The sequence below is a fragment of the Phalangium opilio genome, unplaced genomic scaffold (assembly GCF_054372755.1).
Source record: "Phalangium opilio isolate 3A_F unplaced genomic scaffold, DU_Popi_V2 ptg000390l_1, whole genome shotgun sequence".
NCBI lineage: Eukaryota > Metazoa > Arthropoda > Arachnida > Opiliones > Phalangiidae > Phalangium > Phalangium opilio.
This window is the reverse complement of record NW_028324234.1, coordinates 5,390,176-5,458,628: the sequence shown is the minus strand read 5'-3', so window position 1 is coordinate 5,458,628 and position 68,453 is coordinate 5,390,176. Positions and strand designations below refer to the sequence as shown.

The window sequence follows — 68,453 nt, the reverse complement described above, 5'->3', positions numbered from 1 at the left end:
TTTCCACAATACCTGACGACCATTTAATTTCTGAGCTTCCGTGGCTCAATGGTTAGCGCGTTCAGCTGTTAATCGAAAGGTTGGTGGTTGTGGGATCTCAAATGTAACGTAGAAAGCCAAAGTTTTTCCACAATACCTGACAACCATTTAATTTCTGAGCTTCCGTGGCTCAATGGTTAGCGCGTTCGGCTGTTAGCCAATAGGTTGGTGCTTCAAGCATACCCGGGAGCGGTGTTGTGGGATCTCGAATGTAACGTAGAAAGCCAAAGTTTTTCCACAATACCTGACGACCATTTAATTTCTGAGCTTCCGTGGCTCAATGGTTAGCGCGTTCAGCTGTTAATCGAAAGGTTGGTGGTTGTGGGGTCTCAAATGTAACGTAGAAAGCCAAAGTTTTTCCACAATACCTGACAACCATTTAATTTCTGAGCTTCCGTGGCTCAATGGTTAGCGCGTTCAGCTGTTAATCGAAAGGTTGGTGGTTGTGGGGTCTCAAATGTAACGTAGAAAGCCAAAGTTTTTCCACAATACCTGACAACCATTTAATTTCTGAGCTTCCGTGGCTCAATGGTTAGCGCGTTCGGCTGTTAGCCAATAGGTTGGTGCTTCAAGCATACCCGGGAGCGGTGTTGTGACGTCTCAGATGTTACGTAAAAAGTCAAGGTTTTTCCACAATACCTGACGACCATTTAATTTTTGGGCTTCCGTGGCTCAATGGTTAGCGCGTTCGGCTGTTAACCAATAGGTTGGTGGTTCGAGGCCACCCGGGAGCGGTGTTGTGGGATCTCACATGTAACGTAGAAGGCCAAAGTTTTTCCACAATACCTGACGACCATTTAATTTTTGGGCTTCCGTGGCGCAATAATTAGCGCATTCAGCTGTTAATCGAAAGGTTGGTGGTTCGAGCCCACCCGAGAGAGGTGTTGTGGGGTCTCAGATGTAGCGTAAAAAGTCAAAACTTTTCCACAATACGTGACAACCATTTAATTTCTGAGCTTTCGTGGCTCAAAGGTTAGCGCGTTCGGCTGTTAGCCAATATGTTGGTGGTTCGAGCCCACCCGGGAGCGGTGTTGTGGGATCTCAAATGTAACGTAGAAAGCCAAAGTTTTTCCACAATACCTGACGACCATTTAATTTCTGAGCTTCCGTGGCTCAATGGTTAGCGCGTTCAGCTGTTAATCGAAAGGTTGGTGGTTGTGGGGTCTCAAATGTAACGTAGAATTTTGGCCTAGAATAACAGCTGAACGCGCTAACCATTGCGCCCCGGAAGCCCAAAAATTAAATGGTCGTCAGGTATTGTGGAAAAACTTTGGCTTTCTACGTTACATTTGAGATCCCACAACACCGCTCCCGGGTGAGCTCGAACCACCAACCTATTGGCTAACAGCCGAACGCGCTAACCATTGAGCCACGAAAGCTCAGAAATTAAATGGTTGTCACGTATTGTGGAAAAGTTTTGACTTTTTACGCTACATCTGAGACCCCACAACACCTCTCTCGGGTGGGCTCGAACCACCAACCTTTCGATTAACAGCTGAACGCGCTAATTATTGCGCCACGGAAGCCCAAATATTAAATGGTCGTCAGGTATTCTGGAAAAACTTTGGCTTTCAACGTTACATTCGTGATCCCACAACACCGCTCCCGGGTGGGCTTGAACCACCAACCTTTCGGTTAACAGCCGAACGCGCTAACCAATTGCGCCACGGAAGCCCAAAAATTAAATGGTCGTCAGGTATTGTGGAAAAACTTTGGCTTTCTACGTTACATGTGAGATCCCACAACACCGCTCCCGGGTGGCATCGAACCACCAACCAATTGGTTAACAGCCGAACGCGCTAACCATTGAGCCACGGAAGCCCAAAAATTAAATGGTCGTCAGGTATTGTGGAAAAACCTTGACTTTTTACGTAACATCTGAGACGTCACAACACCGCTCCCGGATGGGCTTGAACCACCAACCTTTCGGTTAACAGCCGAACGCGCTAACCATTGCGCCACGGAAGCCCAAAAATTAAATGGTCGTCAGGTATTGTGGAAAAACTTTGGCTTTCTACGTTACATTCGAGATCCCACAACACCGCTCCCGGGTATGCTTGAAGCACCAACCTATTGGCTAACAGCCGAACGCGCTAACCATTGAGCCACGGAAGCTCAGAAATTAAATGGTTGTCAGGTATTGTGGAAAAACTTTGGCTTTCTACGTTACATTTGAGACCCCACAACCACCAACCTTTCGATTAACAGCTGAACGCGCTAACCATTGAGCCACGGAAGCTCAGAAATTAAATGGTCGTCAGGTATTGTGGAAAAACTTTGGCTTTCTACGTTACATTTGAGATCCCACAACACCGCTCCCGGGTGGGCTCGAACCACCAACCTATGGGTCAACAGCAGAACGCGCTAACCATTGCGCCACGGAAGCCCAAAAATTAAATGCTCGTCAGGTTTTGCGTGAAAACCTTGACTTTTTACGTCACATCTGAGACCTCACAAAACCGCTCCCGGATGAGCTCGAACCACCAACCTATTGGTTAACAGCCGAACGCGCTAACCATTGAGCCACGGAAGCTCAGAAATTAAATGATTGTCACGTATTGTGGATAAGTTTTGACTTTTTACGCTACATATGAGACCCCACAACACCTCTCCCGGGTGGGCTCGAACCTTCAACCTTTCGATTAACAGCTGAACGCGCTAATCATTGCGCCACGGAAGCCCAAAAATTAAATGTTCGTCAGGTATTGTGAAAAACTCTGACATTTTACGTTACATCTGAGACCTCACAACACCGCATCCCGGATGGGCTCGAACCACAAACCTATTGGTTAACAGCCGAACGCGATAACCATTGAGCCACGGAAGCTCGGAAATTAAATGGTTGTCAGGTATTGTGGATAAGTTATGACTTATTACGTTACATCTGATACCCTACAACACCTCTCCCGGTTGGGATCGAACCACCAACCTTTCGGTTAACAGCCGAACGCGCTAACCATTGCCCCAAGGAAGCCCAAAAATTAAATGTTCGTCAGGTATTGTGGAAAAACCTTGAATTTTTACGTTACATTTGAGATCCCACAACACCGTTCCCGGGTGGGCTCGAACCACCAACCTATTGGTTAACAGCCGAACGCGCTAATCATTGAGCCACGGAAGCCCAGAAATTAAATGGTTGTCACGTATTGTGGAAAAGTTTTGACTTTTTACGCTACATCTGAGACCCCACAACACCTCTCCTGGGTGGGCTCGTACCACCAACCTTTCGATTAACAGCTGAACGCGCTAACCATTGCGCCACGGAAGCCCAAAAATTCAATGTTCGACAGGTATTGTGGAAAAACTCTGACATTTTATGTTACATTTGAGACGTCACAACACCGCTCCCGGGAGAGCTCAAACCACCAGTCTTTTGAATAGCAGCTGAACGCGCTAACCATTGCGCCACGGAAGCCCAAAAATTAAATGGTCGTCAGGTATTTTGGAAAAACCTTGACTTTTAACGTCACATCTGAGACGTCACAATACCGCTCCCGGATGGGCTCGAACCACCAACCTATTGGTTAACAGCCGAACGCGCTAACCATTGAGCCACGGAAGCCCAAATTTAAATGCTCGTCAGGTATTGTGTAAAAACCTTGACTTTTTACGTCACATCTGAGACCTCACAACACCGCTCCCGAATGGGCTCGAACCACCAACCTATTGGTTAACAGCCGAACGCGCTAACCATTGAGCCACGGAAGCCCAAAGTTAAATGCTCGTCAGGTATTGTGTAAAAACCTTGACTTTTTACGTCACATCTGAGACCTCACAACACTGCTCCCGGATGGGCTCGAACCACCAACCTATTGGTTAACAGCCAAACAAGCTAACCATTGAGCCACGGAAGCTCAGAAATTAAATGGTTGTCACGTATTGTGGAAATGTTTTGACTTTTTACGCTACATCTGAGACCCCACAACACCTCTCCCGGGTGGGCTCGAACCTTCAACCTTTCGATTAACAGCTAAACGCGCTAATCATTGCGCCACGGAAGCCCAAAAATTAAATGTTCGTCAGGTATTGTGGAAAAACTCTGACATTTTACGTTACATCTGAGACGTCACAACACCGCTCCCGGATGGGCTCGAACCACACACCTATTGGTTAACAGCCGAACGCGCTAACCATTGCGCCACGGAAGCCCAAAAATTAAATGGTCGTCAGGTATTGTGGAAAAACTTTGGCTTTCTACGTTACATGTGAGATCCCACAACACCGCTCCCGGGTGGCATCGAACCACCAACCAATTGGTTAACAGCCGAACGCGCTAACCATTGAGCCACGGAAGCCCAAAAATTAAATGGTCGTCAGGTATTGTGGAAAAACCTTGACTTTTTACGTAACATCTGAGACGTCACAACACCGCTCCCGGATGGGCTTGAACCACCAACCTTTCGGTTAACAGCCGAACGCGCTAACCATTGCGCCACGGAAGCCCAAAAATTAAATGGTCGTCAGGTATTGTAGAAAAACTTTGGCTTTCTACGTTACATTCGAGATCCCACAACACCGCTCCCGGGTATGCTTGAAGCACCAACCTATTGGCTAACAGCTGAACGCGCTAACCATTGAGCCACGGAAGCTCAGAAATTAAATGGTCGTCAGGTATTGTGGAAAAACTTTGGCTTTCTACGTTACATTTGAGATCCCACAACACCGCTCCCGGGTGGGCTCGAACCACCAACCTATGGGTCAACAGCAGAACGCGCTAACCATTGCGCCACGGAAGCCCAAAAATTCAATGTTCGACAGGTATTGTGGAAAAACTCTGACATTTTATGTTACATTTGAGACGTCACAACACCGCTCCCGGGAGAGCTCAAACCACCAGTCTTTTGAATAGCAGCTGAACGCGCTAACCATTGCGCCACGGAAGCCCAAAAATTAAATGGTCGTCAGGTATTTTGGAAAAACCTTGACTTTTAACGTCACATCTGAGACGTCACAATACCGCTCCCGGATGGGCTCGAACCACCAACCTATTGGTTAACAGCCGAACGCGCTAACCATTGAGCCACGGAAGCCCAAATTTAAATGCTCGTCAGGTATTGTGTAAAAACCTTGACTTTTTACGTCACATCTGAGACCTCACAACACCGCTCCCGAATGGGCTCGAACCACCAACCTATTGGTTAACAGCCGAACGCGCTAACCATTGAGCCACGGAAGCCCAAAGTTAAATGCTCGTCAGGTATTGTGCAAAAACCTTGACTTTTTACGTCACATCTGAGACCTCACAACACTGCTCCCGGATGGGCTCGAACCACCAACCTATTGGTTAACAGCCAAACGCGCTAACCATTGAGCCACGGAAGCTCAGAAATTAAATGGTTGTCACGTATTGTGGAAATGTTTTGACTTTTTACGCTACATCTGAGACCCCACAACACCTCTCCCGGGTGGGCTCGAACCTTCAACCTTTCGATTAACAGCTGAACGCGCTAATCATTGCGCCACGGAAGCCCAAAAATTAAATGTTCGTCAGGTATTGTGGAAAAACTCTGACATTTTACGTTACATCTGAGACGTCACAACACCGCTCCCGGATGGGCTCGAACCACACACCTATTGGTTAACAGCCGAACGCGCTAACCTTTGAGCCACGGAAGCTCAGAAATTAAATGGTTGTCACGTATTGTGGATAAGTTTTGACTTTTTACGCTACATCTGAGACCCCACAACACCTCTTCCGGGTGCGCTTGAACCACCAGCCTTTCGATTAACAGTTGAACGCGCTAATAATTGCGCCAAGGAAGCCCAAAAATTAAATGTTCGTCAGGTATTGTGGAAAAACTCTGACATTTTACGTTACATCTGAGACCTCACAACACCGCATCCCGGATGGGCTCGAACCACAAACCTATTGGTTAACAGCCGAACGCGATAACCATTGAGCCACGGAAGCTCGGAAATTAAATGGTTGTCAGGTATTGTGGATAAGTTATGACTTATTACGTTACATCTGATACCCTACAACACCTCTCCCGGTTGGGATCGAACCACCAACCTTTCGGTTAACAGCCGAACGCGCTAACCATTGCCCCAAGGAAGCCCAAAAATTAAATGTTCGTCAGGTATTGTGGAAAAACCTTGAATTTTTACGTTACATTTGAGATCCCACAACACCGCTCCCGGGTGGGCTCGAACCACCAACCTATTGGTTAACAGCCGAACGCGCTAATCATTGAGCCACGGAAGCCCAGAAATTAAATGGTTGTCACGTATTGTGGAAAAGTTTTGACTTTTTACGCTACATCTGAGACCCCACAACACTTCTCCTGGGTGGGCTCGTACCACCAACCTTTCGATTAACAGCTGAACGCGCTAACCATTGCGCCACGGAAGCCCAAAAATTCAATGTTCGACAGGTATTGTGGAAAAACTCTGACATTTTATGTTACATTTGAGACGTCACAACACCGCTCCCGGGAGAGCTCAAACCACCAGTCTTTTGAATAGCAGCTGAACGCGCTAACCATTGCGCCACGGAAGCCCAAAAATTAAATGGTCGTCAGGTATTTTGGAAAAACCTTGACTTTTAACGTCACATCTGAGACGTCACAATACCGCTCCCGGATGGGCTCGAACCACCAACCTATTGGTTAACAGTCGAACGCGCTAACCATTGAGCCACGGAAGCCCAAATTTAAATGCTCGTCAGGTATTGTGTAAAAACCTTGACTTTTTACGTCACATCTGAGACCTCACAACACCGCTCCCGAATGGGCTCGAACCACCAACCTATTGGTTAACAGCCGAACGCGCTAACCTTTGAGCCACGGAAGCTCAGAAATTAAATGGTTGTCACGTATTGTGGATAAGTTTTGACTTTTTACGCTACATCTGAGACCCCACAACACCCTTCCGGGTGCGCTTGAACCACCAGCCTTTCGATTAACAGTTGAACGCGCTAATAATTGCGCCAAGGAAGCCCAAAAATTAAATGTTCGTCAGGTATTGTGGAAAAACTCTGACATTTTACGTTACATCTGAGACCTCACAACACCGCATCCCGGATGGGCTCGAACCACAAACCTATTGGTTAACAGCCGAACGCGATAACCATTGAGCCACGGAAGCTCGGAAATTAAATGGTTGTCAGGTATTGTGGATAAGTTATGACTTATTACGTTACATCTGATACCCTACAACACCTCTCCCGGTTGGGATCGAACCACCAACCTTTCGGTTAACAGCCGAACGCGCTAACCATTGCCCCAAGGAAGCCCAAAAATTAAATGTTCGTCAGGTATTGTGGAAAAACCTTGAATTTTTACGTTACATTTGAGATCCCACATCACCGCTCCCGGGTGGGCTCGAACCACCAACCTATTGGTTAACAGCCGAACGCGCTAATCATTGAGCCACGGAAGCCCAGAAATTAAATGGTTGTCACGTATTGTGGAAAAGTTTTGACTTTTTACGCTACATCTGAGACCCCACAACACCTCTCCCGGGTGGGCTCGAACCTTCAACCTTTCGATTAACAGCTGAACGCGCTAATCATTGCGCCACGGAAGCCCAAAAATTAAATGTTCGTCAGGTATTGCGGAAAAACTCTGACATTTTACGTTACATCTGAGACCTCACAACACCGCTCCCGGATGGGCTCGAACCACCAACCTATTGGTTAACAGCCGAACGCGCTAACCATTGCGCCACGGAATCCCAAAATTTAAATGGTCGTCAGGTGTTGTGGAAAAAACCTTGACTTTTTACATCACATCTGAGACGTCACAACACCGCTCCCGGATGGGCTCGAACCACACACCTATTAGTTAACAGCCGAACGCGCTAACCTTTGAGCCACGGAAGCTCACAAATTAAATGGTTGTCAGGTATTGTAGATAAGTTATGACTTTTTACGTTACATCTGAGACCCTACAACACCTCTTCCGGTTGGGCACGAACCACCAACCTTTCGGTTAACAGCCGAACGCACTAACAATTGCGCCAAGGAAGCCCAAAAATTTAATGGTCGTCAGGTATTGTGGCAAAACTTTGGCTTTCTACGTTACATTTGAGATCCCACACCACCGCTCCCGGGTGGGCTCGAACCACCAACCTATTGGTTAACAGCCGAACGCGCTAACCATTGAGCCACGGAATCTCAGAAATTAAATGGTTGTCACGTATTGTGGATAAGTTTTGACTTTTTACGCTACATCTGAGACCCCACAACACCTCTTCCGGGTGGGCTTGAACCACCAGCCTTTCGATTAACAGTTGAACGCGCTAATAATTGCGCCAAGGAAGCCCAAAAATTAAATGTTCGTCAGGTATTGTGGAAAAACTCTGACATTTTACGTTACATCTGAGACGCCACAACACCGCTCCCGGATGGGCACGAACCACCAACCTTTAGGTTAAGAGCCGAACGCGCTAACCATTGAGCCACGGAAGCCCAAAAGTTAAATGCTCGTCAGGTATTGTGTAAAAACCTTGACTTTTTGCGTCACATCTGAGACCTCACAACACCGCTCCCGGATGGGCTCGAACAACCAACCTATTGGTTAACAGCCGAACGCGCTAACCATTGCGCCACGGAAGCCCAAAAGTTAAATGCTCGTCAGGTGTTGTGTAAAAACCTTGACTTTTTACGTCACATCTGAGACCTCACAACACCGCTCCCGGAAGGGCTCGAACCACCAACCTATTGGTTAACAGCCGAACGCGCTAACCATTGAGCCACGGAAGCTCAGAGATTAAATTGTTGTCAGGTATTGTGGATAAGTTATGACTTATTACGTTACATCTGAGACCCTACAACACCTCTCACGGTTGGGCTCGAACCACCAACCTTTCGGTTAACAGCCGAACGCGCTAACCATTGCGCCAAGGTAGCCCAAAAAATAAATGGTCGTCAGGTATTGTGGAAAAACTTTGTCTTTCTACGTTACATTTGAGATCCCACAACACCGCTCCCGGGTGGGCTCGAACCACCACCCTATTGGTTAAAAGCTGAACGCGCTAACCATTCAGCCACGGAAGCTCAGAAATTAAATGGTTGTCACGTATTGTGGAAAAGTTTTGACTTTTTACGCTACATCTGAGACCCCACAACACCTCTCCCGGTTGGGCTCGAACCACCAACCTTTCGGTTAACAGCCGAACGCGCTAACCATTGCGCCATGGAAGCCCAAAATTTAAATGTTCGTCAGGTATTGTGGAAAAACCTTGACTTTTTACGTCACTTCTGAGACCTCACAACACCGCTCCCGGATGGGCTCGAACCACCAACCTATTGGTTAACAGCCGAACGCGCTAACCATTGAGCGACGGAAGCTCAGAAATTAAATGGTCGTCACGTATTGTGGAAAAACTTTGGCTTTCTACGTTACATTTGAGATCCCACAACACCGCTCCCGGGTGGGCTCGAACCACCAACCTATTGGTTAACAGCCGAACGCGTTAACCATTGCGCCACGGAAGCCCAAAAATTAAATGGTCGTCAGGTATTGTGGAAAAACTTTGGCTTTCTACGTTACGTTTGAGATCCCACAACGCCCCTCCCGGGTGGGCTCGAACCACTAACCTATTTGTTAACTGCTGAACGCGCTAACCATTGCGCCACGGAAGCTAAAAATTAAATGCTCGTCAGGTATTGTGTAAAAACCTTGACTTTTTACGTCACATCTGAGACCTCACAACACCGCTCCCGGATGGGCTCGAACCACCAACCTATTGGTTAACAGCCGAACGCGCTAACCATTGCGCCACGGAAGCCCAAAAATTAAATGTTCGTCAGGTATTGTGGAAAAACTCTGACATTTTACGTTACATCTGAGACCTCACAACACCGCTCCCGGATGGGCTCGAACCATCAACCTATTGGTTAACAGCCGAACGCGCTAACCATTGAGCCACGGAAGCTCAGAGATTAAATGGTTGTCAGGTGTTGTGGATAAGTTATGACTTATTACGTTACATCTGAGACCCTACAACACCTCTCTCGGTTGGGCTCGAACCACCAACCTTTCGGTTAACAGCCGAACGCGCTAACCATTGCGCCAAGGAAGCCCAAAAAATAAATGGTCGTCAGGTATTGTGGAAAAACTTTGTCTTTCTACGTTACATTTGAGATCCCACTACACCGCTCCCGGGTGGGCTCGAACCACCACCCTAATGGTTAAAAGCTGAACGCGCTAACCATTCAGCCACGGAAGCTCAGAAATTAAATGGTTGTCACGTATTGTGGAAAAACTTTGGCTTTCTACGTTACATTTGAGATCCCATAACACCGCTCCCGGGTGGGCTCGAACCACCAACCTATTTGTTAACAGCCGAACGCGTTAACCATTGCGCCACGGAAGCCCAAAAATTAAATGGTCGTCAGGTATTGTGGAAAAACTTTGGCTTTCTACGTTACGTTTGAGATCCCACAACGCCGCTCCCGGGTGGGCTCGAACCACTAACCTATTTGTTAACTGCTGAACGCGCTAACCATTGCGCCACGGAAGCCCAAAAATTAAATGCTCGTCAGGTATTGTGTAAAAACCTTGACTTTTTACGTCACTTCTGAGTCCTCACAACACCGCTCCCGGATGGGCTCGAACCACCAACCTATTGGTTAACAGCCGAACGCGCTAACCATTGCGCCACGGAAGCCCAAAAGTTCAATATTCGTCAGGTATTGTGGAAAAACTCTGACATTTTATGTTACATCTGAGACGTCACAACACCGCTCCCGGAAGGGCTCAAACCACCAGTCTTTTGAATAGCAGCTGAACGCGCTAACCATTGCGCCACGGAAGCCCAAAAATTAAATGGTCGTCCGGTATTGTGGAAAAACCTGGACTTTTTACGTAACATCTGAGACCTCATAGCACCGCTCCCGGGTGTGCTCGAACCACCAACCTTTCTGTTAACAGCCGAACGCGCTAACGATTGCGCCACGGAAGCCCCAAAATTAAATGGTCGTCCGGTATTGTGGAAAAACCTGGACTTTTTACGTCACATCTGAGACGTCACAACACCGCTCCCGGATGGGCTCGAACCACCAACCTATTGGTTAACAGCCGAACGCGCTAACCATTGAGCCACGGAAGCTCAGAAATTAAATGGTTGTCACGTATTGTGGAAACGTTTTGACTTTTAACGCTACATCTGAGACCCCACAACACCTCTCCCGGGTGGGCTCGAACCACCAACCTTTCGGTTAACAGCCGAACGCGCTAACCATTGCGCCATGGAAGCCCAAAAATTAAATGTTCGTCAGGTATTGTGGAAAAACCTTGACTTTTTACGTCACATCTGAGACCTCACAACACCGCTCCCGGATGGGCTCGAACCACCAACCTATTGGTTAACAGCCGAACGCGCTAACCATTGAGCCACGGAAGCTCAGAAATTAAATGGTCGTCACGTATTGTGGAAAAACTTTGGCTTTCTACGTTACATTTGAGATCCCACAACACCGCTCCCGGGTGGGCTCGAACCACCAACCTATTGGTTAACAGCCGAACGCGTTAACCATTGCGCCACGGAAGCCCAAAAATTAAATGGTCGTCAGGTATTTTGGAAAAACTTTGGCTTTCTACGTTACGTTTGAGATCCCACAACGCCGCTCCCGGGTGGGCTCGAACCACTAACCAATTTGTTAACAGCCGAACGCGCTAACCATTGAGCCACGGAAGCCCAAAAATTAAATGGTCGTCAGGTATTTTGGAAAAACTTTGGCTTTCTACGTCACATCTGAGACCTCACAACACCGCTCCCGGATGAGCTCGAACCACCAACCTATTGGTTAACAGCCGAACGCGCTAACCATTGAGCCACGGAAGCTCAGAAATTAAATGATTGTCACGTATTGTGGATAAGTTTTGACTTTTTACGCTACATATGAGACCCCACAACACCTCTCCCGGGTGGGCTCGAACCTTCAACCTTTCGATTAACAGCTGAACGCGCTAATCATTGCGCCACGGAAGCCCAAAAATTAAATGTTCGTCAGGTATTGTAAAAAACTCTGACATTTTACGTTACATCTGAGACCTCACAACACCGCATCCCGGATGGGCTCGAACCTCAAACCTATTGGTTAACAGCCGAACGCGCTAATCATTGAGCCACGGAAGCCCAGAAATTAAATGGTTGTCACGTATTGTGGAAAAGTTTTGACTTTTTACGCTACATCTGAGACCCCACAACACCTCTCCCGGGTGGGCTCGTACCACCAACCTCTCGATTAACAGCTGAACGAGCTAACCATTGCGCCACGGAAGCCCAAAAATTCAATGTTCGACAGGTATTGTGGAAAAACTCAGACATTTTATGTTACATTTGAGACGTCACAACACCGCTCCCGGGAGAGCTCAAACCACCAGTCTTTTGAATAGCAGCTGAACGCGCTAACCATTGCGCCACGGAAGCCCAAAAGTTAAATGCTCGTCAGGTATTATGTAAAAACCTTGACTTTTTACGTCACATCTGAGACCTCACAACACTGCTCCCGGATGGGGTCGAACCACCAACCTATTGGTTAACAGCCGCACGCGCTAACCATTGCGCCACGGAAGCCCAAAAATTAAATGGTCGTCATTTATTGTGCAAAAACTTTGGCTTTCTACGTTACATTTCAGATCCCACAACACGGCTCCCGGGTGGGCTCGAACCACCAACCTATTGGTTAACAGCCGAACGCGCTAACCATTGCGCCACGGAAGCCCAAAAATTAAATGATCGTCAGTTATTGTGGGAAAACCTTGGCTTGCTACGTTACATTTGAGATCCCACAACGCCGCTCCCGGGTGGGCTCGAACCACTAACCTATTGGTTAACAGCCGAACGCGCTAACCATTGAGCCACGGAGGCTCAGAAATTAAATGGTTGTCACGTATTGTGGAAACGTTTTGACTTTTAACGCTACATCTGAGACCCCACAACACCTCTCCCGGGTGGGCTCGAACCACCAACCTTTCGGTTAACAGCCGAACGCGCTAACCATTGCGCCATGGAAGCCCAAAAATTAAATGTTCGTCAGGTATTGTGGAAAAACCTTGACTTTTTACGTCACATCTGAGACCTCACAACACCGCTCCCGGATGGGCTCGAACCAACAACCTATTGGTTAACAGCCGAACGCGCTAACCATTGAGCCACGGAAGCTCAGAAATTAAATGGTCGTCACGTATTGTGGAAAAACTTTGGCTTTCTACGTTACATTTGAGATCCCACAACACCGCTCCCGGGCGGGCTCGAACCACCAACCTATTGGTTAACAGCCGAACGCGTTAACCATTGCGCCACGGAAGCCCAAAAATTAAATGGTCGTCAGGTATTTTGGAAAAACTTTGGCTTTCTACGTTACGTTTGAGATCCCACAACGCCGCTCCCGGGTGGGCTCGAACCACTAACCAATTTGTTAACAGCCGAACGCGCTAACCATTGAGCCACGGAAGCTCAGAAATTAAATGATTGTCACGTATTGTGGATAAGTTTTGACTTTTTACGCTACATATGAGACCCCACAACACCCCTCCCGGGTGGGCTCGAACCTTCAACCTTTCGATTAACAGCTGAACGCGCTAATCATTGCGCCACGGAAGCCCAAAAATTAAATGTTCGTCAGGTATTGTAAAAAACTCTGACATTTTACGTTACATCTGAGACCTCACAACACCGCATCCCGGATGGGCTCGAACCACAAACCTATTGGTTAACAGCCGAACGCGCTAATCATTGAGCCACGGAAGCCCAGAAATTAAATGGTTGTCACGTATTGTGGAAAAGTTTTGACTTTTTACGCTACATATGAGACCCCACAACACCTCTCCCGGGTGGGCTCGTACAACCAACCTCTCGATTAACAGCTGAACGAGCTAACCATTGCGCCACGGAAGCCCAAAAATTCAATGTTCGACAGGTATTGTGGAAAAACTCTGACATTTTATGTTACATTTGAGACGTCACAACACCGCTCCCGGGAGAGCTCAAACCACCAGTCTTTTGAATAGCAGCTGAACGCGCTAACCATTGCGCCACGGAAGCCCAAAAGTTAAATGCTCGTCAGGTATTATGTAAAAACCTTGACTTTTTACGTCACATCTGAGACCTCACAACACCGCTCCCGGATGGGGTCGAACCACCAACCTATTGGTTAACAGCCGAACGCGCTAACCATTGCGCCACGGAAGCCCAAAAATTAAATGGTCGTCATTTATTGTGCAAAAACTTTGGCTTTCTACGTTACATTTCAGATCCCACAACACCGCTCCCGGGTGGGCTCGAACCACCAACCTATTGGTTAACAGCCGAACGCGCTAACCATTGAGCCACGGAAGCTCAGAAATTAAATGGTTGTCAGGTATTGTGGAAAACCTTGACTTTTTACGTCACATCTGAGACCTCACAACACCGCTCCCGGATGGGCTCGAACCACCAACCTATTGGTTAACAGCCGAACGTGCTAACCATTGCGCCACGGAAGCCCAAAAATTAAATGGTCGTCAGGTATTGTGGAAAAATTTTGGCTTTCTACGTTACATTTGAGATCACACAACACCGCTCCCGGGTGGGCTCGAACCACCAACCTATTGGTTAACAGCCGAACGCGCTAACCATTGCGCCAAGGAAGCCCAAAATTTAAATGCTCGTCAGGTATTGTGTAAAAACCTTGACTTTTTACGTCACATCTGAGACCTCACAACACCGCTCCCGGATGGGCTCGAACCACCAACCTATTGCATAACAGCCGAACTCGCTAACCATTGCGCCACGGAAGCCCAAAACCTAAATGCTCGTCAGGTATTGTGCAAAAAACTTGACTTTTTACGTCACATCTGAGACCTCACAACACCGCTCCCGGATGGGCTCGAACCACCAACCTATTGGTTAACAGCCGAACGCGCTAACCATTGAGCCACGGAAGCTCAGAAATTAAATGGTTGTCAGGTATTGTGGAAAACCTTGACTTTTTACGTCACATCTGAGACCTCACAACACCGCTCCCGGATGGGCTCGAACCACCAACCTATTGGTTAACAGCCGAACGTGCTAACCATTGCGCCACGGAAGCCCAAAAATTCAATGGTCGTCAGGTATTGTGGAAAAACCTTGACTTTTTACGTCACATCTGAGACCTCACAACACCGCTCCCGGATGGGCTCGAACCACCAACCTATTGGTTAACAGCCGAACGCGCTAACCATTGAGCCACGGAAGCTCAGAAATTAAATGGTCGTCACGTATTGTGGAAAAACTTTGGCTTTCTACGTTACATTTGAGATCCCACAACACCGCTCCCGGGTGGGCTCGAACCACCAACCTATTGGTTAACAGCCGAACGCGTTAACCATTGCGCCACGGAAGCCCAAAAATTAAATGGTCGTCAGGTATTTTGGAAAAACTTTGGCTTTCTACGTTACGTTTGAGATCCCACAACGCCGCTCCCGGGTGGGCTCGAACCACTAACCAATTTGTTAACAGCCGAACGCGCTAACCATTGAGCCACGGAAGCCCAAAAATTAAATGGTCGTCAGGTATTTTGGTAAAACTTTGGCTTTCTACGTCACATCTGAGACCTCACAACACCGCTCCCGGATGAGCTCGAACCACCAACCTATTGGTTAACAGCCGAACGCGCTAACCATTGAGCCACGGAAGCTCAGAAATTAAATGATTGTCACGTATTGTGGATAAGTTTTGACTTTTTACGCTACATATGAGACCCCACAACACCTCTCCCGGGTGGGCTCGAACCTTCAACCTTTCGATTAACAGCTGAACGCGCTAATCATTGCGCCACGGAAGCCCAAAAATTAAATGTTCGTCAGGTATTGTAAAAAACTCTGACATTTTACGTTACATCTGAGACCTCACAACACCGCATCCCGGATGGGCTCGAACCACAAACCTATTGGTTAACAGCCGAACGCGCTAATCATTGAGCCACGGAAGCCCAGAAATTAAATGGTTGTCACGTATTGTGGAAAAGTTTTGACTTTTTACGCTACATCTGAGACCCCACAACACCTCTCCCGGGTGGGCTCGTACCACCAACCTCTCGATTAACAGCTGAACGAGCTAACGGTGTTGTGAGGTCTCAGATGTGACGTAAAAAGTCAAGTTTTTTACACAATACCTGACGAGCATTTAATTTTTGGGATTCCGTGGCGCAATGTTTAGCGCGTTCGGCTGTTAACCAATAGGTTGGTGGTTCGAGCCCATCCGGGAGCGGTGTTGTGAGGTCTCAGATGTGACCATTGAGCCACGGAAGCCCAAAAATTAAATGGTCGTCAGGTATTTTGGTAAAACTTTGGCTTTCTACGTCACATCTGAGACCTCACAACACCGCTCCCGGATGAGCTCGAACCACCAACCTATTGGTTAACAGCCGAACGCGCTAACCATTGAGCCACGGAAGCTCAGAAATTAAATGATTGTCACGTATTGTGGATAAGTTTTGACTTTTTACGCTACATATGAGACCCCACAACACCTCTCCCGGGTGGGCTCGAACCTTCAACCTTTCGATTAACAGCTGAACGCGCTAATCATTGCGCCACGGAAGCCCAAAAATTAAATGTTCGTCAGGTATTGTAAAAAACTCTGACATTTTACGTTACATCTGAGACCTCACAACACCGCATCCCGGATGGGCTCGAACCACAAACCTATTGGTTAACAGCCGAACGCGCTAATCATTGAGCCACGGAAGCCCAGAAATTAAATGGTTGTCACGTATTGTGGAAAAGTTTTGACTTTTTACGCTACATCTGAGACCCCACAACACCTCTCCCGGGTGGGCTCGTACCACCAACCTCTCGATTAACAGCTGAACGAGCTAACCATTGCGCCACGGAAGCCCAAAAATTCAATGTTCGACAGGTATTGTGGAAAAACTCTGACATTTTATGTTACATTTGAGACGTCACAACACCGCTCCCGGGAGAGCTCAAACCACCAGTCTTTTGAATAGCAGCTGAACGCGCTAACCATTGCGCCACGGAAGCCCAAAAGTTAAATGCTCGTCAGGGATTATGTAAAAACCTTGACTTTTTACGTCACATCTGAGACCTCACAACACCGCTCCCGGATGGGGTCGAACCACCAACCTATTGGTTAACAGCCGAACGCGCTAACCATTGCGCCACGGAAGCCCAAAAATTAAATGGTCGTCATTTATTGTGCAAAAACTTTGGCTTTCTACGTTACATTTCAGATCCCACAACACCGCTCCCGGGTGGGCTCGAACCACCAACCTATTGGTTAACAGCCGAACGCGCTAACCATTGAGCCACGGAAGCTCAGAAATTAAATGGTTGTCAGGTATTGTGGAAAACCTTGACTTTTTACGTCACATCTGAGACCTCACAACACCGCTCCCGGATGGGCTCGAACCACCAACCTATTGGTTAACAGCCGAACGTGCTAACCATTGCGCCACGGAAGCCCAAAAATTAAATGGTCGTCAGGTATTGTGGAAAAATTTTGGCTTTCTACGTTACATTTGAGATCACACAACACCGCTCCCGGGTGGGCTCGAACCACCAACCTATTGGTTAACAGCCGAACGCGCTAACCATTGCGCCAAGGAAGCCCAAAATTTAAATGCTCGTCAGGTATTGTGTAAAAACCTTGACTTTTTACGTCACACCTGAGACCTCACAACACCGCTCCCGGATGGGCTCGAACCACCAACCTATTGCATAACAGCCGAACGCGCTAACCATTGCGCCACGGAAGCCCAAAACCTAAATGCTCGTCAGGTATTGTGCAAAAAACTTGACTTTTTACGTCACATCTGAGACCTCACAACACCGCTCCCGGATGGGCTCGAACCACCAACCTATTGGTTAACAGCCGAACGCGCTAACCATTGCGCCACGGAAGCCCAAAAGTTAAATGCTCGACAGGTATTGTGTAAAAACCTTGACTTTTTACGTCACATCTGAGACCTCACAACACCGCTCCCGGATGGGCTCGAACCACCAACCTATTGGTTAACAGCCGAACGCGCTAACCATTGAGCCACGGAAGCTCAGAAATTAAATGGTTGTCAGGTATTGTGGAAAAACTTGACTTTTTACGTCACATCTGAGACCTCACAACACCGCTCCCGGATGGGCTCGAACCACCAACCTATTGGTTAACAGCCGAACGTGCTAACCATTGCGCCACGGAAGCCCAAAAATTAAATGGTCGTCAGGTATTGTGGAAAAATTTTGGCTTTCTACGTTACATTTGAGATCACACAACACCGCTCCCGGTTGGGCTCGAACCACCAACCTATTGGTTAACAGCCGAACGCGCTAACCATTGCGCCAAGGAAGCCCAAAATTTAAATGCTCGTCAGGTATTGTGTAAAAACCTTGACTTTTTACGTCACATCTGAGACCTCACAACACCGCTCCCGGATGGGCTCGAACCACCAACTTATTGCTTAACAGCCGAACGCGCTAACCATTGCGCCACGGAAGCCCAAAACCTAAATGCTCGTCAGGTATTGTGCAAAAAACTTGACTTTTTACGTCACATCTGAGACCTCACAACACCGCTCCCGGATGGGCTCGAACCACCAACCTATTGGTTAACAGCCGAACGCGCTAACCATTGCGCCACGGAAGCCCAAAAGTTAAATGCTCGTCAGGTATTGTGTAAAAACCTTGACTTTTTACGTCACATCTGAGACCTCACAACACCGCTCCCGGATGGGCTCGAACCACCAACCTATTGGTTAACAGCCGAACGCGCTAACCATTGAGCCACGGAAGCTCAGAAATTAAATGGTTGTCAGGTGTTGTGGAAAAACTTTGGCTTTCTACGTTACATTTGAGACCCCACAACACCTCTCCCGGGTGGGCTCGAACCACCAACCTTTCGATTAACAGCTGAACGCGCTAACCATTGCGCCACGGAATCCCAAAAATTAAATGCTCGTCAGGTATTGTGTAAAAACCTTGACTTTTTACGTCACATCTGAGACCTCACAACACCGCTCCCGGATGGGCTCGAACCACCAACCTATTGGTTAACAGCCGAACGCGCTAACCATTGCGCCACGGAAGCCCAAAAGTTAAATACTCGTCAGGTATTGTGTAAAAACCTTGACTTCTTACGTCACATCTGAGACCTCACAACACCGCTCCCGGATGGGCTCGAACCACCAACCTATTGGTTAACAGCCGAACGCGCTAACCATTGCGCCACGGAAGCCCAAAAGTTTAATGCTCGTCAGGTATTGTGTAAAAACCTTGACTTTTTACGTCACATCTGAGACCTCACAACACCGCTCCCGGATGGGCTCGAACCACCAACCTATTGGTTAACAGCCGAACGCGCTAAACATTGCGCCACGGAAGCCCAAAAGTTAAATGCTCGTCAGGTATTGTGTAAAAACCTTGACTTTTTACGTCACATCTGAGACCTCACAACACCGCTCCCGGATGGGCTCGAACCACCAACCTATTGGTTAACAGCCGAACGCGCTAAACATTGCGCCACGGAATCCCAAAAATTAAATGCTCGTCAGGTATTGTGTAAAAACCTTGACTTTTTACGTCACATCTGAGACCTCACAACACCGCTCCCGGATGGGCTCGAACCACCAACCTATTGGTTAACAGCCGAACGCGCTAACCATTGCGCCACGGAAGCCCAAAAGTTAAATGTTCGACAGGTATTGTGTAAAAACCTTGACTTTTTACGTCACATCTGAGACCTCACAACACCGCTCCCGGATGGGCTCGAACCACCAACCTATTGCTTAACAGCCGAACGCGCTAACCATTGAGCCACGGAAGCTCAGAAATTAAATGGTTGTCAGGTATTGTGGAAAACCTTGACTTTTTACGTCACATCTGAGACCTCACAACACCGCTCCCGGATGGGCTCGAACCACCAACCTATTGGTTAACAGCCGAACGTGCTAACCATTGCGCCACGGAAGCCCAAAAATTAAATGGTCGTCAGGTATTGTGGAAAAATTTTGGCTTTCTACGTTACATTTGAGATCACACAACACCGCTCCCGGGTGGGCTCGAACCACCAACCTATTGGTTAACAGCCGAACGCGCTAACCATTGCGCCAAGGAAGCCCAAAATTTAAATGCTCGTCAGGTATTGTGTAAAAACCTTGACTTTTTACGTCACATCTGAGACCTCACAACACCGCTCCCGGATGGGCTCGAACCACCAACCTATTGCTTAACAGCCGAACGCGCTAACCATTGCGCCACGGAAGCCCAAAACCTAAATGCTCGTCAGGTATTGTGCAAAAAACTTGACTTTTTACGTCACATCTGAGACCTCACAACACCGCTCCCGGATGGGCTCGAACCACCAACCTATTTGTTAACAGCCGAACGCGCTAACCATTGCGCCACGGAAGCCCAAAAGTTAAATGCTCGTCAGGTATTGTGTAAAAACCTTGACTTTTTACGTCACATCTGAGACCTCACAACACCGCTCCCGGATGGGCTCGAAACACCAACCTATTGGTTAACAGCCGAACGCGCTAACCATTGAGCCACGGAAGCTCAGAAATTAAATGGTTGTCAGGTGTTGTGGAAAAACTTTGGCTTTCTACGTTACATTTGAGACCCCACAACACCTCTCCCGGGTGGGCTCGAACCACCAACCTTTCGATTAACAGCTGAACGCGCTAACCATTGCGCCACGGAATCCCAAAAATTAAATGCTCGTCAGGTATTGTGTAAAAATCTTGACTTTTTACGTCACATCTGAGACCTCACAACACCGCTCCCGGATGGGCTCGAACCACCAACCTATTGGTTAACAGCCGAACGCGCTAACCATTGCGCCACGGAAGCCCAAAAGTTAAATGTTCGTCTGGTGTTGTGGAAAAACTCTGACATTTTACGTTACATCTGAGACGTCACAACACCGCTCCCGGGAGGGCTCGAACCACCAACCTTTCGGTTAACAGCTGAACGCGCTGACCATTGCGCCACTGAAGCCCAAAAATTAAATTTTCGTCAGGTATTGAGGTAAAACTTTGACTTTTTACTTCACATCCTAGACCTCACAACACCGCTCCCGGATGGGCTCCAACCACCAACCTTTCGATTGACAGCCGAACGCGCTAACCATTGAGCCACGGAAGCTCAGAAATAAAATGGTTGTCACGTATTGTGGAAAAGTTTTGACTTTTTACGCTACATCTGAGACCCCACAACACCTCTTCCGGGTGGGCTCGAACCACCAACCTTTCGATTAACAGCTGAACGCGCTAACCATTGCGCCACGGAAGCCCAAAAATTAAATTTTCATCAGGTATTGTGGAAAAACTCTGACATTTTACGTTACATCGGAGACATCACAACACCGCTCCCGGATGGGCTAGAACCTCCAACCTATTGGTTAACAGCCGAACGCGCTAACCATTGAGCCACGGAAGCTCAGAAATTAAATGGTTGTCAGGTATTGTTGAAAAGTTACGACTTTTCAAGCTACATCTGAAACCCCACAAAACCTCTCTCGTTTGGGCTCGAACCACCAACCTTTCGGTTAACAGCTGAACGCGCTGACCATTGCGCCACTGAAGCCCAAAAATTAAATGTTCGTCAGGTATTGTGGAAAAACTCCGACATTTTACGTTACATCTGAGACGTCACAACACTTCTCCCGGATGGGCTCGAACCACCAACCTATTGGTTAATAGCCGAACGCGCTAACCATTGCGCCACTGAAGCCCAAAAATTAAATTTTCGTCAGGTATTGAGGTAAAACTTTGACTTTTTACTTCACATCTGAGGCCTCACAACACCGCTCCCGGATGGGCTCGAACCAACAACCTTTCGGTTAACAGCCGAACGCGCTAACCATTCGCCACGGACGCCCAAAAATTAAATGGTCGTCAGGTATTGTGGAAAAACTTTGGCTATTTACGTTACATTTGAGATCCAAAAACACCGCTCCCGGGTGGGCTCGAACCACCAAGCTATTGGTTAACAGCCGAACGCGCTAACCATTGAGCCACGAAAGATCAGAAAATAAATGGTTATCACGTATTATGGAAAAAGTTTGACTTTTCACGCTTCATCTGAGACCTCACAACACCTCTCCCGGGTGGGCTCGAATACCAACCTTTCGATTAACAGCTGAACGCGCTAACCATTGCGCCACGGAAGCCCAAAAATTAAATGCTCGTCAGGTATTGTGGAAAAACTCTGACATTTTACGTTACATCTGAGACGTCACAACACCGCTCCCGGGAGGGCTCGAACCACCAACCTTTCGGTTAACAGCTGAACGCGCTAACCATTCGCCACGGACGCCCAAAAATTAAATGGTCGTCAGGTATTGTGGAAATACTTTGGCTATTTACGTTACATTTGAGATCCAAAAACACCGCTCCCGGGTGGGCTCGAACCACCAACCTATTGGTTAACAGTCGAACGCGCTAACCATTGAGCCACGGAAGATCACAAATTAAATGGTTGTCACGTATTGTGGAAAAGTTTTGACTTTTAACGCTACATCTGAGACCCCACAACACCTCTTCCGGTGTGCTCGAACCACCAACCTTTCGATTAAGTGCTCGACGCGCTAATTATTGCGCCACGGAAGGCCAAAAATTAAATGCTCGTCAGGTATTGTGGAAAAACTCTGACATTTTACGTAACATCTGAGACGTCACAACACCGCTCCCGGATGGGCTCGAACCACCAACCTTTCGGTTAACAGCCGAACGCGCTAGCCATTGCGCCACGGACGCCCAAAAATTAAATGGTCGTCAGGTATTGTGGAAATACTTTGGCTATTTACGTTACATTTGAGATCCAAAAACACCGCTCCCGGGTGGGCTCGAACCACCAACCTATTGGTTAACAGTCGAACGCGCTAACCATTGAGCCACGGAAGATCACAAATTAAATGGTTGTCACGTATTGTGGAAAAGTTTTGACTTTTAACGCTACATCTGAGACCCCACAACACCTCTTCCGGTGTGCTCGAACCACCAACCTTTCGATTAAGTGCTCGACGCGCTAATTATTGCGCCACGGAAGGCCAAAAATTAAATGCTCGTCAGGTATTGTGGAAAAACTCTGACATTTTACGTAACATCTGAGACGTCACAACACCGCTCCCGGATGGGCTCGAACCACCAACCTTTCGGTTAACAGCCGAACGCGCTAGCCATTGCGCCACGGACGCCCAAAAATTAAATGGTTGTCAGGTTTTGTTGAAAAGTTACGACTTTTCACGCTACATCTGAGACCCCACAAAACCTCTCTTTTGGGCTCGAACCACCAACCTTTCGGTTAACAGCTGAACGCGCTAACCATTGCGCCACGGAAGCCCAAAAATTAAATGGTCGTCAGGTATTGTGGAAAAACTTTGGCTATTTACGTTACATTTGAGATCCAAAAACACCGTTCCCGGGTGGGCTCGAACCACCAAGCTAATGGTTAACAGCCGAACGCGCTAACCATTGAGCCACGAAAGATCAGAAAATAAATGGTTATGACGTATTATGGAAAAAGTTTGACTTTTCACGCTACATCTGAGACCTCACAACACCTCTCCCGGGTGGGCTCGAACCACCAACCTTTCGATTAACAGCTGAACGCGCTAACCATTGCGCCACGGAAGCCCAAAAAATAAATGCTCGTCAGGTATTGAGGTAAAACTTTGACTTTTTACTTCACATCCGAGACCTCACAACACCGCTCCCGGATGGGCTCGAACCTCCAACCTTTCGATTAACAGCCGAACGCGCTAACCATTGAGCCACGGAAGCTCAGAAATTAAATGGTTGTCACGTATTGTGGAAAAGTTTTGACTTTTTACGCTACATCTGAGACCCCACATCACCTCTTCCGGGTGGGCTCGAACCACCAACCTTTCGATTAACAGCTGAACGCGCTAACCATTGCGCCACGGAAGCCCAAAAATTAAATGTTCGTCAGGTATTGTGGAAAAACTCTGACATTTTACGTTACATCTGAGACATCAGAACACCGCTCCCGGATGGGCTAGAACCACCAACCTATTGGTTAACAACCGAACGCGCTAACCATTGAGCCACGGAATCTCAGAAATTAAATGGTTGTCAGGTATTGTTGAAAAGCTACGACTTTTCACGCTACATCTGAGACCCCACAAAACCTCTCTCGTTTGGGCTCGAACCACCAACCTTTCGGTTAACAGCTGAACGCGCTGACCATTGCGCCACTGAAGCCCAAAAATTAAATGTTCGTCAGGTATTGTGGAAAAATTCTGACATTTTACGTTACATCTGAGACGTCACAACACTTCTCCCGGATGGGCTCGAACCACCAACCTATTGGTTAATAGCCGAACGCGCTAACCATTGCGTCACTGAAGCCCAAAAATTAAATTTTCGTCAGGTATTGAGGTAAAACTTTGACTTTTTACTTCACATCTGAGGCCTCACAACACCGCTCCCGGATGGGCTCGAACCACCAACCTTTCGGTTAACAGCCGAATGCGCTAACCATTCGCCACGGACGCCCAAAAATTAAATGGTCGTCAGGTATTGTGGAAAAACTTTGGCTATTTACGTTACATTTGAGATCCAAAAACACCGCTCCCGGGTGGGCTCGAACCACCAACCTATTGGTTAACAGCCGAACGCGCTAACCATTGAGCCACGAAAGCTCAGAAAATAAATGGTTGTCACGTATTGTGGAAAGGTTTTGACTTTTTACGCTACATATGAGACCCAACAACACCTCTCCCGGGTGGGCTCGAACCACCAACCTTTCGATTAACAGCTGAACGCGCTAACCATTGCGCCACGCAAGCCCAAAAATTAAATGTTCGTCAGGTATTGTGGAAAAACTCTGACATTTTACGTTACATCTGAGACGTCACAACACTTCTCCCGGATAGGCTCGAACCACCAACCAATTGGTTAACAGCCGAACGCGCTAACCATTGAGCCACAGAAGCTCAGAAATTAAATGGTTGTTAGGTTTTGTGGATAAGTTATGACTTTTTACGTTACATCTGAGACCCTACAACACCTCTCCCAGGTGGGCTCGAACCACCATCCTTTCGGTTAACAGCCGAACGCGCTAACCATTGCGCCAAGGAAGCCCAAAAATTAAATGGTTGTCACGTATTGTGGAAAAATTTTGACTTTTAACGCTACATCTGAGACCCCACAACACCTCTTCCGGGTGGGCTCGAACCACCAACCTTTCGATTAACAGCTGAACGCGCTAACCATTGCGCCACGGAAGCCCAAAAATTAAATGTTCGTCAGGTATTGTGGAAAAACTCTCACATTTTACGTTACATCTGAGACGTCACAACACCGCTCCCGGGAGGGCTCGAACAACCAACCTTTCGGTTAACAGCTGAACGCGCTGACCATTGCGCCACTGAAGCCCAAAAATTAAATTTTCGTCAGGTATTGAGGTAAAACTTTGACTTTTTACTTCACATCCGAGACCTCACAACACCGCTCCCGGATGGGATCGAACCACCAACCTTTCGATTGACAGCCGAACGCGCTAACCATTGAGCCACGGAAGCTCAGAAATTAAATGGTTGTCACGTATTGTGGAAAAGTTTTGACTTTTTACGCTACATCTGAGACCCCACAACACCTCTTCCGGGTGGGCTCGAACCACCAACCTTTCGATTAACAGCTGAACGCGCTAACCATTGCGCCACGGAAGCCCAAAAATTAAATGTTCGTCAGGTATTGTGGAAAAACTCTGACATTTTACGTTACATCTGAGACATCACAACACCGCTCCCGGATGGGCTAGAACCTCCAACCTATAGGTTAACAGCCGAACGCGCTAACCATTGAGCCACGGAAGCTCAGAAATTAAATGGTTGTCAGGTATTGTTGAAAAGTTACGACTTTTCAAGCTACATCTGAGACCCCACACAACCTCTCTCGTTTGGGCTCGAACCACCAACCTTTCGGTTAACAGCTGAACGCGCTGACCATTGCGCCACAGAAGCCCAAAAATTAAATGGTCGTCAGGTATTGTAGAAAAACTTTGGCTATTTACGTTACATTTGAGATCCAAAAACACCGCTCCCGGATGGGCTCGAACCACCAAGCTATTGGTTAACAGCCTAACGCGCTAACCATTGAGCCACGAAAGATCAGAAAATAAATGGTTATCACGTATTATGGAATAATTTTAACTTTTCACGCTACATCTGAGACCTCACAACACCTCTTCCGGGTGGGCTCGAACCACCAACCTTTCGATTAACAGCTGAACGCGCTAACCATTGCGCCACGGAAGCCCAAAAATTAAATGCTCGTCAGGTATTGTGGAAAAACTCTGACATTTTACGTTACATCTGAGACGTCACAACACCGCTCCCGGGAGGGCTCGAACCACCAACCTTTCGGTTAACAGCTGAACGCGCTGACCATTACGCCACTGAAGCCCAAAAATTAAATTTTCGTCAGGTATTGAGGTAAAACTTTGACTTTTTACTTCACATCCGAGACCTCACAACACCGCTCCCGGATGGGCTCGAACCACCAATCTTTCGATTGACAGCCGAACGCGCTAACCATTGAGCCACGGAAGCTCAGAAATGAAACGGTTGTCACGTATTGTGGAAAAGTTTTGACTTTTTACGCTACATCTGAGACCCCACAACACCTCTTCCGGGCGGGCTCGAACCACCAACCCTTCGATTAACAGCTGAACGCGCTAACCATTGCGCCACGGAAGCCCAAAAGTTAAATGTTCGTCAGGTGTTGTGGAAAAACTCTGACATTTTACGTTACATCTGAGACGTCACAACACCGCTCCCGGGAGGGCTCGAACCACCAACCTTTCGGTTAACAGCTGAACGCGCTGACCATTGCGCCACTGAAGCCCAAAAATTAAATTTTCGTCAGGTATTGAGGTAAAACCTTGACATTTTACTTCTCATCTGAGACCTCACAACACCGCTCCCGGATGGGCTCGAACCACCAACCTTTCGGTTAACAGCCGAACGCGCTAACCATTCGCCACGGACGCCCAAAAATTAAATGGTCGTCAGGTATTGTGGAAAAACTTTGGCTATTTACGTTACATTTGAGATCCAAAAACACCGCTCCCGGGTGGGCTCGAACCACCAACCTATTGGTTAACAGCCGAACGCGCTAACCATTGAGCCACGGAAGATCAGAAATTAAATGGTTGTCACGTATTGTGGAAAAGTTTTGACTTTTAACGCTACATCTGAGATCCCACAACACCTCTTCCGGGTGGGCTCAAACCACCAACCTTTCGATTAAGAGCTGGACGCGCTAATTACTGCGCCACGGAAGCCCAAAAATTAAATGTTCGTCAGGTATTGTGGAAAAACTCTGACATTTTACGTAACATCTGAGACGTCACAACACCGCTCCCGGATGGGCTCGAACCACCAACCTTTCGGTTAACAGCCGAACGCGCTAGCCATTGCGCCACGGACGCCCAAAAATTAAACGGTTGTCAGGTATTGTTGAAAAGTTACGACTTTTCACGCTACATCTGAGACCCCACAAATCCTCTCTCGTTTGGGCTCGAACCACCAACCTTTTGTTTAACAGCTGAACGCACTAACCATTGCGCCACGGAAGCCCAAAAATTAAATGGTCGTCAGGTATTGTAGAAAAACTTTGGCTATTTACGTTACATTTGAGATCCAAAAACACCGCTCCTGGGTGGGCTCGAACCACCAAGCTATTGGTTAACAGCCGAACGCGCTAACCATTGAGCCACGAAAGATCAGAAAATAAATGGTTATCACGTATTATGGAAAAAGTTTGACTTTTCACGCTACATCTGAGACCTCACAGCACCTCTCCCGGGTGGGCTCGAACCACCAACCTTTCGATTAACAGCTGAACGCTCTAACCATTGCGCCACGGAAGCCCAAAAATTAAATGCTCGTCAGGTATTGTGGAAAAACTCTCACATTTTACGTTACATCTGAGACGTCACAACACCGCTCATGGGAGGGCTCGAACCACCAACCTTTCGGTTAACAGCTGAACGCGCTGACCATTGCGCCACTGAAGCCCAAAAATTAAATTTTCGTCAGGTATTGAGGTAAAACTTTGACTTTTTACTTCACATCCGAGACCTCACAACACCGCTCCCGGATGCGATCGAACCACCAACCTTTCGATTGACAGCCGAACGCGCTAACCATTGAGCCACGGAAGCTCAGAAATTAAATGGTTGTCACGTATTGTGGAAAAGTTTTGACTTTTTACGCTACATCTGAGACCCCACAACACCTCTTCCGGGTGGGCTCGAACCACCAACCTTTCGATTAACAGCTGAACGCGCTAACCATTGCGCCACGGAAGCCCAAAAATTAAATGTTCGTCCGGTATTGTGGAAAAACTCTGACATTTTACGTTACATCTGAGACATCACAACACCGCTCCCGGATGGGCTAGAACCTCCAACCTATAGGTTAACAGCCGAACGCGCTAACCATTGAGCCACGGAAGCTCAGAAATTAAATGGTTGTCAGGTATTGTTGAAAAGTTACGACTTTTCAAGCTACATCTGAGACCCCACAAAACCTCTCTCGTTTGGGCTCGAACCACCAACCTTTCGGTTAACAAATGAACGCGCTGACCATTGCGCCACTGAAGCCCAAAAATTAAATGTTCGTCAGGTATTGTGGAAAAACTCCGACATTTTACGTTACATCTGAGACGTCACAACACTTCTCCCGGATGGGCTCGAACCACCAACCTATTGGTTAATAGCCGAACGCGCTAACCATTGCGCCACGGAAGCCCAAAATTTAAATGGTCGTCAGGTGCTGTGGAAAAACTATGACATTTTACGTTACATCTGAGACCTCACAACACCGCTCCCGGATGGGCTCGAACCACCAACCTATTGGTTATCAGCCGAACGCGCTAACCATTGAGCCACGGAAGCTCAGTAATTAATTGGTTGTCAGGTATTGTGGAGAAACTCAGACTTTTTACATTATATCTGAGACCCCACAAAACGCTCCCGGAGGGGCTCGAACCACCAACCTTTTGAATAACAGCTGAGCGCACTAACCATTGCGCCACGGAAGCCCAAAAATTAAATGTTCGTCAGGTATTGTGGAAAAACTCTGACTTTTCACGTTACATCTGAGACACCACAAAACGCTCCCGGATGGGCTCGAACCACCAAACTTTCGGTTCGTCAGTTATTGTGGAAAACGTTTGACTTCTTACGTTACATCTGAGACCTCACAACACCGCTCCCAGATGGGCTCGAACCACCAACCTATTGGTTATCAGCCGAACGCGCTAACCATTGAGCCACGGAAGCTCAGTAATTAATTGGTTGTCAGGTATTGTGGAGAAACTCTGACTTTTTACATTATATCTGAGACCCCACAAAACGCTCCCGGAGGGGCTCGAACCACCAACCTTTTGAATAACAGCTGAGCGCGCTAACCATTGAGCCACGGAAGCTCAGAAATTAAATGGTTGTCACGTATTGTGGAAAAGTTTTGACTTTTTACGCTACATCTGAGACCCCACAACACCTCTTCCGGGTGGGCTCGAACCACCAACCTTTCGATTAACAGCTGAACGCGCTAACCATTGCGCCACGGAAGCCCAAAAATTAAATGTTCGTCCGGTATTGTGGAAAAACTCTGACATTTTACGTTACATCTGAGACATCACAACACCGCTCCCGGATGGGCTAGAACCTCCAACCTATAGGTTAACAGCCGAACGCGCTAACCATTGAGCCACGGAAGCTCAGAAATTAAATGGTTGTCAGGTATTGTTGAAAAGTTATGACTTTTCAAGCTACATCTGAGACCCCACAAAACCTCTCTCGTTTGGGCTCGAACCACCAACCTTTCGGTTAACAGCTGAACGCGCTGACCATTGCGCCACTGAAGCCCAAAAATTAAATGTTCGTCAGGTATTGTGGAAAAACTCCGACATTTTACGTTACATCTGAGACGTCACAACACTTCTCCCGGATGGGCTCGAACCACCAACCTATTGGTTAATAGCCGAACGCGCTAACCATTGCGCCACGGAAGCCCAAAATTTAAATGGTCGTCAGGTGCTGTGGAAAAACTATGACATTTTACGTTACATCTGAGACCTCACAACACCGCTCCCGGATGGGCTCGAACCACCAACCTATTGGTTATCAGCCGAACGCGCTAACCATTGAGCCACGGAAGCTCAGTAATTAATTGGTTGTCAGGTATTGTGGAGAAACTCAGACTTTTTACATTATATCTGAGACCCCACAAAACGCTCCCGGAGGGGCTCGAACCACCAACCTTTTGAATAACAGCTGAGCGCACTAACCATTGCGCCACGGAAGCCCAAAAATTAAATGTTCGTCAGGTATTGTGGAAAAACTCTGACTTTTCACGTTACATCTGAGACACCACAAAACGCTCCCGGATGGGCTCGAACCACCAAACTTTCGGTTCGTCAGTTATTGTGGAAAACGTTTGACTTTTTACGTTACATCTGAGACCTCACAACACCGCTCCCAGATGGGCTCGAACCACCAACCTATTGGTTATCAGCCGAACGCGCTAACCATTGAGCCACGGAAGCTCAGTAATTAATTGGTTGTCAGGTATTGTGGAGAAACTCTGACTTTTAACATTATATCTGAGACCCCACAAAACGCTCCCGGAGGGGCTCGAACCACCAACCTTTTGAATAACAGCTGAGCGCGCTAACCATTGAGCCACGGAAGCTCAGAAATTAAATGGTTGTCACGTATTGTGGAAAAGTTTTGACTTTTTACGCTACATCTGAGACCCCACAACACCTCTTCCGGGTGGGCTCGAACCACCAACCTTTCGATTAACAGCTGAACGCGCTAACCATTGCGCCACGGAAGCCCAAAAATTAAATGTTCGTCAGGTATTGTGGAAAAACTCTGACATTTTACGTTACATCTGAGACATCACAACACCGCTCCCGGATGGGCTAGAACCTCCAACCTATAGGTTAACAGCCGAACGCGCTAACCATTGAGCCACGGAAGCTCAGAAATTAAATGGTTGTCAGGTATTGTTGAAAAGTTACGACTTTTCAAGCTACATCTGAGACCCCACAAAACCTCTCTCGTTTGGGCTCGAACCACCAACCTTTCGGTTAACAGCTGAACGCGCTGACCATTGCGCCACAGAAGCCCAAAAATTAAATGGTCGTCAGGTATTGTAGAAAAACTTTGGCTATTTACGTTACATTTGAGATCCAAAAACACCGCTCCCGGATGGGCTCGAACCACCAAGCTATTGGTTATCAGCCTAACGCGCTAACCATTGAGCCACGAAAGATCAGAAAATAAATGGTTATCACGTATTATGGAATAATTTTAACTTTTCACGCTACATCTGAGACCTCACAACACCTCTCCCGGGTGTGCTCGAACCACCAACCTTTCGATTAACAGCTGAACGCGCTAACCATTGCGCCACGGAAGCCCAAAAATTAAATGCTCGTCAGGTATTGTGGAAAAACTCTGACATTTTACGTTACATCTGAGACGTCACAACACCGCTCCCGGGAGGGCTCGAACCACCAACCTTTCGGTTAACAGCTGAACGCGCTGACCATTGCGCCACTGAAGCCCAAAAATTAAATTTTCGTCAGGTATTGAGGTAAAACTTTGACTTTTTACTCCACATCCGAGACCTCACAACACCGCTCCCGGATGGGCTCGAACCACCAATCTTTCGATTGACAGCCGAACGCGCTAACCATTGAGCCACGGAAGCTCAGAAATGAAACGGTTGTCACGTATTGTGGAAAAGTTTTGACTTTTTACGCTACATCTGAGACCCCACAACACCTCTTCCGGGCGGGCTCGAACCACCAACCCTTCGATTAACAGCTGAACGCGCTAACCATTGCGCCACGGAAGCCCAAAAGTTAAATGTTCGTCAGGTGTTGTGGAAAAACTCTGACATTTTACGTTACATCTGAGACGTCACAACACCGCTCCCGGGAGGGCTCGAACCACCAACCTTTCGGTTAACAGCTGAACGCGCTGACCATTGCGCCACTGAAGCCCAAAAATTACATTTTCGTCAGGTATTGAGGTAAAACCTTGACATTTTACTTCTCATCTGAGACCTCACAACACCGCTCCCGGATGGGCTCGAACCACCAACCTTTCGGTTAACAGCCGAACGCGCTAACCATTCGCCACGGACGCCCAAAAATTAAATGGTCGTCAGGTATTGTGGAAAAACTTTGGCTATTTACGTTACATTTGAGATCCAAAAACACCGCTCCCGGGTGGGCTCGAACCACCAACCTATTGGTTAACAGCCGAACGCGCTAACCATTGAGCCACGGAAGATCAGAAATTAAATGGTTGTCACGTATTGTGGAAAAGTTTTGACTTTTAACGCTACATCTGAGATCCCACAACACCTCTTCCGGGTGGGCTCAAACCACCAACCTTTCGATTAAGAGCTGGACGCGCTAATTACTGCGCCATGGAAGCCCAAAAATTAAATGTTCGTCAGGTATTGTGGAAAAACTCTGACATTTTACGTAACATCTGAGACGTCACAACACCGCTCCCGGATGGGCTCGAACCACCAACCTTTCGGTTAACAGCCGAACGCGCTAGCCATTGCGCCACGGACGCCCAAAAATTAAACGGTTGTCAGGTATTGTTGAAAAGTTACGACTTTTCACGCTACATCTGAGACCCCACAAATCCTCTCTCGTTTGGGCTCGAACCACCAACCTTTCGTTTAACAGCTGAACGCACTAACCATTGCGCCACGGAAGCCCAAAAATTAAATGGTCGTCAGGTATTGTAGAAAAACTTTGGCTATTTACGTTACATTTGAGATCCAAAAACACCGCTCCTGGGTGGGCTCGAACCACCAAGCTATTGGTTAACAGCCGAACGCGCTAACCATTGAGCCACGAAAGATCAGAAAATAAATGGTTATCACGTATTATGGAAAAAGTTTGACTTTTCACGCTACATCTGAGACCTCACAGCACCTCTCCCGGGTGGGCTCGAACCACCAACCTTTCGATTAACAGCTGAACGCGCTAACCATTGCGCCACGGAAGCCCAAAAATTAAATGCTCGTCAGGTATTGTGGAAAAACTCTCACATTTTACGTTACATCTGAGAGGTCACAACACCGCTCTCGGGAGGGCTCGAACCACCAACCTTTCGGTTAACAGCTGAACGCGCTGACCATTGCGCCACTGAAGCCCAAAAATTAAATTTTCGTCAGGTATTGAGGTAAAACTTTGACTTTTTACTTCACATCCGAGACCTCACAACACCGCTCCCGGATGGGATCGAACCACCAACCTTTCGATTGACAGCCGAACGCGCTAACCATTGAGCCACGGAAGCTCAGAAATTAAATGGTTGTCACGTATTGTGGAAAAGTTTTGACTTTTTACGCTACATCTGAGACCCCACAACACCTCTTCCGGGTGGGCTCGAACCACCAACCTTTCGATTAACAGCTGAACGCGCTAACCATTGCACCACGGAAGCCCAAAAATTAAATGTTCGTCCGGTATTGTGGAAAAACTCTGACATTTTACGTTACATCTGAGACATCACAACACCGCTCCCGGATGGGCTAGAACCTCCAACCTATAGGTTAACAGCCGAACGCGCTAACCATTGAGCCACGGAAGCTCAGAAATTAAATGGTTGTCAGGTATTGTTGAAAAGTTACGACTTTTCAAGCTACATCTGAGACCCCACAAAACCTCTCTCGTTTGGGCTCGAACCACCAACCTTTCGGTTAACAGCTGAACGCGCTGACCATTGCGCCACTGAAGCCCAAAAATTAAATGTTCGTCAGGTATTGTGGAAAAACTCCGACATTTTACGTTACATCTGAGACGTCACAACACTTCTCCCGGATGGGCTCGAACCACCAACCTATTGGTTAATAGCCGAACGCGCTAACCATTGCGCCACGGAAGCCCAAAATTTAAATGGTCGTCAGGTGCTGTGGAAAAACTATGACATTTTACGTTACATCTGAGACCTCACAACACCGCTCCCGGATGGGCTCGAACCACCAACCTATTGGTTATCAGCCGAACGCGCTTACCATTGAGCCACGGAAGCTCAGTAATTAATTGGTTGTCAGGTATTGTGGAGAAACTCAGACTTTTTACATTATATCTGAGACCCCACAAAACGCTCCCGGAGGGGCTCGAACCACCAACCTTTTGAATAACAGCTGAGCGCACTAACCATTGCGCCACGGAAGCCCAAAAATTAAATGTTCGTCAGGTATTGTGGAAAAACTCTGACTTTTCACGTTACATCTGAGACACCACAAAACGCTCCCGGATGGGCTCGAACCACCAAACTTTCGGTTCGTCAGTTATTGTGGAAAACGTTTGACTTTTTACGTTACATCTGAGACCTCACAACACCGCTCCCAGATGGGCTCGAACCACCAACCTATTGGTTATCAGCCGAACGCGCTAACCATTGAGCCACGGAAGCTCAGTAATTAATTGGTTGTCAGGTATTGTGGAGAAACTCTGACTTTTTACATTATATCTGAGACCCCACAAAACGCTCCCGGAGGGGCTCGAACCACCAACCTTTTGAATAACAGCTGAGCGCACTAACCATTGCGCCAAGGAAGCCCAAAAATTAAATGTTCGTCAGGTATTGTGGAAAAACTCTGACTTTTCACGTTACATCTGAGACACCACAAAACGCTCCCGGATGGGCTCGAACCACCAAACTTTCGGTTCGTCAGTTATTGTGGAAAACGTTTGACTTTTTACGTTACATCTGAGACCTCACAACACCGCTCCCAGATGGGCTCGAACCACCAACCTATTGGTTAACAGCCGAACGCGCTAACCATTGAGCCACGGAAGTTCAGAAATTAAATGTTTTTCCCATATTGTGAAAAAGTTTTGACTTTTTACGCTACATCTGAGACCCCAAAACACCTCTCCTGGTTGGGCTCGAAACACCAACCTTTCGGTTAACTGCTGAACGCGCTAACCATTGCGCCACGGAAGCCCAAATATTAAATGGTCGTCAGGTATTGTGGAAAAACCTCGACTTTTTACGTCACATCTGAGACATCACAACACCGCTCCCGGGTACGCTCGAACCACCAACCTTTCGGTTAACAGCCGAACGCGCTAACCATTGCGCCACGGAAGTCCAAATATTAAATGGTCGTCAGGTATTGTGGAAAACCCTCGACTTTTTACGTCACATCTGAGACATCACAACACCGCTCCCGGGTACGCTCGAACCACCAACCTTTTGAATAACAGTTGAGCACGCTAACCATTGCGCCACGGAAGCCCAAAAATTAAATGTTCGTCAGGTATTGTGGAAAAACTCTGACTTTTTACGTCACATCTGAGACCTCACAACACCGCTCCCGGATCTGCACGAACCACCAACCTTTCGGTTCATAGCCGAACGCGCTAACCAATGCGCCACGGAAACCCAAAAATTCAATCGTCGTCAGGTATTGTGGAAAAACTTTGGTTTTTACGTTACATTACAGATCCCACAACACTGCTCCCGGGTGGGCTCGAACCACCAACCTTTCGATTAACAGCTGGACGCGCTAATTATTGCGCCACGGAAGCCCAAAAATGAAATGTTCGTCAGGTATTGTGGAAAAAACTCTGACATTTTACGTAACATCTGAGACGTCACAACACCGCTCCCGGATGGGCTCGAACCACCAACCTCTCGGTTAACAGCCGAACGCGCTAACCATTGCGCCACGGACACCCAAAAATGAAATGTTCCTCAGGTATTGAGGTAAAACTTAGGCTATTTACGTTACATTTGAGATCCCAAAACACCGCTCCCGGGTGGGCTCGAACCACCAACCTATTGGTTAAAAGCCGAACGCGCTAACAATTGAGCCACGGAAGCTCAGAAAATAAATGGTTATCACGTATTATGGAAAAAGTTTGACTTTTCACGCTACATCTGAGACCTCACAACACCGCTCCCGGATGGGCTCGAACCACCAACCTTTCGATTAACAGCCGAACGCGCTAACCATTCGCCACGGACGCCCAAAAATTAAATGGTCGTCAGGTATTGTGGAAAAACTCTGACATTTTACGTTACATCTGAGACGTCACAACACCTCTCCCGGATGAGCTCGAACCACCAACCTATTGGTTAACAGCCGAACGCGCTAACCATTGCGCCACTGAAGCCCAAAAATTAAATTTTCGTCAGGTATTGAGGTAAAACTTTGACTTTTTACTTCACATCTGAGACCTCACAACACCGCTCCCGGATGGGCTCGAACCACCAACCTTTCGATTAACAGCTGAACGCGCTAACCATTGCGCCACTGAAGCCCAAAAATTAAATGCTCGTCAAGTATTGTGGAAAAACTCTGACATTTTACGTTACATCTGAGACGTCACAACACCGCTCCCGGGAGGGCTCGAACCAGTGATGGGCGCTCTCATCTCCTACTCATAATTTTGAGTAATTTATGAGTATAGGAGAGGGCTTTTTTGAGCTTGTGATATTAGCAGGAGAGGAGAGGTACTAAAATTTGAAATTGGAAGTGAGTTTGAGATGAGAGGTGGTTTTTCAACCTCCACGAGTAACTTTTGTGGTGAGATATTTTATTTTCAAAACTCGGAGAGATAACCTAGTGTTGAGAGCAATTTTTTTGGATCATGAGGAGAGTAGTTGGATGTGAGATATGATTTTTCGGTAGTCCATGAGTGGAGTGATAGGTGAGAGGCTGTTAAAAGGGCAATTTTTTTCTTGAAGTGAGTGTATGATATAAGTTTTTGGTTTTCCATGGAATGAGTGGTTGATATGAAATAGGTTTTTTAATGTGCTATGAAATGAGTGGTTGATGAGAAGTTCTTATACTCGATGAAAGGAGTGGTTGACGAGATGTCGTTATACTTGATGATAGAAGTGCTTGGTGAGATACTGGATGAAAGTAGTGGTTGATGGGAGACTTATTTTGGGCAGTAGGTAAAAAATACTACAACTGATAAATAGAAAAGAGAAACTTTGCACCGCCTGAAATTTAAATGAGTTACTTTCAAAGGCAAAACCCTACTATCTCAACCATAATAAAGGTTTATTTAATTATGTTGTGGCTGTCAGTTTTTCAGCTAAACGGAAATTACGGGATAACGTGTTTTGAGTTTGTACTTTTGATAAATTTTGAGATTATCTTTGAAGCGACTTATGTTATTTATAGGGGTTCAAAGAATTTAAAACACGCGTTAATAAGATAAGCCTTAGTATTCTAAGAGAGCGGTAGATTACCGACTACTGGTATTGAAGCTAGATTACCGTTGGACGCGCAACGCCCTAATACGTTTTCTTTCCAATGATTCTAAACAATTTTTAATAATATTAAGACTGAATTAGAAGATATTAATAAAAACTGCCTTTGTAGACAAAAAAGGGAAAGTGTAAAAGATAAGTATAAAAAATTAATTGCCTGAAGTACAGATATTCAAATTTTCCTTTTCGAGGAAATGATTATAAATCATCAATTATCTGAAAAAATTCTTATTATAGTTTTTTCACCTAAAATTTCATTTGCCCAAAAAATTTAAGCACAGTATTTTTCTAGTAGTTCTAGAAAATAAGTCACCTTCAAGAATTGTTTAAGGGATGCAATGTTATACTTTATACTTTGCTTATAGAAGATTCAAATACTCAGATATCTGAAAAAAATGTAGCTTGATCAGATTAAAGTTTTATATTATAAAATTGGAAATATTGATACGGTATATATATCAGTTTAAATTTTAAAATTGGAAATATTACTAAGCGGAAAATAACATAGGCATTTTCATTGTGATTTCACTATTAGTGTCTAAAAAATCTGTAGATTGATCGTGATATCTTGAGAGCTACACAACACGTAAATTTTTAAAACTTCGAAAACTTTACAATAAACGAAAAGTTTTTCTGTCCATTTTATTCTCCTTATAGGGCCGAATTCTCAACCTAATTGTAAATGTTTGAGAGAAAATAAAATGCAAATTATGCATATCTTCCATGTTAAATTATATTTACTGAAGTAAATTTGGTGAACTAAATTAAGATAAGAATTTTATCAAATAATTGATGTTTTATAATCATGTTTTCAAAATGGAAAATTTGAATATCTGTTACTTCAGGCAATTAATTTTCTACACTTATCTTTTACACTTTCCCGTCTTTGACAAAAATGACATTTTTTATTAGTAATGTTTGACTTCACCTCTTTTAATTCTGCCTTTCATTATTTTTTTATCTGATTAGCTTTGATTAAACTCTATTAGAGGCTCAGTGAGAACAAGCACTTTGTGCCTTATTTTATAGCATAAGTGCATATACGAACAACAAAAAGTATACTTCATTGAAGCTTGCTCGGGCCATGTAATATAATAAAACACCCTTTTACAATAAGATAAGTGCTAATTTAAAAATGAGATGAGCGCTAAAAATAAAATGAAGTGAGAATAAAGAAATAGTTTTGAACTCAAAAATAAGACTTCATGAGTGTTTAAATGAGATGAGTGAAAAATACCAGATGACATTGCAGGTGCTTAAAATGAGATGATAGGCAAAACGCAGGATAAACTCACCGAGAGATATATCTACTAGAAAGAAAACTGAAAGGAGAGGAGGAGAGGAGAGCCGAACTAAGGCTCTGATTTGAGGGCTGCCATGAAATGAGAGAAAATGTATATTACGGAAAGGAGAGGACCCAAAAATGAGTTTCAATAACACTGACGAACAGTAGTGCGCTTGATATTTGGTTCCAATTTATAAAATAAAAGAGGTGAGCCATAGAAGAGAGGTTTCTATAGAAAAGCGCCATTTTGATCACGTGAGATGAGATGGAATTGTATTTGAATTTGATAAAATAAGGAGAGGAGAGGTTTAAAAATATTTCACCATCTTATGAGATGGGAGAGGAGAGCGGCGCTTTGGTCAATATTTGAAAAAAGGTGTGAGTGGGAGAGGGAAGAAAAATATTAAAAATGCCCATCACTGGCTCGAACCACCAACCTATTGGTTAACAGCCGAACGCTCTAACCATTGAGCCACGGAAGCCCAAAAATTAAATGTTCGTCAGGTATTGTGGAAAAACTCTGACGTTTTACGTTACATCTGAGACGTCACAACACTTCTCCCGGATGGGCTCGAACCACCAACCTATTGCGAACATTTAATTTTTGGGCTTGCGTGGCGCAATGGTTAGCGCGTTCAGCTGTTAATCGAAAGGTTGGTGGTTCGAGCCCACCCGGGAGAGGTGTTGTTGGGTCTCATATGTAGCGTAAAAAGTCAAAACTTTTCCACAATACGTGATAACCATTTATTTTCTGATCTTTCGTGGCTCAATGGTTAGCGCGTTCGGCTTTTAACCAATAGCTTGGTGGTTCGAGCCCACCCGGGAGCGGTGTTTTTGGATCTCAAATGTAACGTAAATAGCCAATGTTTTTCCACAATACCTGACGACCATTTAATTTTTGGGCGTCCGTGGCGCAATGGTTAGCGCGTTCAGCTGTTAACCGAAAGGTTGGTGGTTCGAGCCCAAAAGAGAGGTTTTGTGGGGTCTCAGATGTAGCGTGAAAAGTCGTAACTTTTCAACAAAACCTGACAACCATTTAATTTTTGGGCGTCCGTGGCGCAATGGCTAGCGCGTTCGGCTGTTAACCGAAAGGTTGGTGGTTCGAGCCCATCCGGGAGCGGTGTTGTGACGTCTCAGATGTTACGTAAAATGTCAGAGTTTTTCCACAATACCTGACGAACATTTAATTTTTGGCCTTCCGTGGCGCAATAATTAGCGCGTCGAGCACTTAATCGAAAGGTTGGTGGTTCGAGCCCACCCGGAAGAGGTGTTGTGGGGTCTCAGATGTAGCGTTAAAAGTCAAACCTTTTCCACAATACGTGACAACCATTTAATTTCTGATCTTCCGTGGCTCAATGGTTAGCGCGTTCGGCTGTTAACCAATAGCTTGGTGGTTCGAGCCCACCCGGGAGCGGTGTTTTTGGATCTCAAATGTAACGTAAATAGCCAAAGTTTTTCCACAATACCTGACGACCATTTAATTTTTGGGCGTCCGTGGCGCAATGGTTAGCGCGTTCAGCTGTTAACCGAAAGGTTGGTGGTTCGAGCCCAAAAGAGAGGTTTTGTGGGGTCTCAGATGTAGCGTGAAAAGTCGTAACTTTTCAACAAAACCTGACAACCATTTAATTTTTGGGCGTCCGTGGCGCAATGGCTAGCGCGTTCGGCTGTTAACCGAAAGGTTGGTGGTTCGAGCCCATCCGGGAGCGGTGTTGTGACGTCTCAGATGTTACGTAAAATGTCAGAGTTTTTCCACAATACCTGACGAACATTTAATTTTTGGCCTTCCGTGGCGCAATAATTAGCGCGTCGAGCACTTAATCGAAAGGTTGGTGGTTCGAGCCCACCCGGAAGAGGTGTTGTGGGGTCTCAGATGTAGCGTTAAAAGTCAAAACTTTTCCACAATACGTGACAACCATTTAATTTCTGATCTTCCGTGGCTCAATGGTTAGCGCGTTCGGCTGTTAACCAATAGCTTGGTGGTTCGAGCCCACCCGGGAGCGGTGTTTTTGGATCTCAAATGTAACGTAAATAGCCAAAGTTTTTCCACAATACCTGACGACCATTTAATTTTTGGGCGTCCGTGGCGCAATGGTTAGCGCGTTCAGCTGTTAACCGAAAGGTTGGTGGTTCGAGCCCAAAAGAGAGGTTTTGTGGGGTCTCAGATGTAGCGTGAAAAGTCGTAACTTTTCAACAAAACCTGACAACCATTTAATTTTTGGGCGTCCGTGGCGCAATGGCTAGCGCGTTCGGCTGTTAACCGAAAGGTTGGTGGTTCGAGCCCATCCGGGAGCGGTGTTGTGACGTCTCAGATGTTACGTAAAATGTCAGAGTTTTTCCACAATACCTGACGAACATTTAATTTTTGGCCTTCCGTGGCGCAATAATTAGCGCGTCGAGCACTTAATCGAAAGGTTGGTGGTTCGAGCCCACCCGGAAGAGGTGTTGTGGGGTCTCAGATGTAGCGTTAAAAGTCAAAACTTTTCCACAATACGTGACAACCATTTAATTTCTGATCTTCCGTGGCTCAATGGTTAGCGCGTTCGGCTGTTAACCAATAGGTTGGTGGTTCGAGCCCACCCGGGAGCGGTGTTTTTGGATCTCAAATGTAACGTAAATAGCCAAAGTTTTTCCACAATACCTGACGACCATTTAATTTTTGGGCGTCCGTGGCGAATGGTTAGCGCGTTCGGCTGTTAACCGAAAGGTTGGTGGTTCGAGCCCATCCGGGAGCGGTGTTGTGAGGTCTCAGATGTGAAGTAAAAAGACAAGGTTTTACCTCAATACCTGACGAAAATTTAATTTTTGGGCTTCAGTGGCGCAATGGTCAGCGCGTTCAGCTGTTAACCGAAAGGTTGGTGGTTCGAGCCCTCCCGGGAGCGGTGTTGTGACGTCTCAGATGTAACGTAAAATGTCAGAGTTTTTCCACAATACCTGACGAGCATTTAATTTTTGGGCTTCCGTGGCGCAATGGTTAGCGCGTTCAGCTGTTAATCGAAAGGTTGGTATTCGAGCCCACCCGGGAGAGGTGTTGTGAGGTCTCAGATGAAGCGTGAAAAGTCAAACTTTTTCCATAATACGTGATAACCATTTATTTTCTGATCTTTCGTGGCTCAATGGTTAGCGCGTTCGGCTGTTAACCAATAGCTTGGTGGTTCGAGCCCACCCGGGAGCGGTGTTTTTGGATCTCAAATGTAACGTAAATAGCCAAAGTTTTTCCGCAATACCTGACGACCATTTAATTTTTTGGCTTCCGTGGCGCAATGGTTAGCGCGTTCAGCTGTTAACCGAAAGGTTGGTGGTTCGAGCCCAAAAGAGAGGTTTTGTGGGGTCTCAGATGTAGCGTGAAAAGTCGTAACTTTTCAACAAAACCTGACAACCATTTAATTTTTGGGCGTCCGTGGCGCAATGGCTAGCGCGTTCGGCTGTTAACCGAAAGGTTGGTGGTTCGAGCCCATCCGGGAGCGGTGTTGTGACGTCTCAGATGTAACGTAAAATGTCAGAGTTTTTCCACAATACCTGACGAGCCTTTAATTTTTGGGCTTCCGTGGCGCAATGGTTAGCGCGTTCAGCTGTTAATCGAAAGGTTGGTATTCGAGCCCACCCGGGAGAGGTGTTGTGAGGTCTCAGATGAAGCGTGAAAAGTCAAACTTTTTCCATAATACGTGATAACCATTTATTTTCTGATCTTTCGTGGCTCAATGGTTAGCGCGTTCGGCTGTTAACCAATAGGTTGTTGGTTCGAGCCCACCCGGGAGCGGTGTTTTTGGATCTCAAATGTAACGTAAATAGCCAAAGTTTTTCCACAATACCTGACGACCATTTAATTTTTGGGCGTCCGTGGCGAATGGTTAGTGCGTTCGGCTGTTAACCGAAAGGTTGGTGGTTCGAGCCCATCCGGGAGCGGTGTTGTGAGGTCTCAGATGTGAAGTAAAAAGACAAGGTTTTACCTCAATACCTGACGAAAATTTAATTTTTGGGCTTCAGTGGCGCAGTGGTCAGCGCGTTCAGCTGTTAACCGAAAGGTTGGTGGTTCGAGCCCTCCCGGGAGCGGTGTTGTGACGTCTCAGATGTAACGTAAAATGTCAGAGTTTTTCCACAATACCTGACGAGCATTTAATTTTTGGGCTTCCGTGGCGCAATGGTTAGCGCGTTCAGCTGTTAATCGAAAGGTTGGTATTCGAGCCCACCCGGGAGAGGTGTTGTGAGGTCTCAGATGAAGCGTGAAAAGTCAAACTTTTTCCATAATACGTGATAACCATTTATTTTCTGATCTTTCGTGGCTCAATGGTTAGCGCGTTCGGCTGTTAACCAATAGCTTGGTGGTTCGAGCCCACCCGAGAGCGGTGTTTTTGGATCTCAAATGTAACGTAAATAGCCAAAGTTTTTCCGCAATACCTGACGACCATTTTTTTTGGGCGTCCGTGGCGCAATGGTTAGCGCGTTCGGCTGTTAACCGAAAGGTCGGTGGTTCGAGCCCATCCGGGAGCGGTGTTGTGAGGCCTCAGATGTGAAGTAAAAAGTCAAAGTTTTACCTCAATACCTGACGAAAATTTAATTTTTGGGCTTCAGTGGCGCAATTCTCAGCGCGTTCAGCTGTTAACCGAAAGGTTGGTGGTTCGAGCCCAAACGAGAGAGGTTTTGTGGGGTCTCAGATGTAGCTTGAAAAGTCGTAACTTTTCAACAATACCTGACAACCATTTAATTTCTGAGCTTCCGTGGCTCAATGGTTAGCGCGTTCGGCTGTTAACCAATAGGTTGGAGGTTCTAGCCCATCCGGGAGCGGTGTTGTGATGTCTCAGATGTAACGTAAAATGTCAGAGTTTTTCCACAATACCTGACGAACATTTAATTTTTGGCCTTCCGTGGCGCAATAATTAGCGCGTCGAGCACTTAATCGAAAGGTTGGTGGTTCGAGCCCACCGGAAGAGGTGTTGTGGGGTCTAGGATGTGAAGTAAAAAGTCAAAGTTTTACCTCAATACCTGACGAAAATTTAATTTTTGGGCTTCAGTGGCGCAATGGTCAGCGCGTTCAGCTGTTAACCGAAAGGTTGGTGGTTCGAGCCCTCCCGTGAGCGGTGTTGTGACGTCTCAGATGTAACGTAAAATGTCGGAGTTTTTCCACAATACCTGACGAACATTTAATTTTTGGCCTTCCGTGGCGCAATAATTAGCGCGTCGAGCACTTAATCGAAAGGTTGGTGGTTCGAGCCCACCGGAAGAGGTGTTGTGGGGTCTAAGATGTAGCGTTTAAAGTCAAAACTTTTCCACAATACGTGACAACCATTTAATTTCTGATCTTCCGTGGCTCAATGGTTAGCGCGTTCGGCTGTTAACCAATAGGTTGGTGGTTCGAGCCCACCCGGGAGCGGTGTTTTTGGATCTCAAATGTAACGTAAATAGCCAAAGTTTTTCCACAATACCTGACGACCATTTAATTTTTGGGCGTCCGTGGCGAATGGTTAGCGCGTTCGGCTGTTAACCGAAAGGTTGGTGGTTCGAGCCCATCCGGGAGCGGTGTTGTGAGGTCTCAGATGTGAAGTAAAAAGACAAGGTTTTACCTCAATACCTGACGAAAATTTAATTTTTGGGCTTCAGTGGCGCAATGGTCAGCGCGTTCAGCTGTTAACCGAAAGGTTGGTGGTTCGAGCCCTCCCGGGAGCGGTGTTGTGACGTCTCAGATGTAACGTAAAATGTCAAACTTTTTCCATAATACGTGATAACCATTTATTTTCTGATCTTTCGTGGCTCAATGGTTAGCGCGTTCGGCTGTTAATCAATAGCTTGGTGGTTCGAGCCCACCCGGGAGCGGTGTTTTTGGATCTCAAATGTAACGTAAATAGCCAAAGTTTTTCCGCAATACCTGACGACCATTTTTTTGGGCGTCCGTGGCGAATGGTTAGCGCGTTCGGCTGTTAACCGAAAGGTTGGTGGTTCGAGCCCATCCGGGAGCGGTGTTGTGAGGTCTCAGATGTGAAGTAAAAAGACAAGGTTTTACCTCAATACCTGACGAAAATTTAATTTTTGGGCTTCAGTGGCGCAATGGTCAGCGCGTTCAGCTGTTAACCGAAAGGTTGGTGGTTCGAGCCCTCCCGGGAGCGGTGTTGTGACGTCTCAGATGTAACGTAAAATGTCAAACTTTTTCCATAATACGTGATAACCATTTATTTTCCGATCTTTCGTGGCTCAATGGTTAGCGCGTTCGGCTGTTAATCAATAGCTTGGTGGTTCGAGCCCACCCGGGAGCGGTGTTTTTGGATCTCAAATGTAACGTAAATAGCCAAAGTTTTTCCGCAATACCTGACGACCATTTTTTTTGGGCGTCCGTGGCGCAATGGCTAGCGCGTTTGGTTGTTAACCGAAAGGTTGGTGGTTCGAGCCCATCCGGGAGCGGTGTTTTGAGGCCTCAGATGTGAAGTAAAAAGTCAAAGTTTTACCTCAATACCTGACGAAAATTTAATTTTTGGGCTTCAGTGGCGCAATGGTTAGCGCGTTCGGCTATAAACCAATAGGTTGGTGGTTCGAGCCCATCCGGGAGAAGTGTTGTGACGTCTCAGATGTAACGTAAAATGTCGGAGTTTTTCCACAATACCTGACGAACATTTAATTTTTGGGCTTCAGTGGCGCAATGGTCAGCGCGTTCAGCTGTTAACCGAAAGGTTGGTGGTTCGAGCCCAAACGAGAGAGGTTTTGTGGGGTCTCAGATGTAGCTTGAAAAGTCGTAACTTTTCAACAATACCTGACAACCATTTAATTTCTGAGCTTCCGTGGCTCAATGGTTAGCGCGTTCGGCTGTTAACCAATAGGTTGGAGGTTCTAGCCCATCCGGGAGCGGTGTTGTGATGTCTCAGATGTAACGTAAAATGTCAGAGTTTTTCCACAATACCTGACGAACATTTAATTTTTGGCCTTCCGTGGCGCAATAATTAGCGCGTCGAGCACTTAATCGAAAGGTTGGTGGTTCGAGCCCACCGGAAGAGGTGTTGTGGGGTCTAGGATGTGAAGTAAAAAGTCAAAGTTTTACCTCAATACCTGACGAAAATTTAATTTTTGGGCTTCAGTGGCGCAATGGTCAGCGCGTTCAGCTGTTAACCGAAAGGTTGGTGGTTCGAGCCCTCCCGTGAGCGGTGTTGTGACGTCTCAGATGTAACGTAAAATGTCGGAGTTTTTCCACAATACCTGACGAACATTTAATTTTTGGCCTTCCGTGGCGCAATAATTAGCGCGTCGAGCACTTAATCGAAAGGTTGGTGGTTCGAGCCCACCGGAAGAGGTGTTGTGGGGTCTCAGATGTAGCGTTTAAAGTCAAAACTTTTCCACAATACGTGACAACCATTTAATTTCTGATCTTCCGTGGCTCAATGGTTAGCGCGTTCGGCTGTTAACCAATAGGTTGGTGGTTCGAGCCCACCCGGGAGCGGTGTTTTTGGATCTCAAATGTAACGTAAATAGCCAAAGTTTTTCCACAATACCTGACGACCATTTAATTTTTGGGCGTCCGTGGCGAATGGTTAGCGCGTTCGGCTGTTAACCGAAAGGTTGGTGGTTCGAGCCCATCCGGGAGCGGTGTTGTGAGGTCTCAGATGTGAAGTAAAAAGACAAGGTTTTACCTCAATACCTGACGAAAATTTAATTTTTGGGCTTCAGTGGCGCAATGGTCAGCGCGTTCAGCTGTTAACCGAAAGGTTGGTGGTTCGAGCCCTCCCGGGAGCGGTGTTGTGACGTCTCAGATGTAACGTAAAATGTCAAACTTTTTCCATAATACGTGATAACCATTTATTTTCTGATCTTTCGTGGCTCAATGGTTAGCGCGTTCGGCTGTTAATCAATAGCTTGGTGGTTCGAGCCCACCCGGGAGCGGTGTTTTTGGATCTCAAATGTAACGTAAATAGCCAAAGTTTTTCCGCAATACCTGACGACCATTTTTTTGGGCGTCCGTGGCGCAATGGCTAGCGCGTTCGGCTGTTAACCGAAAGGTTGGTGGTTCGAGCCCATCCGGGAGCGGTGTTTTGAGGCCTCAGATGTGAAGTAAAAAGTCAAAGTTTTACCTCAATACCTGACGAAAATTTAATTTTTGGGCTTCAGTGGCGCAATGGTTAGCGCGTTCGGCTGTTAACCAATAGCTTGGTGGTTCGAGCCCACCCGGGAGCGGTGTTTTTGGATCTCAAATGTAACGTAAATAGCCAAAGTTTTTCCACAATACCTGACGACCATTTAATTTTTGGGCGTCCGTGGCGCAATGGTTAGCGCGTTCAGCTGTTAACCGAAAGGTTGGTGGTTCGAGCCCAAAAGAGAGGTTTTGTGGGGTCTCAGATGTAGCGTGAAAAGTCGTAACTTTTCAACAAAACCTGACAACCATTTAATTTTTGGGCGTCCGTGGCGCAATGGCTAGCGCGTTCGGCTGTTAACCGAAAGGTTGGTGGTTCCAGCCCATCCGGGAGCGGTGTTTTGAGGCCTCAGATGTGAAGTAAAAAGTCAAAGTTTTACCTCAATACCTGACGAAAATTTAATTTTTGGGCTTCAGTGGCGCAATGGTTAGCGCGTTCGGCTATTAACCAATAGGTTGGTGGTTCGAGCCCATCCGGGAGAAGTGTTGTGACGTCTCAGATGTAACGTAAAATGTCGGAGTTTTTCCACAATACCTGACGAACATTTAATTTTTGGGCTTCAGTGGCGCAATGGTCAGCGCGTTCAGCTGTTAACCGAAAGGTTGGTGGTTCGAGCCCAAACGAGAGAGGTTTTGTGGGGTCTCAGATGTAGCTTGAAAAGTCGTAACTTTTCAACAATACCTGACAACCATTTAATTTCTGAGCTTCCGTGGCTCAATGGTTAGCGCGTTCGGCTGTTAACCAATAGGTTGGAGGTTCTAGCCCATCCGGGAGCGGTGTTGTGATGTCTCAGATGTAACGTAAAATGTCAGAGTTTTTCCACAATACCTGACGAACATTTAATTTTTGGGCTTCCGTGGCGCAATGGTTAGCGCGTTCAGCTGTTAATCGAAAGGTTGGTGGTTCGAGCCCACCCGGAAGAGGTGTTGTGGGGTCTCAGATGTAGCGTAAAAAGTCAAAACTTTTCCACAATACGTGACAACCATTTAATTTCTGAGCTTCCGTGGCTCAATGGTTAGCGCGTTCGGCTGTCAATCGAAAGGTTGGTGGTTGGAGCCCATCCGGGAGCGGTGTTGTGAGGTCTAGGATGTGAAGTAAAAAGTCAAAGTTTTACCTCAATACCTGACGAAAATTTAATTTTTGGGCTTCAGTGGCGCAATGGTCAGCGCGTTCAGCTGTTAACCGAAAGGTTGGTGGTTCGAGCCCTCCCGGGAGCGGTGTTGTGACGTCTCAGATGTAACGTAAAATGTCAGAGTTTTTCCACAATACCTGACGAGCATTTAATTTTTGGGCTTCCGTGGCGCAATGATTAGCGCGTTTAGCTGTTAATCGAAAGGTTGGTGGTTCGAGCCCACCCGGGAGAGGTGTTGTGAGGTCTCAGATGTAGCGTGAAAAGTCAAACTTTTTCCATAATACGTGATAACCATTTATTTTCTGATCTTTCGTGGCTCAATGGTTAGCGCGTTCGGCTGTTAACCAATAGCTTGGTGGTTCGAGCCCACCCGGGAGCGGTGTTTTTGGATCTCAAACGTAACGTAAATAGCCAAAGTTTTTCTACAATACCTGACGACCATTTAATTTTTGGGCTTCCGTGGCGCAATGGTTAGTGCGTTCAGCTGTTAACCAAAAGGTTGGTGGTTCGAGCCCAAACGAGAGAGGATTTGTGGGGTCTCAGATGTAGCGTGAAAAGTCGTAACTTTTCAACAATACCTGACAACCATTTAATTTTTGGGCGTCCGTGGCGCAATGGCTAGCGCGTTCGGCTGTTAACCGAAAGGTTGGTGGTTCGAGCCCATCCGGGAGCGGTGTTGTGACGTCTCAGATGTTACGTAAAATGTCAGAGTTTTTCCACAATACCTGACGAACATTTAATTTTTGGGCTTCCGTGGCGCAGTAATTAGCGCGTCCAGCTCTTAATCGAAAGGTTGGTGGTTTGAGCCCACCCGGAAGAGGTGTTGTGGGGTCTCAGATGTAGCGTTAAAAGTCAAAACTTTTCCACAATACGTGACAACCATTTAATTTCTGATCTTCCGTGGCTCAATGGTTAGCGCGTTCGGCTGTTAACCAATAGGTTGGTGGTTCGAACCCACCCGGGAGCGGTGTTTTTGGATCTCAAATGTAACGTAAATAGCCAAAGTTTTTCCACAATACCTGACGACCATTTAATTTTTGGGCGTCCGTGGCGCAATGGCTAGCGCGTTCGGCTGTTAACCGAAAGGTTGGTGGTTCGAGCCCATCCGGGAGCGGTGTTGTGACGTCTCAGATGTTACGTAAAATGTCAGAGTTTTTCCACAACACCAGACGAACATTTAACTTTTGGGCTTCCGTGGCGCAATGGTTAGCGCGTTCGGCTGTTAACCAATAGGTTGGTGGTTCGAGCCCATCCGGGAGCGGTGTTGTGAGGTCTCAGATGTGACGTAAAAAGTCAAGGTTTTTACACAATCACTTTTATTGAGTGTTTTATAGGGAATTAAGCTGAATTCGGTCAAAAATTTCTCCAGAAAAAAATGCATTCAAAAAAGTACCGAAAAAATCGCATGTTTTTCTTCTTCAAGATACAAAATCCGTGACAACGATTTCTTATTGAAAAATTTAATTTTAACAGTTTTTTGATTGAATATCGTTACATTTGCTTGAATTAAAGCAAAAAGTATAAAAATAATAGTTTCAGTGAACATATTTGAAAATAGTGAAGAAATACTCAAAGTATGCTTCTTTGGCCGTGAAACGTCGATTTTGAAAATGTTATTAAAAATCGAGGTAAATTTTTAATTATTGTTAAATCGAGATGAAATCACTTTCAATGAGTGTTTTATAGGGAATTAAGCTGAATTCGGTCAAAACTTTCTCCAGAAAAAAATGCATTCAAAAGTGTACCGAAAAAATCGCATGTTTTTCTTCTTCAAGATACAAAATCCGTGACAACGATTTCTTATTGAAAAATTGAATTTTAACAGTTTTTTGAATGAATATCGTTACATTTGCTTGAATTAAAGCAAAAAGTATAAAAATAATGGTTTCAGTGGTTATATTTGAAAATAGTGAAGAAATACTCAAAATATGCTTCTTTGGCCGTGAAACGTCGATTTTGAAAATGTTATTAAAAATCGAGGTACATTTTTATTTATTGTTCAATCGAGATGAAATCACTTTTAATGAGTGTTTTATAGGGAATTAAGCTGAATTCGGTCAAACATTTCTCCAGAAAAAAATGCATTTAAAAGTGTACCGAAAAAATCGCATGTTTTTTATTTCAAGATACAAAATCCGTGACAACGATTTCTTATTTAAAATTGAATTTTAACAGTTTGTTGAATGAATATCGTTACATTTGCTTGAATTAACGCAAAAATTACAAAAATAATGGTTTCAGTGGTTATATTTGAAAATAGTGAACAAATACTCAAAATGTTTTTCTTAGGCCGAGTTACGTCGATTTTGAAAATGTTATTAAAAATCGAGGTACATTTTTATATATTGTTCAATCGAGATGAAATCACTTTCAATGAGTGTTTTATAGGGAATTAAGCTGAATTCGGTCAAACATTTCTCCAAAAAAAATGCATTCAAAAGTGTACCGAAAAAATCGCATGTTTTTTTTCTTCAAGATACAATATCCGTGACAACGATTTCTTATTTAAAATTGAATTTTAACAGTTTGTTGAATGAATATCGTTACATTTGCTTGAATTAACGCAAAAATTACAAAAATAATGGTTTCAGTGGTTATATTTGAAAACAGTGAACAAATACTCAGAATGTTTTTCTTAGGCCGAGTTACGTCGATTTTGAAAATGTTATTAAAAATCGAGGTACATTTTTATTTATTGTTCAATCGAGATGAAATCACTTTAAATGAGTGTTTTATAGGGAATTAAGCTGAATTCGGTCAAAAATTTCTCCAGAAAAAAATTCATTCAAAAAAGTACCGAAAAATTCGCAGGTTTTTCTTCTTCAAGACACAAAATCCGTGAATACGATTTCTTATTGAAAATTGAATTTTAACAGTTTTTTGAATGAATATCGTTACATTTGCTTGAATTAAAGCAAAAAGTATAAAAATAATGGTTTCAGTGGTTATTTTTAAAATAAGGAAGAAATACTCAAAATATGCTTCTTTGGCCGTGAAACGTCGATTTTGAAAATGTTATTAAAAATCGAGGTACATTTTTATTTATTGTTCAATCGAGATGAAATCACTTTCAATGAGTGTTTTATAGGGAATTAAGCTGAATTCGGTCAAAAATTTCTCCTGAAAAAATGCATTATAAAAAAGTACCGAAAAAATCGCATGTTTTTCTTCTTCAAGATACAAAATCCGTGACTACGATTTCTTATTGAAAAATTTAATTTTAACAGTTTTTTGATCGAATATCGTTACATTTGCTTGAATTAAAGCAAAAAGTATAAAAATAATGCTTTCAGTGAACATATTTGAAAATAGTGAAGAAATACTCAAAGTATGCTTCTTTGGCCGTGAAACGTCGATTTTGAAAATGTTATTAAAATTCGAGGTAAATTTTTAATTATTGTTAAATCGAGATGAAATCACTTTCAATGAGTGTTTTATAGGGAATTAAGCTGAATTCGGTCAAAAATTTCTCCAGAAAAAAATTCATTCAAAAAAGTACCGAAAAAATCGCAGGTTTATCTTCTTCAAGACACAAAATCCGTGAATACGATTTCTTATTGAAAATTGAATTTTAACAGTTTTTTGAATGAATATCGTTACATTGCTTGAATTAAAGCAAAAAGTATAAAAATAATGGTTTCAGTGGTTATTTTTGAAAATAGTGAAGAAATACTCAAAATATGCTTCCTTGGCCGTGAAACGTCGATTTTGAAAATGTTATAAAAAATCGAGGTAAATTTTTAATTATTGTTAAATCGAGATGAAATCACTTTCAAAGAGTGTTTTATAGAGAATTAAGCTGAATTCGGTCAAACATTTCTCCAAAAAAAATGCATTCAAAAGTGTACCGAAAAAATCGCATGTTTTTTTTCTTCAAGATACAATATCCGTGACAACGATTTTTTATTTAAAATTGAATTTTAACAGTTTGTTGAATGAATATCGTTACATTTGCTTGAATTAACGCAAAAATTACAAAAATAATGGTTTCAGTGGTTATATTTGAAAACAGTGAACAAATACTCAAAATGTTTTTCTTAGGCCGAGTTACGTCGATTTTGAAAATGTTATTAAAAATCGAGGTACATTTTTATTTATTGTTCAATCGAGATGAAATCACTTTTAATGAGTGTTTTATAGGGAATTAAGCTGAATTCGGTCAAAAATTTCTCCTGAAAAAAATGCATTCAAAAAAGTACCGAAAAAATCGCATGTTTTTCTTCTTCAAGATACATAATCCGTGACAACGATTTCTTATTGAAAAATTTAATTTTAACAGTTTTTTGATTGAATATCGTTACATTTGCTTGAATTAAAGCAAAAAGTATAAAAATAATGGTTTCAGTGAACATATTTGAAAATAGTGAAGAAATACTCAAAGTAAGCTTCTTTGGCCGTGAAACGTCGATTTTGAAAATGTTATTAAAAATCGAGGTAAATTTTTAATTATTGTTCAATCGAGATGAAATCACTTTCAATGAGTGTTTTATAGGGAATTAAGCTGAATTCGGTCAAAAATTTCTCCAGAAAAAAATGCATTCAAAAAAGTACCGAAAAAAATCGCATGTTTTTCTTCTTCAAGATACAAAATCCGTGACAACGATTTCTTATTGAAAAATTGAATTTTAATAGTTTTTTGAATGAATATCGTTACATTTGCTTGAATTAAAGCAAAAAGTATAAAAATAATGGTTTCAGTGGTTATTTTTGAAAATAGTGAAGAAATACTCAAAATATGCTTCTTTGGCCGTGAAACGTCGATTTTGAAAATGTTATTAAAAATCGAGGTACATTTTTATATATTGTTCAATCGAGATGAAATCACTTTCAATGAGTGTTTTATAGGGAATTAAGCTGAATTCGGTCAAACATTTCTCCAAAAAAAAATGCATTCAAAAGTGTACCGAAAAAATCGCATGTTTTTTTTCTTCAAGATACAATATCCGTGACAACGATTTCTTATTTAAAATTGAATTTTAACAGTTTGTTGAATGAATATCGTTACATTTGCTTGAATTAACGCAAAAATTACAAAAATAATGGTTTCAGTGGTTATATTTGAAAACAGTGAACAAATACTCAAAATGTTTTTCTTAGGCCGAGTTACATCGATTTTGAAAATGTTATTAAAAATCGAGGTACATTTTTATTTATTGTTCAATCGAGATGAAATCACTTTAAATGAGTGTTTTATAGGGAATTAAGCTGAATTCGGTCAAAAATTTCTCCAGAAAAAAATTCATTCAAAAAAGTACCGAAAAATTCGCAGGTTTTTCTTCTTCAAGACACAAAATCCGTGAATACGATTTCTTATTGAAAATTGAATTTTAACAGTTTTTTGAATGAATATCGTTACATTTGCTTGAATTAAAGCAAAAAGTATAAAAATAATGGTTTCAGTGGTTATTTTTAAAATAAGGAAGAAATACTCAAAATATGCTTCTTTGGCCGTGAAACGTCGATTTTGAAAATGTTATTAAAAATCGAGGTACATTTTTATTTATTGTTCAATCGAGATGAAATCACTTTTAATGAGTGTTTTATAGGGAATTAAGCTGAATTCGGTCAAAAATTTCTCCTGAAAAAATGCATTCAAAAAAGTACCGAAAAAATCGCATGTTTTTCTTCTTCAAGATACAAAATCCGTGACTACGATTTCTTATTGAAAAATTTAATTTTAACAGTTTTTTGATCGAATATCGTTACATTTGCTTGAATTAAAGCAAAAAGTATAAAAATAATGCTTTCAGTAAACATATTTGAAAATAGTGAAGAAATACTCAAAGTATGCTTCTTTGGCCGTGAAACGTCGATTTTGAAAATGTTATTAAAATTCGAGGTAAATTTTTAATTATTGTTAAATCGAGATGAAATCACTTTCAATGAGTGTTTTATAGGGAATTAAGCTGAATTCGGTCAAAAATTTCTCCAGAAAAAAATTCATTCAAAAAAGTACCGAAAAAATCGCAGGTTTATCTTCTTCAAGACACAAAATCCGTGAATACGATTTCTTATTGAAAATTGAATTTTAACAGTTTTTTGAATGAATATCGTTACATTGCTTGAATTAAAGCAAAAAGTATAAAAATAATGGTTTCAGTGGTTATTTTTGAAAATAGTGAAGAAATACTCAAAATATGCTTCTTTGGCCGTGAAACGTCGATTTTGAAAATGTTATTAAAAATCGAGGTAAATTTTTAATTATTGTTAAATCGAGATGAAATCACTTTCAAAGAGTGTTTTATAGGGAATTAAGCTGAATTCGGTCAAACATTTCTCCAAAAAAAAATGCATTCAAAAGTGTACCGAAAAAATCGCATGTTTTTTTTCTTCAAGATACAATATCCGTGACAACGATTTTTTATTTAAAATTGAATTTTAACAGTTTGTTGAATGAATATCGTTACATTTGCTTGAATTAACGCAAAAATTACAAAAATAATGGTTTCAGTGGTTATATTTGAAAACAGTGAACAAATACTCAAAATGTTTTTCTTAGGCCGAGTTACGTCGATTTTGAAAATGTTATTAAAAATCGAGGTACATTTTTATTTATTGTTCAATCGAGATGAAATCACTTTTAATGAGTGTTTTATAGGGAATTAAGCTGAATTCGGTCAAAAATTTCTCCTGAAAAAAATGCATTCAAAAAAGTACCGAAAAAATCGCATGTTTTTCTTCTTCAAGATACATAATCCGTGACAACGATTTCTTATTGAAAAATTTAATTTTAACAGTTTTTTGATTGAATATCGTTACATTTGCTTGAATTAAAGCAAAAAGTATAAAAATAATGGTTTCAGTGAACATATTTGAAAATAGTGAAGAAATACTCAAAGTAAGCTTCTTTGGCCGTGAAACGTCGATTTTGAAAATGTTATTAAAAATCGAGGTAAATTTTTAATTATTGTTCAATCGAGATGAAATCACTTTCAATGAGTGTTTTATAGGGAATTAAGCTGAATTCGGTCAAAAATTTCTCCAGAAAAAAATGCAATCAAAAAAGTACCGAAAAAAATCGCATGTTTTTCTTCTTCAAGATACAAAATCCGTGACAACGATTTCTTATTGAAAAATTGAATTTTAATAGTTTTTTGAATGAATATCGTTACATTTGCTTGAATTAAAGCAAAAAGTATAAAAATAATGGTTTCAGTGGTTATTTTTGAAAATAGTGAAGAAATACTCAAAATATGCTTCTTTGGCCGTGAAACGTCGATTTTGAAAATGTTATTAAAAATCGAGGTACATTTTTATTTATTGTTCAATCGAGATGAAATCACTTTCAATGAGTGTTTTATAGGGAATTAAGCTGAATTCGGTCAAAAATTTCTCCAGAAAAAAATGCATTCAAAAAAGTACCGAAAAAATCGCATGTTTTTCTTCTTCAAGATACAAAATCCGTGACAACGATTTCTTATTGAAAAATTTAATTTTAACAGTTTTTTGATTGTATATCGTTACATTTGCTTGAATTAAAGCAAAAAGTATAAAAATAATGGTTTCAGTGAACATATTTGAAAATAGTGAAGAAATACTCAAAGTAAGCTTCTTTGGCCGTGAAACGTCGATTTTGAAAATGTTATTAAAAATCGAGGTAAATTTTTAATTATTGTTCAATCGAGATGAAATCACTTTCAATGAGTGTTTTATAGGGAATTAAGCTGAATTCGGTCAAACATTTCTCCAGAAAAAAATGCATTCAAAAGTGTACCGAAAAAATCGCATGTTTTTTTTCTTCAAGATACAAAATCCGTGACAACGATTTCTTATTTAAAATTGAATTTTAACAGTTTGTTGAATGAATATCGTTACATTTGCTTGAATTAACGCAAAAATTACAAAAATAATGGTTTCAGTGGTTATATTTGAAAACAGTGAACAAATACTCAAAATGTTTTCCTTAGGTTGAGTTACGTCGATTTTGAAAATGTTATTAAAAATCGAGGTACATTTTTATTTATTGTTCAATCGAGATGAAATCACTTTCAATGAGTGTTTTATAGGGAATTAAGCTGAATTCGGTCAAAAATTTCTCCAGAAAAAAATTCATTCAAAAAAGTACCGAAAAAATCGCAGGTTTTTCTTCTTCAAGACACAAAATCCGTGAATACGATTTCTTACTGAAAATTGAATTTTAACAGTTTTTTGAATGAATATCGTTACACTGCTTGAATTAAAGCAAAAAGTATAAAAATAATGGTTTCAATGAATATATTTGAAAATAGTGAAGAAATACTCAAAGTAAGCTTCTTTGGCCGTGAAACGTCGATTTTGAAAATGTTATTAAAAATCGAGGTAAATTTTTAATTATTGTTCAATCGAGATGAAATCACTTTCAATGAGTGTTTTATAGGGAATTAAGCTGAATTCGGTCAAACATTTCTCCAGAAAAAAATGCATTCAAAAGTGTACCGAAAAAATCGCATGTTTTTTTTCTTCAAGATACAAAATCCGTGACAACGATTTTTTATTTAAAATTGAATTTTAACAGTTTGTTGAATGAATATCGTTACATTTGCTTGAATTAACGCAAAAATTACAAAAATAATGGTTTCAGTGGTTATTTTTGAAAATAGTGAAGAAATACTCAAAATATGCTTCTTTGGCCGTGAAACGTCGATTTTGAAAATGTTATTAAAAATCGAGGTACATTTTTATTTATTGTTCAATCGAGATGAAATCACTTTTAATGAGTGTTTTATAGGGAATTAAGCTGAATTCGGTCAAAAATTTCTCCAGAAAAAAATTCATTCAAAAAAGTACCGAAAAAATCGCAGGTTTTTCTTCTTCAAGACACAAAATCCGTGAATACGATTTCTTACTGAAAATTGAATTTTAACAGTTTTTTGAATGAATATCGTTACATTGCTTGAATTAAAGCAAAAAGTATAAAAATAATGGTTTCAGTGAACATATTTGAAAATAGTGAAGAAATACTCAAAGTATGCTTCTTTGGCCGTGAAACGTCGATTTTGAAAATGTTATTAAAAATCGAGGTAAATTTTTAATTATTGTTCAATCAAGATGAAATCACTTTCAAAGAGTGTTTTATAGGGAATTAAGCTGAATTCGGTCAAACATTTCTCCAAAAAAAATGCATTCAAAAGTGTACCGAAAAAATCGCATGTTTTTTTTCTTCAAGATACCATATCCGTGACAACGATTTCTTATTTAAAATTGAATTTTAACAGTTTGTTGAATGAATATCGTTACATTTGCTTGAATTAACGCAAAAATTACAAAAATAAAGGTTTCAGTGGTTATATTTGAAAACAGTGAACAAATACTCAAAATGTTTTTCTTAGGCCGAGTTACGTCGATTTTGAAAATGTTATTAAAAATCGAGGTACATTTTTATTTATTGTTCAATCGAGATGAAATCACTTTCAATGAGTGTTTTATAGGGAATTAAGCTGAATTCGGTCAAAAATTTCTCCAGAAAAAAATTCATTCAAAAAAGTACCGAAAAATTCGCAGGTTTTTCTTCTTCAAGACCAAAAATCCGTGATTACGATTTCTTATTGAAAATTGAATTTTAACAGTTTTTTGAATGAATATCGTTACACTGCTTGAATTAAAGCAAAAAGTATAAAAATAATGGTTTCAATGAATATATTTGAAAATAGTGACGAAATACTCAAAGTATGCTTCTTTGGCCGTGAAACGTCGATTTTGAAAATGTTATTAAAAATCGGGGTAAATTTTTAATTATTGTTCAATCGAGATGAAATCACTTTCAATGAGTGTTTTATAGGCAATTAAGCTGAATTCGGTCAAACATTTCTCCAGAAAAAAATGCATTCAAAAGTGTACCGAAAAAATCGCTTGTTTTTTTTCTTCAAGATACAAAATCCGTGACAACGATTTCTTATTTAAAATTGAATTTTAACAGTTTGTTGAATGAATATCGTTACATTTGCTTGAATTAACGCAAAAATTACAAAAATAAAGGTTTCAGTGGTTATATTTGAAAACAGTGAACAAATACTCAAAATGTTTTTCTTAGGCCGAGTTACGTCGATTTTGAAAATGTTATTAAAAATCGAGGTACATTTTTATTTATTGTTCAATCGAGATGAAATCACTTTCAATGAGTGTTTTATAGGGAATTAAGCTGAATTCGGTCAAAAATTTCTCCAGAAAAAAATGCATTCAAAAAAGTACCGAAAAAATCGCATGTTTTTCTTCTTCAAGATACAAAATCCGTGACAACGATTTCTTATTGAAAAATAGAATTTAAACAGTTTTTTGAATGAATATCGTTACATTTGCTTGAATTAAAGCAAAAAGTATAAAAATAATGGTTTCAGTGAATATATTTGTAAATAGTGAAGAAATACTCAAAATATGCTTCGTTGGCGGTGAAACGTCGATTTTTAAAATGTTATTAAAAATCGAGGTACATTTTTAATTATTGTTCAATCGAGATGAAATCACTTTTAATGAGTGTTTTATAGGGAATTAAGCTGAATTCGGTCAAACATTTCTCCAGAAAAAAATGCATTCAAAAGTGTACCGAAAAAATCGCATGTTTTTTTTCTTCAAGATACAAAATCCGTGACAACGATTTCTTATTGAAAATTGAATTTTAACAGTTTGTTGAATGAATATCGTTACATTTGCTTGAATTAACGCAAAAATTACAAAAATAATGGTTTCAGTGGTTATATTTGAAAACAGTGAACAAATACTCAAAATGTTTTTCTTAGGCCGAGTTACGTCGATTTTGAAAATGTTATTAAAAATCGAGGTACATTTTTATTTATTGTTCAATCGAGATGAAATCACTTTCAATGAGTGTTTTATAGCGAATTAAGCTGAATTCGGTCAAAAATTTCTCCAGAAAAAAATGCATTCAAAAAAGTACCGAAAAAATCGCATGTTTTTCTTCTTCAAGATACAAAATCCGTGACAACGATTTCTTATTGAAAAATTGAATTGTAACAGTTTTTTGAATGAATATCGTTACATTTGCTTGAATTAAAGCAAAAAGTATAAAAATAATGGTTTCAGTGAATATATTTGTAAATAGTGAACAAATACTCAAAATGTTTTTCTTAGGCCGAGTTACGTCGATTTTGAAAATGTTATTAAAAATCGAGGTACATTTTTATTTATTGTTCAATCGAGATGAAATCACTTTTATTGAGTGTTTTATAGGGAATTAAGCTGAATTCGGTCAAAAATTTCTCCAGAAAAAAATGCATTCAAAAAAGTACCGAAAAAATCGCATGTTTTTTTTCTTCAAGATACAAAATCCGTGACAACGATTTCTTATTTAAAATTGAATTTTAACAGTTTGTTGAATGAATATCGTTACATTTGCTTGAATTAAAGCAAAAAGTATAAAAATAATGGTTTCAGTGGTTATTTTTGAAAATAGTGAAGAAATACTCAAAATATGCTTCTTTGGCCGTGAAACGTCGATTTTGAAAATGTTATTAAAAATCGAGGTACATTTTTATTTATTGTTCAATCGAGATGAAATCACTTTTAATGAGTGTTTTATAGGGAATTAAGCTGAATTCGGTCAAAAATTTCTCCAGAAAAAAATGCATTCAAAAAAGTACCGAAAAAATCGCATGTTTTTCTTCTTCAAGATACATAATCCGTGACAACGATTTCTTATTGAAAAATTTAATTTTAACAGTTTTTTGATTGAATATCGTTACATTTGCTTGAATTAAAGCAAAAAGTATAAAAATAATGGTTTCAGTGAACATATTTGAAAATAGTGAAGAAATACTCAAAGTAAGCTTCTTTGGCCGTGAAACGTCGATTTTGAAAATGTTATTAAAAATCGAGGTAAATTTTTAATTATTGTTCAATCGAGATGAAATCACTTTCAATGAGTGTTTTATAGGCAATTAAGCTGAATTCGGTCAAACATTTCTCCAGAAAAAAATGCATTCAAAAGTGTACCGAAAAAATCGCTTGTTTTTTTTTCTTCAAGATACAAAATCCGTGACAACGATTTCTTATTTAAAATTGAATTTTAACAGTTTGTTGAATGAATATCGTTACATTTGCTTGAATTAACGCAAAAATTACAAAAATAAAGGTTTCAGTGGTTATATTTGAAAACAGTGAACAAATACTCAAAATGTTTTTCTTAGGCCGAGTTACGTCGATTTTGAAAATGTTATTAAAAATCGAGGTACATTTTTATTTATTGTTCAATCGAGATGAAATCACTTTTAATGAGTGTTTTATAGGGAATTAAGCTGAATTCGGTCAAAAATTTCTCCTGAAAAAAATGCATTCAAAAAAGTACCGAAAAAATCGCATGTTTTTCTTCTTCAAGATACATAATCCGTGACAACGATTTCTTATTGAAAAATTTAATTTTAACAGTTTTTTGATTGAATATCGTTACATTTGCTTGAATTAAAGCAAAAAGTATAAAAATAATGGTTTCAGTGAACATATTTGAAAATAGTGAAGAAATACTCAAAGTAAGCTTCTTTGGCCGTGAAACGTCGATTTTGAAAATGTTATTAAAAATCGAGGTAAATTTTTAATTATTGTTCAATCGAGATGAAATCACTTTCAATGAGTGTTTTATAGGGAATTAAGCTGAATTCGGTCAAAAATCTCTCCAGAAAAAAATGCATTCAAAAAAGTACCGAAAAAAATCGCATGTTTTTCTTCTTCAAGATACAAAATCCGTGACAACGATTTCTTATTGAAAAATTGAATTTTAATAGTTTTTTGAATGAATATCGTTACATTTGCTTGAATTAAAGCAAAAAGTATAAAAATAATGGTTTCAGTGGTTATTTTTGAAAATAGTGAAGAAATACTCAAAATATGCTTCTTTGGCCGTGAAACGTCGATTTTGAAAATGTTATTAAAAATCGAGGTACATTTTTATTTATTGTTCAATCGAGATGAAATCACTTTCAATGAGTGTTTTATAGGGAATTAAGCTGAATTCGGTCAAAAATTTCTCCAGAAAAAAATGCATTCAAAAAAGTACCGAAAAAATCGCATGTTTTTCTTCTTCAAGATACAAAATCCGTGACAACGATTTCTTATTGAAAAATTTAATTTTAACAGTTTTTTGATTGTATATCGTTACATTTGCTTGAATTAAAGCAAAAAGTATAAAAATAATGGTTTCAGTGAACATATTTGAAAATAGTGAAGAAATACTCAAAGTAAGCTTCTTTGGCCGTGAAACGTCGATTTTGAAAATGTTATTAAAAATCGAGGTAAATTTTTAATTATTGTTCAATCGAGATGAAATCACTTTCAATGAGTGTTTTATAGGGAATTAAGCTGAGTTCGGTCAAACATTTCTCCAGAAAAAAATGCATTCAAAAGTGTACCGAAAAAATCGCATGTTTTTTTTCTTCAAGATACAAAATCCGTGACAACGATTTCTTATTTAAAATTGAATTTTAACAGTTTGTTGAATGAATATCGTTACATTTGCTTGAATTAACGCAAAAATTACAAAAATAATGGTTTCAGTGGTTATATTTGAAAACAGTGAACAAATACTCAAAATGTTTTCCTTAGGTTGAGTTACGTCGATTTTGAAAATGTTATTAAAAATCGAGGTACATTTTTATTTATTGTTCAATCGAGATGAAATCACTTTCAATGAGTGTTTTATAGGGAATTAAGCTGAATTCGGTCAAAAATGTCTCCAGAAAAAAATTCATTCAAAAAAGTACCGAAAAAATCGCAGGTTTTTCTTCTTCAAGACACAAAATCCGTGAATACGATTTCTTACTGAAAATTGAATTTTAACAGTTTTTTGAATGAATATCGTTACACTGCTTGAATTAAAGCAAAAAGTATAAAAATAATGGTTTCAGTGAACATATTTGAAAATAGTGAAGAAATACTCAAAGTAAGCTTCTTTGGCCGTGAAACGTCGATTTTGAAAATGTTATTAAAAATCGAGGTAAATTTTTAATTATTGTTCAATCGAGATGAAATCACTTTCAATGAGTGTTTTATAGGGAATTAAGCTGAATTCGGTCAAAAATCTCTCCAGAAAAAAATGCATTCAAAAAAGTACCGAAAAAAATCGCATGTTTTTCTTCTTCAAGATACAAAATCCGTGACAACGATTTCTTATTGAAAAATTGAATTTTAATAGTTTTTTGAATGAATATCGTTACATTTGCTTGAATTAAAGCAAAAAGTATAAAAATAATGGTTTCAGTGGTTATTTTTGAAAATAGTGAAGAAATACTCAAAATATGCTTCTTTGGCCGTGAAACGTCGATTTTGAAAATGTTATTAAAAATCGAGGTACATTTTTATTTATTGTTCACTCGAGATGAAATCACTTTCAATGAGTGTTTTATAGGGAATTAAGCTGAATTCGGTCAAAAATTTCTCCAGAAAAAAATGCATTCAAAAAAGTACCGAAAAAATCGCATGTTTTTCTTCTTCAAGATACAAAATCCGTGACAACGATTTCTTATTGAAAAATTTAATTTTAACAGTTTTTTGATTGTATATCGTTACATTTGCTTGAATTAAAGCAAAAAGTATAAAAATAATGGTTTCAGTGAACATATTTGAAAATAGTGAAGAAATACTCAAAGTAAGCTTCTTTGGCCGTGAAACGTCGATTTTGAAAATGTTATTAAAAATCGAGGTAAATTTTTAATTATTGTTCAATCGAGATGAAATCACTTTCAATGAGTGTTTTATAGGGAATTAAGCTGAATTCGGTCAAAAATCTCTCCAGAAAAAAATGCATTCAAAAAAGTACCGAAAAAAATCGCATGTTTTTCTTCTTCAAGATACAAAATCCGTGACAACGATTTCTTATTGAAAAATTGAATTTTAATAGTTTTTTGAATGAATATCGTTACATTTGCTTGAATTAAAGCAAAAAGTATAAAAATAATGGTTTCAGTGGTTATTTTTGAAAATAGTGAAGAAATACTCAAAATATGCTTCTTTGGCCGTGAAACGTCGATTTTGAAAATGTTATTAAAAATCGAGGTACATTTTTATTTATTGTTCAATCGAGATGAAATCACTTTCAATGAGTGTTTTATAGGGAATTAAGCTGAATTCGGTCAAAAATTTCTCCAGAAAAAAATGCATTCAAAAAAGTACCGAAAAAATCGCATGTTTTTCTTCTTCAAGATACAAAATCCGTGACAACGATTTCTTATTGAAAAATTTAATTTTAACAGTTTTTTGTTTGTATATCGTTACATTTGCTTGAATTAAAGCAAAATGTATAAAAATAATGGTTTCAGTGAACATATTTGAAAATAGTGAAGAAATACTCAAAGTAAGCTTCTTTGGCCGTGAAACATCGATTTTGAAAATGTTATTAAAAATCGAGGTAAATTTTTAATTATTGTTCAATCGAGATGAAATCACTTTCAATGAGTGTTTTATAGGGAATTAAGCTGAATTCGGTCAAACATTTCTCCAGAAAAAAATGCATTCAAAAGTGTACCGAAAAAATCGCATGTTTTTTTTCTTCAAGATACAAAATCCGTGACAACGATTTCTTATTTAAAATTGAATTTTAACAGTTTGTTGAATGAATATCGTTACATTTGCTTGAATTAACGCAAAAATTACAAAAATAATGGTTTCAGTGGTTATATTTGAAAACAGTGAACAAATACTCAAAATGTTTTCCTTAGGTTGAGTTACGTCGATTTTGAAAATGTTATTAAAAATCGAGGTACATTTTTATTTATTGTTCAATCGAGATGAAATCACTTTCAATGAGTGTTTTATAGGGAATTAAGCTGAATTCGGTCAAAAATTTCTCCAGAAAAAAATTCATTCAAAAAAGTACCGAAAAAATCGCAGGTTTTTCTTCTTCAAGACACAAAATCCGTGAATACGATTTCTTACTGAAAATTGAATTTTAACAGTTTTTTGAATGAATATCGTTACACTGCTTGAATTAAAGCAAAAAGTATAAAAATAATGGTTTCAATGAATATATTTGAAAATAGTGAAGAAATACTCAAAGTAAGCTTCTTTGGCCGTGAAACGTCGATTTTGAAAATGTTATTAAAAATCGAGGTAAATTTTTAATTATTGTTCAATCGAGATGAAATCACTTTCAATGAGTGTTTTATAGGGAATTAAGCTGAATTCGGTCAAACATTTCTCCAGAAAAAAATGCATTCAAAAGTGTACCGAAAAAATCGCATGTTTTTTTTCTTCAAGATACAAAATCCGTGACAACGATTTCTTATTTAAAATTGAATTTTAACAGTTTGTTGAATGAATATCGTTACATTTGCTTGAATTAACGCAAAAATTACAAAAATAATGGTTTCAGTGGTTATATTTGAAAACAGTGAACAAATACTCAAAATGTTTTTCTTAGGCCGAGTTACGTCGATTTTGAAAATGTTATTAAAAATCGAGGTACATTTTTATTTATTGTTCAATCGAGATGAAATCACTTTCAATGAGTGTTTTATAGCGAATTAAGCTGAATTCGGTCAAAAATTTCTCCAGAAAAAAATGCATTCAAAAAAGTACCGAAAAAATCGCATGTTTTTCTTCTTCAAGATACAAAATCCGTGACAACGATTTCTTATTGAAAAATTGAATTGTAACAGTTTTTTGAATGAATATCGTTACATTTGCTTGAATTAAAGCAAAAAGTATAAAAATAATGGTTTCAGTGAATATATTTGTAAATAGTGAACAAATACTCAAAATGTTTTTCTTAGGCCGAGTTACGTCGATTTTGAAAATGTTATTAAAAATCGAGGTACATTTTTATTTATTGTTCAATCGAGATGAAATCACTTTTATTGAGTGTTTTATAGGGAATTAAGCTGAATTCGGTCAAAAATTTCTCCAGAAAAAAATGCATTCAAAAAAGTACCGAAAAAATCGCATGTTTTTTTTCTTCAAGATACAAAATCCGTGACAACGATTTCTTATTTAAAATTGAATTTTAACAGTTTGTTGAATGAATATCGTTACATTTGCTTGAATTAAAGCAAAAAGTATAAAAATAATGGTTTCAGTGGTTATTTTTGAAAATAGTGAAGAAATACTCAAAATATGCTTCTTTGGCCGTGAAACGTCGATTTTGAAAATGTTATTAAAAATCGAGGTACATTTTTATTTATTGTTCAATCGAGATGAAATCACTTTTAATGAGTGTTTTATAGGGAATTAAGCTGAATTCGGTCAAAAATTTCTCCAGAAAAAAATGCATTCAAAAAAGTACCGAAAAAATCGCATGTTTTTCTTCTTCAAGATACATAATCCGTGACAACGATTTCTTATTGAAAAATTTAATTTTAACAGTTTTTTGATTGAATATCGTTACATTTGCTTGAATTAAAGCAAAAAGTATAAAAATAATGGTTTCAGTGAACATATTTGAAAATAGTGAAGAAATACTCAAAGTAAGCTTCTTTGGCCGTGAAACGTCGATTTTGAAAATGTTATTAAAAATCAAGGTAAATTTTTAATTATTGTTCAATCGAGATGAAATCACTTTCAATGAGTGTTTTATAGGCAATTAAGCTGAATTCGGTCAAACATTTCTCCAGAAAAAAATGCATTCAAAAGTGTACCGAAAAAATCGCTTGTTTTTTTTCTTCAAGATACAAAATCCGTGACAACGATTTCTTATTTAAAATTGAATTTTAACAGTTTGTTGAATGAATATCGTTACATTTGCTTGAATTAACGCAAAAATTACAAAAATAAAGGTTTCAGTGGTTATATTTGAAAACAGTGAACAAATACTCAAAATGTTTTTCTTAGGCCGAGTTACGTCGATTTTGAAAATGTTATTAAAAATCGAGGTACATTTTTATTTATTGTTCAATCGAGATGAAATCACTTTCAATGAGTGTTTTATAGGGAATTAAGCTGAATTCGGTCAAAAATTTCTCCAGAAAAAAATGCATTCAAAAAAGTACCGAAAAAATCGCATGTTTTTCTTCTTCAAGATACAAAATCCGTGACAACGATTTCTTATTGAAAAATAGAATTTTAACAGTTTTTTGAATGAATATCGTTACATTTGCTTGAATTAAAGCAAAAAGTATAAAAATAATGGTTTCAGTGAATATATTTGTAAATAGTGAAGAAATACTCAAAGTATGCTTCTTTGGCCGTGAAACGTCGATTTTGAAAATGTTATTAAAAATCGAGGTACATTTTTATTTATTGTTCAATCGAGATGAAATCACTTTTAATGAGTGTTTTATAGGGAATTAAGCTGAATTCGGTCAAAAATTTCTCCTGAAAAAAATGCATTCAAAAGTGTACCGAAAAAATCGCATGTTTTTTTTCTTCAAGATACAAAATCCGTGACAACGATTTCTTATTTAAAATTGAATTTTAACAGTTTGTTGAATGAATATCGTTACATTTGCTTGAATTAACGCAAAAATTACAAAAATAATGGTTTCAGTGGTTATATTTGAAAACAGTGAACAAATACTCAAAAGGTTTTCCTTAGGTTGAGTTACGTCGATTTTGAAAATGTTATTAAAAATCGAGGTACATTTTTATTTATTGTTCAATCGAGATGAAATCACTTTCAATGAGTGTTTTATAGGGAATTAAGCTGAATTCGGTCAAAAATTTCTCCAGAAAAAAATTCATTCAAAAAAGTACCGAAAAAATCGCAGGTTTTTCTTCTTCAAGACACAAAATCCGTGAATACGATTTCTTACTGAAAATTGAATTTTAACAGTTTTTTGAATGAATATCGTTACACTGCTTGAATTAAAGCAAAAAGTATAAAAATAATGGTTTCAGTGAACATATTTGAAAATAGTGAAGAAATACTCAAAGTAAGCTTCTTTGGCCGTGAAACGTCGATTTTGAAAATGTTATTAAAAATCGAGGTAAATTTTTAATTATTGTTCAATCGAGATGAAATCACTTTCAATGAGTGTTTTATAGGGAATTAAGCTGAATTCGGTCAAAAATCTCTCCAGAAAAAAATGCATTCAAAAAAGTACCGAAAAAAATCGCATGTTTTTCTTCTTCAAGATACAAAATCCGTGACAACGATTTCTTATTGAAAAATTGAATTTTAATAGTTTTTTGAATGAATATCGTTACATTTGCTTGAATTAAAGCAAAAAGTATAAAAATAATGGTTTCAGTGGTTATTTTTGAAAATAGTGAAGAAATACTCAAAATATGCTTCTTTGGCCGTGAAACGTCGATTTTGAAAATGTTATTAAAAATCGAGGTACATTTTTATTTATTGTTCACTCGAGATGAAATCACTTTCAATGAGTGTTTTATAGGGAATTAAGCTGAATTCGGTCAAAAATTTCTCCAGAAAAAAATGCATTCAAAAAAGTACCGAAAAAATCGCATGTTTTTCTTCTTCAAGATACAAAATCCGTGACAACGATTTCTTATTGAAAAATTTAATTTTAACAGTTTTTTGATTGTATATCGTTACATTTGCTTGAATTAAAGCAAAAAGTATAAAAATAATGGTTTCAGTGAACATATTTGAAAATAGTGAAGAAATACTCAAAGTAAGCTTCTTTGGCCGTGAAACATCGATTTTGAAAATGTTATTAAAAATCGAGGTAAATTTTTAATTATTGTTCAATCGAGATGAAATCACTTTCAATGAGTGTTTTATAGGGAATTAAGCTGAATTCGGTCAAACATTTCTCCAGAAAAAAATGCATTCAAAAGTGTACCGAAAAAATCGCATGTTTTTTTTCTTCAAGATACAAAATCCGTGACAACGATTTCTTATTTAAAATTGAATTTTAACAGTTTGTTGAATGAATATCGTTACATTTGCTTGAATTAACGCAAAAATTACAAAAATAATGGTTTCAGTGGTTATATTTGAAAACAGTGAACAAATACTCAAAATGTTTTCCTTAGGTTGAGTTACGTCGATTTTGAAAATGTTATTAAAAATCGAGGTACATTTTTATTTATTGTTCAATCGAGATGAAATCACTTTCAATGAGTGTTTTATAGGGAATTAAGCTGAATTCGGTCAAAAATTTCTCCAGAAAAAAATTCATTCAAAAAAGTACCGAAAAAATCGCAGGTTTTTCTTCTTCAAGACACAAAATCCGTGAATACGATTTCTTACTGAAAATTGAATTTTAACAGTTTTTTGAATGAATATCGTTACACTGCTTGAATTAAAGCAAAAAGTATAAAAATAATGGTTTCAATGAATATATTTGAAAATAAAGAAGAAATACTCAAAGTAAGCTTCTTTGGCCGTGAAACGTCGATTTTGAAAATGTTATTAAAAATCGAGGTAAATTTTTAATTATTGTTCAATCGAGATGAAATCACTTTCAATGAGTGTTTTATAGGGAATTAAGCTGAATTCGGTCAAACATTTCTCCAGAAAAAAATGCATTCAAAAGTGTACCGAAAAAATCGCATGTTTTTTTTCTTCAAGATACAAAATCCGTGACAACGATTTCTTATTTAAAATTGAATTTTAACAGTTTGTTGAATGAATATCGTTACATTTGCTTGAATTAACGCAAAAATTACAAAAATAATGGTTTCAGTGGTTATATTTGAAAACAGTGAACAAATACTCAAAATGTTTTTCTTAGGCCGAGTTACGTCGATTTTGAAAATGTTATTAAAAATCGAGGTACATTTTTATTTATTGTTCAATCGAGATGAAATCACTTTCAATGAGGGTTTTATAG

The 68,453-nt window shown here is 41.2% G+C and overlaps 13 non-coding genes across 13 annotated transcripts; 1 reads left to right on the top strand and 12 right to left on the bottom strand.

The window, feature by feature from the left end:
* Nucleotides 1-21,037: 21,037 nt before the first annotated feature.
* TRNAD-GUC (transfer RNA aspartic acid (anticodon GUC)) lies at nucleotides 21,038-21,110 on the bottom strand. Its single transcript has one exon. It is a non-coding gene; the product is annotated as a tRNA-Asp (tRNA).
* Nucleotides 21,111-25,439: 4,329 nt separating this feature from the next.
* TRNAD-GUC (transfer RNA aspartic acid (anticodon GUC)) lies at nucleotides 25,440-25,512 on the bottom strand. The gene has a single exon. It is a non-coding gene; the product is annotated as a tRNA-Asp (tRNA).
* Nucleotides 25,513-26,468: 956 nt separating this feature from the next.
* Nucleotides 26,469-26,541, bottom strand: TRNAD-GUC (transfer RNA aspartic acid (anticodon GUC)). The gene has a single exon. It is a non-coding gene; the product is annotated as a tRNA-Asp (tRNA).
* Nucleotides 26,542-28,084: 1,543 nt separating this feature from the next.
* Nucleotides 28,085-28,157, bottom strand: TRNAD-GUC (transfer RNA aspartic acid (anticodon GUC)). The gene has a single exon. It is a non-coding gene; the product is annotated as a tRNA-Asp (tRNA).
* A 515-nt stretch (nucleotides 28,158-28,672) lies between these two features.
* TRNAN-AUU (transfer RNA asparagine (anticodon AUU)) lies at nucleotides 28,673-28,745 on the bottom strand. The gene has a single exon. It is a non-coding gene; the product is annotated as a tRNA-Asn (tRNA).
* Nucleotides 28,746-28,819: 74 nt separating this feature from the next.
* On the bottom strand, nucleotides 28,820-28,892 carry TRNAI-GAU (transfer RNA isoleucine (anticodon GAU)). The gene has a single exon. It is a non-coding gene; the product is annotated as a tRNA-Ile (tRNA).
* A 1,048-nt stretch (nucleotides 28,893-29,940) lies between these two features.
* On the bottom strand, nucleotides 29,941-30,013 carry TRNAN-AUU (transfer RNA asparagine (anticodon AUU)). The gene has a single exon. It is a non-coding gene; the product is annotated as a tRNA-Asn (tRNA).
* A 74-nt stretch (nucleotides 30,014-30,087) lies between these two features.
* Nucleotides 30,088-30,160, bottom strand: TRNAI-GAU (transfer RNA isoleucine (anticodon GAU)). Its single transcript has one exon. It is a non-coding gene; the product is annotated as a tRNA-Ile (tRNA).
* Nucleotides 30,161-31,649: 1,489 nt separating this feature from the next.
* On the bottom strand, nucleotides 31,650-31,722 carry TRNAD-GUC (transfer RNA aspartic acid (anticodon GUC)). Its single transcript has one exon. It is a non-coding gene; the product is annotated as a tRNA-Asp (tRNA).
* A 1,543-nt stretch (nucleotides 31,723-33,265) lies between these two features.
* Nucleotides 33,266-33,338, bottom strand: TRNAD-GUC (transfer RNA aspartic acid (anticodon GUC)). Its single transcript has one exon. It is a non-coding gene; the product is annotated as a tRNA-Asp (tRNA).
* A 515-nt stretch (nucleotides 33,339-33,853) lies between these two features.
* TRNAN-AUU (transfer RNA asparagine (anticodon AUU)) lies at nucleotides 33,854-33,926 on the bottom strand. Its single transcript has one exon. It is a non-coding gene; the product is annotated as a tRNA-Asn (tRNA).
* A 74-nt stretch (nucleotides 33,927-34,000) lies between these two features.
* On the bottom strand, nucleotides 34,001-34,073 carry TRNAI-GAU (transfer RNA isoleucine (anticodon GAU)). The gene has a single exon. It is a non-coding gene; the product is annotated as a tRNA-Ile (tRNA).
* A 13,591-nt stretch (nucleotides 34,074-47,664) lies between these two features.
* Nucleotides 47,665-47,737, top strand: TRNAD-GUC (transfer RNA aspartic acid (anticodon GUC)). The gene has a single exon. It is a non-coding gene; the product is annotated as a tRNA-Asp (tRNA).
* Nucleotides 47,738-68,453: the final 20,716 nt, after the last annotated feature.